The sequence below is a fragment of the Onychomys torridus genome, chromosome 21 (genome assembly GCF_903995425.1).
Source record: "Onychomys torridus chromosome 21, mOncTor1.1, whole genome shotgun sequence".
NCBI classification, from domain to species: Eukaryota; Metazoa; Chordata; class Mammalia; order Rodentia; family Cricetidae; genus Onychomys; species Onychomys torridus.
Window position 1 is genome coordinate 1519715 of NC_050463.1, and position 68242 is coordinate 1587956.

Sequence of the window (68242 nt, forward strand, 5' to 3'; positions counted from 1 at the left end):
TGGCTGCCCTGGCTTCTTCTACCGGGGCACAGGACAACCGCCTGGCTGTGGGAGCCGGCGGCAGCTGGGGACAGGCGTGTGCACCCAGAGGGGAGGCAGGAAGTGAGGAAAGGACCCCACACCACTCCAGCCAGCAGCCGCCCCTTGGCTGTGCCCACACGCCTGGGCCCAGATGGCAGCCGTGGGTATGGCCCCAAGGACCGAGAGGACACAAGGAGCAGGGCACACTGGCACACACCAGTCACCTCACTGCCCCAGATGGAGGCCAGCCTGGGCTACAGACAAAAAAAAACCACAGCTGGGGCTGCAGATCAGTGATGAACACCGGCCTGGGGGCGTGGTCAGGGCGGAGCCCCGCCCAGAACCCCCAGTGAGGGCTGGGGGCGTGGTCAGGGTGGAGCCCCGCCCAGAATCCCCAGGGAGGGCTGGGGGCGTGGTCAGGGCGGAGCCCCGCCTAGAATCCCCAGTGCGGGCTGGGGGCGTGGTCAGGGTGGAGCCCCGCCCAGAATCCCCAGGGAGGGCCGGGGGCGTGGTCAGGGCGGAGCCCCGCCCAGAATCCCCAGTGAGGGCTGGGGGCGTGGTCAGGGTGGAGCCCCGCCCAGAATCCCCAGTGAGGGCTGGGGGCGTGGTCGGGGTGGAGCCCCGCCCAGAATCCCATGATGGACTGGGGGCGTGGTCGGGGTGGAGCCCCGCCCAGAATCCCATGATGGACTGGGGGCGTGGCCCCAAACACCCGCCAACCCATTCTACACCTGCAAAGACTGAGGCTCATGGGCAGCATGACGCCGGGTGACAAGCTGGCCTGGCTTCCCTGCGCTCTGGTCAGGTGTGCCCAGGCGGGAGGGTGTACACGCCCCGGGACGGTCAAGGGGCGCACCATCTGCCAACTTGACTGGAAGCTGGGCGCACCGGAAGAGGGGCTGTCCCCCGCCGTCCGTCAGACTGGCGGGCCGCGGCTCCTCGGCCTCTGCTCCAGCGCCTGCCCGCCCTGCCCACTCCTGAGTGATGGGCTCTAGCTGCAAGGTTAAACTAAACCTCCTCCTCTCCGCTGCTTTCGGCCAGCGCTTCATCACAGCCACGGAAAGCCAGCCGGCTGGGGGCCAGGCTGACATCACGTCTCCGCACCCGGGGCCTGCCCTGTGCGTCCAGCCCCTTCCACAGAACATACGCGTGCATCCCACTGAACAGGTCTGCTTAGTGTGCGTGCACGTGGGGGGTGGTACCCCAGCAGGAAGTGAACTCAGGCCAGCCTTGCTGTTGGCCACCAATGACATCCCAAAATCTGGGTGCCCCCGCAGGTGGGGACTGAGCCCGGCACCCCTGGATTTGAATCTCCACCAAAGTGCCCAAGCTGTACACTTACACCAGCCGTGGTGGGACCCACCTCCAGGAAGGGGCGGCAGCCGGGTCTGGGACAAAAGACCACAGGCCTCGACTTCTACACCTGTCCACAGACTGAGCGGATCTGGTGAACTGGGCCCTGTACAGTCAGCGGGGCGGGCATCGGGAGGGAGGCTGGAAAGCCAGCCAGGGTGGCAGAGGCTACCCACACCAAGAGACCGCTGGCTCTCCTGGCCATGAGCCCCAGGCCCAGCACGGTCCATTCACTCCCAGCAGGCGTGGAACAGGTAACGGACAAAGAGTCTGGAGACTCTGCCCCCACCCACCCACCTGGGCCTGGGGACGGCGGCCCTGGGGTGCCCCCGCCCGCTGGAGGATGAGGAGGACGGCGACCTTGCAGTTCCAACCACCACCACCCTCCACGGCTTACACGGAGGGAGGGTCTGGGGGGCCTGACTGAGCCCGCCCTGAAGTTCTCACAAGGCGGACCCCTCCTGGCAGGGAGGGGTGCTAGGGGCAGGCACCTGTGGGTGGGGAAGGCCGGGGAAAGTTGGGGACCACCGCTACCCAGCCTCGTGGGTGTGTGAAGGGCCAGGCACTGCCCACCACCCTCTTGCCCGCCCAGCAGCTCAAGGGCCAATGAGCAGCGGCTGGCCTGATGTCACCGTGCGAATCTCAGCCTGGCTTTCGAACAAAGAGAACAATGAGGAGGGCACCAGGGACACTCCCCAGCTCCACGGGGCTGCGGCAGGGACCCCCATGCCCTGCGGAGCTCGGATCCCCACACCCTAGGCCTGCCCGGGGTCGGCATGTCAAGATGGGCTGGGGGGGGGTGCACCCCACTGGAGAGCAGCAGCCAGGAGGGTCCGCCTGTGAACCCCAGAGTCTCCAGCTCGGGCCGGCCCAGGGCCAGAGTCCTTTTCCCAGACGACAGCACCCTGGTCTGGACCCCCGGGGAGCCGAGGGAGGCACCCTCCAGGCTACACTTCCCTCCCCACCCTCGGCCGTCCTCCCCGGGCTACCAAACCCGAGCTGGCCCCGCCCCGTGCCTGCGGCGGGGAAGGGAGCGCCCACCGCCGGCCCTGGCTGCCGCTTCCGAGGGGCCGTGTCCCAGGGTGTCCCCGGCCACCGGGTGCACATGGGCTGGGGTTGTCCCCAGGAGCGCAGACAAAGGCGGCGGCGGCGGCCACAGCCCGGGCTGTGCCCAACTTCTACAGCGGGCGGCAGGCAGCTTTGAACAAAGGCGCCAAGGAAGGACTCCACCGCGGCCCAGAACCCACGCGGGGCGTGTCCCGGGGTCTCCTGGTCGCTGCCACACAGGGTCAGCAGGAGCCAGCTCCGGCTCCTTCCCCCCAAACACACCCCCCTGACACCTACCACGAGTATAAGCGGCGCCCCTGCAAGCCCCCGACGGCAGCCACTCACCCTGGCGACCCACGATCTCCGCGACGTGCTCCGAGCTGGGCACCGGCACACACTCGGTCATGTTCACGCTCTTCTTGCGACTGCCGATCACGTTCAGCTGCTCAGCCAGCAGCGTCGAGGGGCCCAGGGCGGCCGGGTGTGGCGCGAAGCTGGCGAACACGTCTGGGGGAGACGGCCGGGGGCTCACGTCGGGGTCCAGGAGCGGCAGCCCGCCGGGGGCGACCGAGGAAGCCACGGCCATCGTGGGCGCCAGGGCCACCGAGTGCCCCACAGTCACTGAGGGCGCCACGGTCACCGAGGGTGTCAGGGCCATCGGAGGCGCCACGGTCACCGAGGGTGCCACCACGGCCATGCAGGGTGCACAGGTCACCGAGGGTCCAACGGCCATCGAGGGTGCACCGGTCACCGGCGGTGCCAGGGCGATCGGGGGTGCACCGGTCACCGGCGGTGCCAGGGCCATCGCGGGCGCACCGGTCACCGAGGGTCCCACGCCCATCGAGGGCGCACCAGTCGCCGGGGGCGCCGCGGCCGTGTCGAGCTCGTCGGGGGGCGCGGGCCCGTCCTCCCCGCGCCCCGCCGCCCCGTCCGCGCCGCGCGTCGCCGTCCCCTCCTCATCTCCGGGGCGCGCGCCCCCCAGCCCGAGCGCGGACAGCTGGTCCAGCGCCAGGCGCAGCGCAGCGGCCGCGTCGTCGGGCTCGGGTGGCGGCCGGGGCGCGGCATCCTCGGCTCCCGCGAGGACAGGGCGCGGGGGCCCGGGGTCGCCGGCGGTGGTCCCGGTCCCCGCGCCGCCCGCGTCGGGCTGCCCGCTGGAGCCCGGCATGGCTTTAGCGCTCGGGCCCGCGCCGCCGCCGCCGCCCGCGCCGCCCTCCGCGTCTGCGAGCTCGGCCGCCGGCCGCCGGCATCCAGCGGCGGGGCGGGGACGGCGGCGCGGGGATGCTGCGGGGACGCGGGGCTGCGGGGCGGTGGCGCTGTGGCGGGGCTGGCGGCGGCTCCTGGGCGGCCGAGGCGGCGGCGGCGGCGGCTGCGGCGGCGGCGGCGAGGGCGGCGGTGGCACGGGACGCTCGTGCCCTCCCTCCCTCCCTCCGCCCTCCCGCCGCCCCGCCCCGGCCCCGCCCCGCGACGTCACCGCGGCCAACAATGGGCACCGCCGCTGCGCACGCGCGGGCCGGGCCGGCGGTCACGTGGCCGCCCTCCCCCCCCCCCCAGCGCGCTCACACGTGCGGGAGGCGCCGCAGGTGGGTCGGCGGAGCGGGGCGCCCTGGGAGCCGGGTCTTTGCGTCCGGGGGGACCTGGGAGCGGGGTGGGCGTGTGCGCCGGAGGCCCTTCCCGTCACCCCTGGCTGCCCCGGCCGGCCCCGGCCTCCCGGTGCGCTCCGGGGACCCTGGGGACCCCTGTCGGGGATCACCTCGCCGTCGCACTGCTTCCCCTCGCCACCCTGGTCCGCGGGCTCTGATCCGCACGCAAAAGTGTGGCGTCCCCGCCCTTCGAAAGCGGAGAATGCCTCCCCGTGCGCCCGGGGCCCGCGCGGCCCTCTGGCCGTGCTCACCTCGCGGACACCGGGGGTTTCCTCACTCCATCTCATTCCAAAGGCGCAGCCGCGGTCCTTCCTCCGGGGCTGGCTTGCCCCAGCTTGTCTCTGCCCTCCAGAACCCGGGCACTCGTACCTTTGTGCATCTGGGGACCCTCTCGTTTCGGGGACCAGTGCTTCCCGGCCCCCTCTCACCCCCACAGTCAAGGAACCTTTCCCGAGTTCAGGGTGGCGCCGCCTCCCGCGCCTGTCTCCCAGCTCCTGCCTAGGGCATCTAATGACCCGGGGAACCCTTGTGATGACCCTGCATTTTGGCATCCCGCTAGCCAATCCCCTGGTGCGATACCTCTTGGCATGGCCCCCAGGTTGCCTCTGAGGTTCCTTTCCCCAAGTCCTATCCCCCTTAGGGGTGGAGGTGGAGGGGATTGTGTACCCCCAAACCTAGACATCATCCCCTGGATGGGCCTTTTGGGGTGCGTAGCTTCCCACCAGCCACTGCCCACAGTCATTGAGACTCACCCTCACCCGAGGTGCCTGGGCTCTGGAGGAAGGGAACCCTGTCCACAGGCTCTGTCCCTCTCCATGGCCACCCTGTCCCCAGCGCCGCTGTTGCGATGTCTCATGATGAACGGAAGGGGAACAAGATGGACCTGGGTCCCTGCCTGTGGCTGTTTGCAACTTCAGGCCAGTTGTGTGGGGTCTGTGGGCATAGGCCACCCCTGTTCCTCCGCTGCGTGCGTGTGTGCGTGCGTGCGTGCGTGTGTGTGTGTGTGTGTGTGTGTGTGTGTGTTCCATGGCTTTTGATCCCTTTTATAATCATCATGGACACAAGTACAGGTTGTGACCCCGAGGCCTGTCTTCATTCCTCCCGTGTGTTGGGTCCCCTGCCCAGAAGCCACCCTCACTAATTAAAAGGTCAAGAGCTGGCAGGGTCTTGTCATGCACACCTTTAAGTGCCAGGCCAGCCAGGGCTATGAGTGACAGCCTATCTAAAAACAATATTAAGAAGTTGAAGCCGGGCAGTGGTGGCGCACAACTTTAATTCCAGTATGTGGGAGGCAGAGGCAGGTGGGTCGCTGTGAGTTCGAGGCCAGCCTGGTCTACAGAGCAGGTTCCAAAATAGCCAGGGCTGCACAGAGAAACCTTGCCTTTGGGGTGTGTGTGTACTAATTTTTCCCTCACACCTGATGTCCAGCCCCTCCCTGGGCTCAGCTACAGGCCTTGCCCTTCACTGGGCAGAAACTTCGGCAGCTTTGGCAGGTGTTCAAAGCCAGAGGCTGTGCTGGGATGCACAGTGGAGCCATGCCTCTGCCCTGCCTGCCCTCAGGTCTTTGAATCTGGGGCCTGTGGGCTGATGGAGCATAGAAGAAAGTTCTGGGGAGGGGAGATAAAGCAGGGAACAGAAGGGGAGAGGCAGGGAGAGCCTCTGAAGAGTCAGGATTCCCAATTGTTCTGGGGATGCCTCAGTCCAGGAGACGGGGAAGGGGAGCTGAGGAGACCCAAATTCACATGACAGCAGTGTGCTGGTAATCCCAGAACCCCGGAGGATCCAGTCAGCAGCCCTAGCTTGAACCCTGAGCTCCGGCTGAGCCAGAGCCCAGGCCGTGAGGGGCTGGAGAGGCAGCTCACTGCGGACTGCTCTTGCAGAAGACTCAGTTTCCAGCACCCACGGAGCCCCTCACAACCGCCTGCAATTCCATTCCAGGGGATCCAGTGCTCTCGCCAGACCTCCGTCGGACCTCTGTGGGCTCCTATATTCACGTGGTGCAAAGACACATAAACTCGGGCATGTACGCATACAGTTGTTGTTTTTTCAATAATTGAACTTAATTTTACATGCATTGGTTGTGAGCTGCCATGTCGGTGCTGGGAATTGAACCTGGGTCCTCTGAAAGAGCAGCCAGTGCTCTTAACCCTTGAGCCACCTCTCCAGCCCCCACATACACTTTTTAAGTTTAAAAACCGAAAAGTGAACCAAGCCGGGTGGCGCACGCCTTTAATCCCAGCACTCGGGAGGCAGAGGCAGGAGGATCTCTGTGAGTTCGAGGCCAGCCTGGGCTATAGACCCAGACTGTGTCTACAAACATCACAACGAACCCAAGGCCTTAGCTCACCAGCCTTGCTCTTGCCTGGGACTCAGGGAGCCCTGGGTTCCAGTCACAGCACCACATAAATGGGCTGCACTGGTTCAAGCCTGTCTCATTCCAGCACTGGTGGAAAAGTCAGCTCTAGGGGCAGTGTGGGGGAGGGGGCATCCGTCCAGAGGAACCCTGAGAGTGGAACCCAGGGGTGCCGGCAGTGCGCTCGCTGGGTGGAGTACTTGGGGGGGTGACCTCCCCATGTCACAGGTGTGTCAAAGCCTGGTGTGGTGGGGGCCCAACCCTGAGAGTGATCTGCCGGAAGGTACCTGAGGAACACCAGAATGCCCTCTGACAGCCACCTGCATGCTTGTGTGCACTTGCAAGTGAACACACACACACACACACACACACACACACACACATGCACGCAAGCACACACGCGTGCACAAGGAAGAGAAAGCATGAACAACATACAAACTCGTAAAGTAATACAAAATAAACTGGACACTTCAGCAGGGGTGGTGTGTCTCAGCAATAGAGCACATCCCAGCATGCACCTGGCCCTAGGTTCATCCCCCATCATCAAATTAAGAACTAAATATGGGGGCTGGAGAGAGGGCTCAGCAGTTAGAGCACTGGCTGCTCTTCCGGAGGACCTGAGTTCAGTTCCCAGCACCCACGTGGTGGCTCACGACCATCTTAACTCCAGTGCCGGGGTTGTGCCGCTGTCTCTGGCTTCTGTGTGCACAGCACCCATGGTGCAGACTGGGAGGCACAACACCCACACACATGAAGATAAAAGCTTGGAAAGGCGCTCGCTTTCCAAGTACGACAACTTGCGATCGATTGTGGACGTGTCTTCTGACCTTCACCCCAGTGCCACAGATTAAAGGTGTGTGCAGAGGCAGTTTGCAGGACACTCTGGGAGACAAGGCGTCCTGGTCACCATGCTGACGCCAGCCTTGGCACACACGTCTCTGAGCATGGGAGGATTCTTGGCATGTCAGGCTTCACGTACCAATAATAAAGCTAAATGTGCAGGATCCTTTGGTTCTTTTGAAAATGACTGCAGAAATCAGTGTCGAGGGCCTCTCCCCGATGGGCAGCGGTGAACCCTTGACCAGCATGGTGCCCTGGATTCCACCCCAGCACCAAAATACTGAGCCACCTTCATGAAGTGGCAGACTACTCCATCACAAGAGGCAATCCTCCCCAGCTCTGAGCACCCCTCCCTGTCCCTGCTTTTCCAACCCCACCGTGAGCCTCTTGTTTCTTTCTTGAAGTGGTTTTTCTGTGTAACAGCCCTGGCTGACCTGTCACAGGCTCTGTACACCAGGCTGGCTTTGAACTCACAGCGATCTGCCTCCCTAGTGCTGAGAAAAGGTGTGCGCCACCGCGCCCAGCCCCACGGTGACCTTTCGACTGCCTCTGCCTGCCTGTGGCCTGTGCTGGAGCCTCGTCTCCCTGCTCATGGCCAGCTAATGCTCTGGCAGTGGATGGCCCTATCCTTTCTCATGGTGACCAATGGCAGAAACAGGACCTGGAGGAGCTGAGCAGTCTGTGGCAGCCACAGGACAGCAGGACACATGGTCATATGGGAGGGCCATGGGGTTGCTGGGGGACCTGGGGTCTGTGGGCTGGATGTTAGGTGTGGCAGGAGGCTTTCAGGGAAATTTGGGGCTTGTGGAGTAGGGAAGGGCTGTAGGGAGTCCTGCACATGGGTGCAGATGGAGGACCCATCCCCACCTCCTGGACCAGGCCCAGAACCCACTGCAGGGTGCTCTACCACAGGCTGTACTGCCCTTGGCCTGCTGTGACCACCAGTGACTTAGAGCCTGGACACGGGAGGCCTATGTGGGGCAGGCTGTGTGAAAGTCCTGCAGAAATCTCCAGGGAAGGCAGGACCAGGTCCCAGCTGATAGATGCAGGCCTGTCCAAGAAAAGTGTCTTACAGTAGAGGGGCTAGTGACAGAGAACAGGGAAAGGAGTCCCCTCATTGGTAGGGGACACCAGGGGTGATGGTGGCATCCCAGAGCTGTCCGACTATTCACAGCTAGTGTGCTATACAGGACAGAGCCTCATTCACTGGACACCTCCCCTGCCAAACCTTCATCATCCTGCCCATGGATGCTGGGGTCGCCAGTCCCTGTCCTGGAGGGAACTTACAAACCCTGGGTCCTCTGGGGTGGCCCAGGTCACTATGGCCAGCCCTAGAGAACCCACAGAAGAGTGGCATCTCTGTTGGGGGGGCTGCCCTGGTACGATCCAGTGAGAAGGTGGTCCTTTTGTGTGATGGCAGGCCAGAGGCGCCATGCAGCCTGGAGGAGACCCTGATGGGACTGAGGATGACCGGGCACACTCACTGGGCTCTGTAGAACCACTGACCCCCGCAAGCCTCCCTGAGGCCCAGAAGCAGGTGGGTCCCACAGGCTGGGTAGCAGGCACTGTGGGTTCGCCAGGCACCCTCAGAGCTGTGGCTCACACAGACTGAGAAGTCAGAGGCTGAGAAGTTCCTACCATCGGTTTATTGAAGGAAAGCAAGTTTCTGGCTGGCTGCTGGCCCTAGCTCGGAGAGGCTGGTGACCTTGAGACCCTGGTAGCAGTCCAGACCCTGGCCTGTGACGCTGAAAGACAGGAACGGCCAGGCGTGTTTCCAGAACCTTCCTCCAGTGGCCCAACAAAGCTTGTAGCAGGGCGTCTTCCTAGGTCAGGAGGCAGGAAGGTGACCATGGTAAAGGCTGCCTCCCAGCTGCGCCCCCAACCTTCAGTTTTCAATGTGGGGCTTCTTGCCAGGAGTGCAGGGCAAGTGAGTCTGAGGCCCACGAGGGGCTCCCTGCACTGAGGCCCGGGAGCTGGAGGAGGCCTGCCTCCTGCTGGCCTGGCCCCCACCTGGTCCAGGCAAGGCTGAGGGAAGTCTGCAAGGCCATCCGAGGCAGTCCGCGACCCAGACGTGGCAGAGCATCTGGGAAAGGCAGAGGGAAGCCATTAGCAGCCTGACTCGGGGATGGGAGCGACCCCGGCACCCTGGCCTGCAGCACCTATGCTAGACACGCTCAGGCTCAGGCTCGTCATCCTCCTCATCCTCGTCCTCATCGTCCTCAGCACAGGCCTTGTCCAGTGGCGCCTCCCCATCCCGGGCCAGCTCCTCCACGTGGGCTAGCATGTCGGCCATCAGCGCCTCCTCCAGGCGCTTGCGCACCTGCTGCACCAGCTCCTCCTGCTTCCTGGAAGGACACACTCTGACAGGGCACACGGGCTGGGGACCGGTCACCTCAGGGCCTCAAGGAACCCGGTGCTCAGTCCACAGGTACGCCACCACTCATGCCTTCTAGAAACTCCAACAGCTTCCCCATCAGCTTGAGCGACTGCTGGTCTAACATTTTCAACTTTTCAGGTCCAAGATACGTGAAAACCACAGATGACCCAGATGACAGCCAGCTGAGGGCCCACATCCACACAGAGCAAGCAGATCCTGGGCCCTGGGGCCACAACAGGCCCTGAATCTAGTTAGTCCCGGCAGGTCCTTGCTCTTGTCCTATCTGGCTAACACACTGGTGTGAGAACGGAAACCCAGGCCAGCCCCTCGGGGTCCAGGGCCTCCCGGTGAGGAGCCCTGCCTCAGGCGCTCAGCAGCCCTGTACACACAGGAGTGCAGGGCCACTCCGGGCCACTCTGGTGGCCCCACCCAGCCCCTCAGTTTCCCAATGCTCCCAGGCCTGTGGTAGGTAGTCATGGTTACTGAGCCAAGACTGACCCTCACGTCTGTGTTACCCCCACCCCACCCCTGACCGCAGCCATTCTAGAAGCCATACTAAGAAGCCAGGTAGTTGCCAGCCTGCCCGGCATCCCTGCCGTGACTAACTGTGGAGATGGGGTGCGGGGCGCCAGTTACCTGATGTCGTCGTCAGTCACCATGAAGGCTTTGCACAGTGGCTGCGCGGTGTTTAGCCACACACCAGGGTTCTTCTCCACGGCTGCAGAGAGCTGGCCCGTGATGGGCAGCGTGCTGGTGTGCAGTGCACTGGCGATGGCGGACAGCAGCGTCTCATCTGTGCAGCCGGGGCCCACCCCTGTGGGGAGGACAGTGTGGGCAGGCCCGGGACAGCACAGGTTCCTCCCCATGGGCCGAGGCTGCCACCTGGGAAGCCATGACCTCACCCAGGCTAGTCAGTCAAAAGACAAGGAGTCAACCTCAGCAAAGCCTGGCGCGGTGGCACAAGCGATCTGTGAGCCTGAGGCCTGCCAGGGTTCCACAGTAAGTCTCCAGAGATGGCTAGCAGAGTGCTCACTAATCTTGGAGAGGACCTGGGGAATGCTTGCCAGCACCCACTGGAGGACCCACTACTGCCTGTCACTCCAGTTGCAGGCTATGACGCCTCTGGCCTCCACGGGAACCAGTAGGCAGGAGGTACAGCACACACAAACAAGTAAGCACACCTTTACAAAAGAGGCCTCACTGAAGCCCAGAGAGCCGCATCCACCCGCCCCAGCTCACCCTGCAGGCCCTTGGGCAGGTCCATGGTCCTGACAAGCTCCTCAGCGATGTCGAAGGCACTCAAGCCGCTCAGCTTCTTCTCCCAGAACAGCTTTAGGGAGAGAGAGGCAAGGTTACAGGCAGCAGAGGTGGGGGTGTGACCACATCCATCCAGCCCAGCCCCCAGGAGCCACGGGGGTGTTTACAAATAGGCCTGAAAAACACAAATAAGCCTTGGCTTTGTTATGTTGGTTTTTTTATTTAAGTGGAGGTTTCTTGCTGAGACTGAAATCTACAGCCTCAACTCTGCAGTGTTGGGCTAAGGGCCACTAAGCTCGGCGGCTCATTCTTTCTGAAGAGTAAGTACTTTTACAAGCAAAGATTCAGAGGTGGGGGATGTAGCTCTGGGGCAGCGCCCCCCACCCCCCCCCCCGTCTCGTTAAGGCACTGGCTCCTTCCACCCCTGAAGGACGAGCTTTAGGACAAAGCCTCAGGACGCCTGCTGGCTGCGCGGGGGCTCACCTGCCTCGGCTGGTCCACTGCCTTCTGCGGGTCGCTCTTGACCTTGTTGCTGGGGTGGTTGGTGATCTTGGTCACCGGCTGCTTGAAGATGGACGCGGTCTGCCGTACAGGCAGTGCGGTGTTCAGGTCGGGCTTGCCCTGGGGGGAGAAGACTCTGCAGCGGGCCGCTCCGACCGGGATCCATGGAGGGTTGGAGGGGCCAGGGAGGCGTTTAGCCAGAGCCTGAATGGTGTTGGGTGGGCGATCAGGCGGGCAGACCTCCCACCCACCGAACCAAATGCGCGCCATGCTCCCGCCAGCCGAGGAACTGACTCGATGGCGATGGAGGCTAACCCCGAGGGCCCGCCCCCTGCCCTGACGTCACCGCCCTCACCTTGACCTGGTTGGAGGAGTCATAGCGCACGCGCTGGCGGCTCTTATTCATCTTGTTCATCAGCATTTTCCCCGTGCGGAAATCGAAGGTGCTGAGGTCCATGGAGCCGCCCAGGTAACGGGCCAGCTGTGGCTTGCTGCGGAACTTCTTCCCGCTGGGGCTGCGGGCGGGAGGCTGGTCAGCCCGAGCAGGATCACCCCGGCCCACCACCCTTGGAAGGGAGTGCTCTCCGCGCCCCGGGGTTATGACATCAAAGGGAAAGCAAGCGGGAAGCACAGCCCTAGGGAGCCGGGCCTCGGGGCATGCACCCCTCGGCTGCCTGGGCCAGAAACCAGCCCTCGCTCCCCAGAAGTCACCTATCTGTAGGGTACAGGGCTGTATTTATTTTGGGGGAACAGGTCTCATGTAGCCCAGGCTAGTCTCAAAACTCACTATGTAAGCAAGAATTCCTGATCCTGCTGGGCGGCGGTGGTGCTACACACCTTAGTCCCAGCACTCGGGAGGCAGAGGCAGGAGGATCTCTGGGAGTTCAAGTGCAGCCTGGTCTACAGATCGAGATTCAGGACAGGCTCCAAAACTACACAGAGAAACCCTGTCTCCAAAAACCAAACCAAACCAAACCACCCTGATCCTGCGGCTTGCAGCTCCTGAGTGGCCACTGCCTGGATTCAAGTGTTGCTGGAGACAGGACCCACGGCTTCAGGACTGCTACACACTCATCAGCTTCCTTTGATTGGTTTTGAGACAGGGTCTCGTGTACCCTAGGCTAGCCTTGAACTTACTCCCAAGTGTGGGCTGGCACATGTACCAACATGTTCTCTTGAGCCCGCGCACACAGGACAGGCATAGGTCTGACAACCCCAGCTGCTCCAGCTAAATTCTAGGTCTTCTGCAAACTGGATCACACCTATGATGGACACTCAGAGACAAAAAGTAGGGGCAGCCTGTGTGATCCACTACATGCTGGAATATTACTCAGCCATGAAAAGGGGCAAAGCTCTGACATGGTACAATATGGAGGAGCCCTGAGGACAGTCAGTGAAGCATGGGGGACCCCACGGATGGGATAGGGAGTGTTCCGGAAGCAGGTTTGTCAGGGCTGGGTGCAATACTCTGGGATTGGTTTTATAGTTGCACAATCTGCTCTCAGTAATCAGAGTGGTGACAGGCTGGGTGCGGCTCTGGGTTCCATCCCGCCTCAGACCACAGGTGAGCTTCTGGCAGTCGGGCTGACGGTACAGCTTGCTGGCAATCACTGTCCCTCTTTACAGCTGAGACTGGTGGTGTCTGCTGGGAACCTTTTGTATGTGACTGTCCTGCTCAGACAGATAATGCCCCACGCACACCAGGATCCCAGAGTGCCCCCAGAACCCACTCTGCCAGGAGAGGTTCCCCAGTGTGAGAACCACACAGAAATGAAGCACCCCAGCCCACACTGCCTGCCAGGGCCTGGGATCCCAAAAGCACAGGGCTGGCACTGAGCCCACATGTGCCTCAAGCTTCAGATCCAGCTATGGACCCCAGCCAGGCACAGGCCTTTGATTGGCAGCTGCTTAGAGGGTGGGAGGGAGCATGGGGTAGTGTAAGGCAAAGGCTTTGCCACACTGAAACCTTGGTCCCCTTGTCTCCTCCTTCTGAATGTGATGATGGGCAGTGAAGCCTGGTTTTTGGGGTTGGTATGGGGATGAACCAAAGTCAACCATGTGCCAGGCAGAAGTCTACTCCCTGAGCTCAGCCTTAGCCTCTGGGGCCTCATTTTAAAATGGCAAAGGCTCCAAAGTCTTGTTGACGGTGATCCCACCTGTGTGAACACGCCAAAAGCCCACTGCCCTCTAATGAGTGAATTTGGCATACAGGTTGAATCATCTCAACAAAGCTGTATTAATTTAGGAAACAAAACCAGGCACGGTGGCACATAACTCTCAGCTGAGAGCGAGGGAGGAGGGCCCCCAAGTTCCAGGCCAACCTGGGCTACATAGCAAGACCATGTCCCAAACAACAGAAGTCGAGACAGAAAGGCTGTGGCGGCTGGGGTGGGGGTGCCTTGAGGTGCGGGTGTGTGGCAAACAGCGCAGGCTGCTTTCTGAGCACCGCTCTGCAGATCCATACACAAGACCATGCAATGCACCCAGAGCTGGGCAGCTCAAGCGTGCCCTCAGCAGGCAGAGTGCAGACCTGCAGAAACACCGGGGACAAGGTTCCCAGGCCGCCTGTGGGAGGGTTCTTAGTGCGGAAGCTCACCTAAGAATCTTTTGACTGACAGGATGTCATACTCGAGTGAGTTGGGTGGCATCCCAGCTGTTCTGGGGCATGGATGTTCGAGGACAGGATAAGTGGGGTAACTACGCCTGGGGACAAAGGTGGCTTTGGACCAACTCCCATTGTCCAGGCCGCAGCCCCCACCAGGCACCAGGTGTGCTTCTCACATTGCTTTGGACAGAGGTGAGGAGAGCAGCGGGCTGGAGACTGCCAAGCTTGAGGTGCCCCAGGAAAAAGGTGGCAGAGCTGGGACCATGGCCTACGGACTCCAGAGGACAGAACACCTGGGCTAACAAGCTTTAAAAAGCTCCAGCAAGGCTGGGCAAGTCAGGAAGAAGGGGGTGGGACCACATGCACATGTGACCCAAAGACACCATTAGCAGCACCACTGGGAAAACCCCCTGGTCCTTCAGGAACCCACAGCTCCGCCCCTCTTTTCAGACCTAAAGGAACCTGAGACCCTCCCCACAAAGCAGCCATGCAATTCTGACTGCAATGAGGAAGTGGCGGCGATAATGGGCTCAGGAAGTAGATGCTGGGGATGTAGTATAGCGGCAGGGTGCTGGTCTAGCATGCACAAGGCCCAGGGTTCTGTGCCCACACCACACAAAAGCCGAGGGAAGACAACAGCAGGTGCGGGCTGCAATCCAGACAGCTGTCATACCCCGCCCGAGGGGTTGCAAGCCAGCCGGTTTATGTAGACTATACCCAGACACTGCACCGAAATTAAAAAGGCAGGTGTCTTTCTGGGGGCACGACTGAAGAGCAGGGGCTTTGGAAGAACCGCGGGGAAGGAGGCATTTGCGGGGGGGGGGGCAGAATATGCAGCGGAGGGTCAAGGCACCTGGGCAGTCCGCCCTGCTCCCCGGAACTTCCCCACGAGGGTCAGCCCAGCCTCCCACCCCCGCTTCCCAGCGGCGTCTGGCCAAGGCTGGGCGCCCCTCGCCTGGCGCGCACGGTCCCTGACTCCGCAGAGGACAAAAGCTCGCGGCACACGCGGGCGCCGAGCCACGAGGCTGCGGCTGCAGGCGGCGCGCACGCGTCCCGGGCCAGAGGAAGCCCCGCGTGGCGCACGCGCGCTGAGTGACAGCGGCGCGGAGCGGTGCGCACGAGCCGCAGGGCCGGACGCACGCGCACTGGGCGCTGAGCCGAGGCCGGCGCGTGCGCAGTGGCCGCAGCGGGCGCGTAGGACGCACGCTCGCACGCACGTCGCCCGGCCCAGACCGCGGCCCGCAGTCGGGGCGCCCAGGCCGCCGCAGAGGCCGCTGGGAGGCGCCCGTTGGGGCCCTGCGCGGCCGGCGCGCTCATTCACCTATAGTAAAAGACATCCCTGTGGCCGGCCGACAGCCCCGACCTCCTGGGCACTTCTTCCCTTTCCCAGCCCTGCGGGAGCGCCGGGCACTCCCACCTCTTCCGCTCCATCGCGCCCCGGCTCTCCGCCCGCCTCCGGGCCCGCCGCCGCCGGTGCCGCCGCCGGTGCCGCCGCCAGTCGCGACCCCCGGGCTCGTCGCCGCCTCGGTTCCCGCCGCCGCCGCCGCCGCTCGCCGCGGCTGTTCCGACCCGCGGGCCTCCGCCCTCCGCCCCCAGCCGGGCGCGCGCCGGCTGTGCCACCCGCTCGGCCCCCTCCCCGCGCTCCACAGCCCCCGCTAGGGGGGCCGCTCCGCCCACCCGCCCGCGCGTGGGGCCCGTCTGCGCAGCCGCGGAGCCCGGCCCCGCCCCGCCCAGCTCGTGGGACCTGTCGGACGGCAGTCCCGGCTCTCTGCGCAGCCGCAGCCTCGGTCCCGCCCCTATCCGCTCGCAAGACCCGCCCCGCGGCGGGGGAGGCCAATCGGGTCGGTCTGAGCCCCTCCGCTCCGAGGGGCCTCGCGGGCCCCGCCCAGGCTCATTAGCAGGACCCGCGCGCGGCAGGCCGACCAATCAGAGCGCCCGGGATGCCTGCGTTCGCTTGTGTGGCCCGCCTCGAGACAGCGGCAGCCAATCAGCGCGGCGGGGGCGGGCCCCCAGCCGCGCTTGCGCTCTGGACTCGGCCAGCAGCGAGCGTTCTGCACCGGGCCCCTACCACGCTGGAGCCGTTCCCCGGGCGGGCGGCGGTCCTGGGGCCGGGAGCGGCTGCACCTGCGCAGTGTGCGTCTGGCAGGGCCTCGCCTATTGTGACAGCGTCTAGAATAGCCCCACTCCCATCCCGCACACCTCTGCGCCCACACTGGTGGGGTGACGGGCGTGCACCGCACCACTCTAGGCTTCGCCCAAAACTGTTGTTTAAGTTTATTCTTGCCGGGCAGTGGTGAGCACAGCTTTGATCCCAGCCCTCGGGAGGCAGCGGCAGGCGGGTCTCTGTGAGTTCGAGGCCAGCCTGGGCTACAGAGTGAGTTCCAGGACAGCCAGGGCTACACAGGGAAACCCTGTCTTGGAAAAGTAATTTAAAAACAAAAATTGTACATTTCCCCATCCAGAACCATCTAATTCTCCCAGGCACGGTCTCTCAACCTGTAGCTCACTGTTTTGCCTGGACAGTCCGTCCAGGAGGTCCCCAGCACCCTGGTTTCAGGCATGTGCTCTGCTGGGCTTTTCTGTGGGTGTTGGGAAAGGGTTCATGTTCTCGTTCGTTTGGCAAGCAGATTGCTGAACTATCACCCCCCTCCATTTTTTTAAGACTAATAGGAGGTCTTAAGTAGCTCAGGGTGTTCCCGGTCTTCTGTATAGCTGGGGATGCCCGTACTGATCCTCTCACCTCTACCTCCACAGTCGGGGATGACAGGTGGGCATGGGCACGTGCAGTTATGTGGTGCAGGGATGGAGCCTGGCACATGCTAGGGAGCTACATCCCAGCCCGGTTTCTGACCTGTAGTTTTCCTGAATCCCACACCTGAATAACCCAGAGGCCTAACTCAGGTGCTAGGTCTGATGGAGCCGCCCCGGCCTCCCTTTTAGCTTGGTTTGGGACAGCCCGGCTGTCACCTCCCCATCCTGCCTCAGCCTTCCGAGTGTGGGAGACATAGCTTGACCATGCAGGTCAGAAGCTTCACTAAATCTCTCAAGCTGGCCTTAACTTCCCAATACCCCTGCTTCAGCATCCTGAGTAGCTGGGATGACAGGCCTGCTTTCCCAGGCCCAGGCCTTATTAAAGAGTTATGTGAATGAATATTTTGCCTCCATGTCTGTCTGTGCATCATGTGTGTTTCTGGAGCTCACTGAGGCCAGAACGGGGTATAGATCCCAAGACTGGAGCCACTGTGTAGGTGCTGGGACTAGAACCTGGGTCCTCTGCAAGAACAAGGGCTCTTTACCACAGAGCCATCCCTAAACTCTTTTATTGTCCCTAAAACCCCCTTTTTTGAGGCCAGGTCTCATGTAGCCCAGGCTGGCCTCTCCAAGAATCAGAGGATGACCCTGAACTCTTGATTCTCTTCACTCAATGTCCAGAGAGCTGACAGGATAGGTGGGTGCCACTGTACCGAGGATTTTCTGAGACAAAAGTCACTACATAGCCCACACTGTCTGGAACTCAGGAATCTGGCAGCCCCAGATAATGAAGAACTTAGATGAAAATGTGTATCATTGTACCAGGATGGATGGCAGCACTTTTTTTTATATATAACCGAAGAACCACTGTCTGCGGCTGGGGCCGTACCTCACTTAGTATGGCTCTCCTTCACCACACAGGAAGCCCTGGGGAGCCTCTCGGCCCCACAAACACAAAGCACACCTGTTGTCCTAGCACTTGGGAGGTAGTGGCATGGGTAAGAAGTTTAAGGCAGCCTTGGTTACGTATTGAGTTTGAGGCCAACCTAGGCTACCTAAGACCCTTCTCAACACAAACTAAACCAGGAAGAAGGCTGCTGTGCTGCTGGGCATGGTAGCTGCAGGGACTCTGAATACTATTTACAAGCCATTAAAGTTGAGAGTGACTTATGGGCCAGCCCGAGGGAACACACTGTGCCGTTTCTATCCAGGAAATACTTCAGTGTGGCAAGGATTTCTGCTTGCCATTGGAGACTTTTCCAGATGTCCAAACGTTGGGTGCTGAAAGGACCCCTGAGTTGAGGGAGCCTTGAGGAGGACGAGGAGGAGGGAGCCAGGTGGAGCATGAGGAGACCCAGGCGTCAGAGGTGTAAGAACAAGGTTTAATGCTAAACCCATCAAGGCAGCCCAAGTGTCCATCAATGCAGAGGCTCCCCCAGGACGATGCGGGCTTCCTCAGTGTCCGGCTTCCTCAGCATCCTCCACTAGGCTAGGCTGTTTCTGAGGCAGCGGGATGTGGCACCTGGGAGGGGACAGCACAGGGTGAGCTCAGCACACAAGGAGCCAGCCCAGGGGCCCCGAGCTCTGTGAGTGATACCAAAGTGTCACAGGAGCTGCAGGCCCTTGTCTGGAGGGTGGGAAAGAGGGCAGGGAGGGTAATCAACAGGCGAAGTGCCTGCCACAGAAGCATGTGGACCCAAGTTCCATCCCCCAACAGACAGGCAAAAAAAGGGGGCTGGTGTCCAGTCCAATGCATGAGCTCCAGGTTCAGAGGCCTGTGTGGTTGGCACCAGAGACTGTTCAGCAAGTGATGAATACCAGCTGCTCTGGCAGAGGACCTGTTCCCAGAACCACACAGCAGCTCATAACCACCAGGGACTCCAGGTCCAGGGCGCTCTGGTGCCCTCTTCTGGCCTCTGTGGGCACTGCAGGGTGTGTGTGTGTGTGTGTGTGTGTGTGTGTGTGTGTGTGTGTGTGTGTGTGTGTGTGTGTGTGCCAGTGCGCATGCACACACGCATACAAATCCACACACATGCACAAGTTGGGGCATATACAGGACTGTATTGTGGGCAACAAGCTACCAACATAACCAACACAGCCAGTTTGGTGTGGCTTGAAGACACACAGTGTTGCATGCCCTCAGCATATCCCAAGAGGCCCAGGGCAAGGGGCAGCCTCAGCTCTTCCATCTGTACAATGGAGTGTCTGCATCCCACCAGACTTGGGCACCACCTCTGTGAGCTAGGCTGCTAGCCAGTCTAGCAGCGGAGGTAAGTGACCAGGATCCAAAATCCTGGGGGACGTCTCAGGGATCCCCTCCAGAACCACTCCAGAACCCCCAACCCACAGCAGTCAGGCCCAACACTCAGACTCACCAGGGAGATCCTGTGTGTGGCGAGGGGTTGCCTAATCATTCTTCTTAAACTTGCCATTGATGTAAGGCACCCAGTCCAGAATCAGCCGCCAGTCTGTGGCCCACACGAGCCCCACGGCACCCACGGCACCCCACATGCTGGCTGTGGGGACCCTGGGAGGACAGAGGCAGTTAGACTGCTGGTGACTTAGCCTTTGAGAATCTTCTCCCATGACATCCCACACTGGTGACAGTCCAGGGCCCTCCCAGGGCCTGACCACAGGGCACGTGGGAGGCTGAGGCAGGCTGGCTGCTTTGGGTTCACAGCCATCCTAAAAGGCTGGGCCTGGGGGCGCACAGCTTTAACCCCAGGACTCAGGAGGCAGAAGTAGATGGATCTCTGAATTCAAGGCCAGCCTGGTCTACAGAGTCCTAGGACAGCCAGGGCTACACAGAGAACCCTTTTTGAAAAAACAAATAAACAAGGCCGGGCATTGGTGGCGCACGCCTTTAATCCCAGCACTTGGGAGGCAGAGGCAGGTGGATCTTTGTGAGTTTGAGGCCAGCCTGGTCTCCAAAGCGAGTTCCAGAAAAGGCGCAAAGCTACACAGAGAAACCCTGGGTCGAAAAACAAAAAAAAACAAAGAAAAAAAACTTGGATTCCAAGCACTGGACATCCATGAAACCTTCATCTGGGTCAGCTCAGGACTTGGGGTTGGTTCACTGTAAGACCCTTCCCTTTCGGGCGACAGACCCAGGCTGCTGGGTTCAGTTGGTCATGGCCAATGGGACCATGTGGAGTTTGGAAGAGAGAGCTTGTGAACCTCAACTATGCAGACCACCAAGCTACCAGCCAGCCAGCTACCCTGCTAGAACCTAACACCCCCCCCCCCCGTCCCCTACCAAGACACACAGGCTGTCACCTCCGAGCTTCAGATACAAACAGTACCTCCTACAAATGAGCCCACGTCCAGCAGGTGACCTCTGCCTGTAGCAATCACAAAATCCATGCTGTTGTCCACTGAGGTCACCAATACTATACAGCTTATCCTGTGGGGCCAGGTGTGGTACAGCTGTTGGCATTGATGCACTTTTATCTACCTATCATCTACTTACCTACCATCAATCACCTATAATCTATCATCTATCTATGTATCTACCATCTATCCACCATCTGTTTATTGAGACAGGGTGTTCCATGTGACCCACTCTGGCCTGGAATTCATGATGCATCAGAGGACAGGCATGAATTCCTGATTCTCCTGCCTGCAGATCCTCAGTGCTGGGATGACAGGCCCATGACAGGCCCCTGGTACTGGGGATGGCCCCTAAGACCTCAGAATTGTGTGAGAGATTGGAAGGGTGACTTTGGGGCTGCAGTATTAATTTGATAACTTTTATAACACACACACATTGTTGTTGTAGAGCAGGATCTTTGTTTCCAAGGCTGGCCTTGAATTCCTCATCCTCCTGCCCTGCCTCCTAAGTGCTGGCCCTGTCCCACCCTGCCAAGCCCGGGCTCAGTACTGAGGACTGGGACACAGCTGGATGAGTGATCTACCCACTGAGCCACAACTGCAGACTTGACACACCTGGATGACAACCGTTTTAGAGGGCTGAGGCTGTCACTTAGAGGTGTGAGCTTGACAACTGGTCTAGGGTCCCGAATCTCACTGCCATCGTTGTGAGCAAAAAGCAAAAATTAAAATTAAATTAAAAAACTTAAAAGCCGGGAGGTGGGGCTGGAGAGATGGCTCAGCGGTTGGGAGAGCTCACTGCTCTTGCAGAAGATCCACGTCTCCAGCTGCAGGGGATCCAACGCCTTCTGGACGCTTCGGGCACCTGCACTCTCGTGAGCACAAACTCACACACATACATGTAAGGGGAAGTAAACTAAAATTTAAAAAAGCACAAAAGGGGCCTCTTGCTCCAGGGGATCCAGGTTCAATTCCCAGCACCCACACGGTGCTCACAACCATCTCCAGCTCTGGGTTCAGGGGATCCGATGCCGTCTGTGCCTACGCGGCTTCCAGGCCACACGGTACACAGACATGCGTGCAACAGAACACTCGGCATGGTGCGTGCCTGTGCCTTCAGTAGTCAAGGAGAGTGACGCAGGGGGTGTGAGGCCAACTCGGGTTACAGAAACACTTTCCAAACAAAAACAAAAACAAATTAAAGACGGCACAATCAGAGCCAAAGGCTGCAGGCGCTAGGCGGACAGCCGGCGTCCCGAGCCCAGGGCACCCCCGTACCGCACGGTCGGGCTGGGGAAACTGAGGCTCGGGGCAGCTCAGGCTGACCTTGACCCTCCACCTGCACTGTCCTGGAGTACCTCAGCTGCCCCTGCCTCAGTTTCCCCACGTTCCCAGGGCACACGGGTGGGATGGCGGGCGGGCTCCTCACCAGTTCTTGGCCAATTCCCGGTAGCGCGGGCCCAGAAACCTGCCCAGCATCGCGGCGCGGTCTGGACACTCTGGGTCACTCTGTTCCCGTGCCCCGGAGCACTGCGCATGTGCGGACCTCCGGCGCACGCGCGAAGGGAAACGCACCTCCCGCTTCCGGCGGCCGTGCTCGCGGGCGGCGAAGACATTGACATCTGACTTCCGGGGAGGACGGACAGGCATTGCTAGGCCCCGCCCCTGTGGGCGGGGCGTCCGGCCTGCAGGCGGCTCCCAGGCTCCCGGGCTGTGGTCGCAGGGCATCCTGACGCTGTCGCGCGGCCTGGCACACTGGAAGGGGACTCGGGCCCGGGGTACTAATGTGACGACGTTAATAACACACCCTGGTGGGGCGCACGTCTCCAATCCAGCACTCGGGAGGCAGAGGCGGGAGGATCTCTGAGTTCGAGGCCAGCCTGGGCTACAGGGTGAGATCCAGGACAGCCAGGGCTGCACAGGGAAACCCTGTCTGGAAAACAAAACGTCAACAAGCAAAACAAAACCCACACGCTTTGCTGTGCCTCCACCTCCGAAGCGCTGGGCCTGCACCTCCAGGCCTGGTATAGGCAGGCAGTGCCAGGCTTGGTGCATGCCTGAAGAGCAGGCTACCCCACTGAGCCACAGGCCTGCCCTTGATCCGCTTAAACGGGAGGTAACAGGCCACACTGGCAAGGCACTGTGCAGGGCCCCAGGGGAGGCTGGGATTGCAGGTACCCTCACTTGCTCGGTTCTTCCTTACGGGACACCATGGCTTCCCTTGGTTGGCACACGGGCAGGCCCCCCTTGGTCAACCTTTCCGCTGACGCCCCTGTCTTTTCTGACCTCCAGAACGAGCAGACCAGCAGAAGGTAGGTAGGAACACCCTCAGATACACACCCCCAGCAAGCATTTGGGGCTGCCGCACCTGGATGCCGGAGCACCTGGATGCAGGGGCACAGACGCCCACAGGAAGCTCCGTCCTTTGTCCCTTGGGCCCCACTTTGGAATTGTGTCTAGCGTTTAGACTGGTATGAGGTATCTGCTCGGCGCTGGACTCCCTCCCGGACCCCACAGTCCCGGGGTCCTCCCTGGGGACTGCAGGTTCCATTGTGCCACCGTCCTTAGCCGAGAACCAACAGAGACCACAGAGCTGGTTTCTCAGGGGTGGGCCTTGCTACCTCTACACTTTTAACCCTAGAACTAGGACGGCAGACGCAGGAGGCTCAGTGCTGAGCTACTCTGGCCTAAGAGGTTAGTTAAGCTCCGGGTTCAGTCAAAGACCTCACCCCACAAACCAAGGTGGGGCAGGAGAGGAGGCTCCATGCTTAAGAACACCAGCTGCTCTTGCAGAGGATCCAGGTTCCCGGCACCCACATGGCTGCTCACAACCACTTGTAACTCCAGCTCTGGGGCATATGATGGCCTCTTTTGGCTGCCACAGTCTGCACACACATGGTGCACACATACATACATACACACACAAAATACCCATATACTTAAAATTTAAAAAATGCAAATAAAGTTGGGTAGCCATGCCTCTAATCCTAGCACTTGGGAAACTGATGAATCTGGAGCTGAGTTCAAGGCTATCCTCCACTACATAGCAAGGTCCAGGCCAAACAGACATACACAGTGCAATTTTTTTTTTCTTAAAAACCAGCCAGGTTGTGGTGATGATGCAGGTCTTTAATCCCAGCACTCGGGAGGCAGGGCTAGGCGGATCTCTGTGAGTTCCAGGACAGCCTGGTCTACAGAGTGAGTTCCAGGACAGCCTGGGCTGTTACACAGAGAAACCAGGTTCAAAATCAACCCCCCCCTTGACTTCCAATACTGAGCACCTATGTAGAGATACAGTGACAACCCTCTAGCTCCAGCTCAGCGAGGTAGAGAGCACACAGCTGGTCTCGGAACCCAGGGCTTCATGCACACTTGCGAGTTGAACTCTACCAACTGAGCCACAGCCCCAGTCCACCCTCTGTGGTCTAGCAGCTGGGCCGCAGTGTGGCGAGTGTCTATGGACCCTCCTGGACACAGGGACTCATGCTCAGGCCGAGGGCAGATCGATTGCTTCTGGACAACCCAGCAGACAGGGAACCAGGAGGAGCCCCGTGGCCTGCCGGTCCACCTTGAGAACTAGCCACTGGGGCAGGGATGTGGTACGGCAATCTTGTGTGCCCTCCAATCCAGCTGTTCCTCCCACAGGCTTCCAGAGGCGCCGAGTCCCTGAGCCAAAGCGATGAATACTATCTGCTGTAACAAGGTGTTACCATGGTTCCCAACAAAATCTCCTCACTGGAGATTTTTGGGGTTTCCAAAGGCAGAGTAACTTGTGGGGACAGAGGTCAGCATGGAGCAGGTCTCAACAGAGTGCTGTAGCAGTCCTTGGTAGTCCCAACATCCTCCCCAGGGTCTAGGATGGGAAGAAATGATGCCACAGGGATCTGAAAAATGGGTGAAGATACTTGGAAACTCATGGACCCCCCAGCAGGGCGAGGGGAGCCAAAGCCAGAACCATCTACTGAAGAGCCAGCTGCATGTGGCTGTGTGTATGGTGCCTAAGTACAGTTAGCGTTACATCTGGAACTAACCCAAACAGCTGGATACACCTGTGGGGGACTCTCCTGACTGCACCCTACCCTGGGCCACTCCTTCCGGTGGCAGCCCACACGAGGAGGAAGCCTTTGCCCTCCGCCTGCTTGCCCGCACTCTCGCTGGCAGGCTCGTCTACCCTGTGGCTGAGCTTCCTTCACTGGTGTTAGAGCCCACTTCCCCAGGATCCCAGTGCAGACTGAGGCCAGCAGTTCCCCGGGAATCCTCCAGGACTCCAGCACTGGACTGGGACTGCTGAGACCACTTGTGGTCTGAGCAACTGCTGAACTAGGACTACCCAGATTACAGCCCTTAAGCCACGCTAATACCCCAACCCACATACGTAATTATGTATCTACCTACATTCACTCCATCAGTTCTGTCCCTTTGGAGACCCCTACCACTTGTTACCCAAGCACTCAGGGCAGTGAGAAAGAAGGAACATTGAGTCCATGCCCCACGGAGACAACCACCTCTCAAGAGACGCAGACTGCGGTTTGGCTGTTAGCGTGTGCTGGGCACAAGCAGGCTCTGGGCTCGTGTACAGTGGGGAAGGGAGGGGACACCGGACATGCAGACCCTGTGCCAGGCATTAGGTAGGGTGACCCTCAGATCAACACTGGGTCTTTTCAATGCTACTTTAATAACCTCGTAGACCATGAAATATGACACTGAGCTCTAGAAACAGCAACAGACAGGAGACTTTTATACAAAAATTTGTTGCTTACAAAACATAGGCAAAAGAAAGCTAAAAAAAAAATAACAATAAGACACGGAAGGCCTCGTTCTTGCTAAGTTTTGTCTACATTAAAAAAAAAATCTGATAACTAATGTTCTTTTATTCTCCTTAAAAAAATACGCTTAGGCACTATGTGCTGGCGGCTCTGAACCAGAAGCCAGTCCCCGGCCGCCCTCGCCAGGGTGCGGCCCGGCTCTTCCACAGTTAAGGCATCTTGTTGTCTTTCTGAAAAGCGAGCATGCTGCTTGTTTCCAGTTTCGGTTGATCGAGGGGGAAGCGCCCCTCGGGTTGGTTACTGGGGCCAGGACACAGGGCTGCCACAGAACCCCGAGGCCCTGAAGCGTTCCTGGAGCCTCGCTGCCACCATGATGAGCTTGAGCCTTCTTCCATGCCTCGCTGGAGACCCGCCTCACCCAGGACCGTCCTGCTGCACCCTGGGCAGAGTGCAGTGGTCCCTGGTCCCACGGAGACGCATGGGACGGCTTACAGGTGCCCGGGCGGGTTGTGGGCCTCACCCAGGCCAGGGTGGGCGGCCGACAGCGCCAGCTGGGGATCTCCGACCACGCCAGACACCTTCTCCTCCTCCCGCCGCTTCAAGCAGGCCGCTTTGGGGTTCAGGTTACGTTCTGGGGGGAGTGGGGGAGGAGAGCGCGGTGGGAGACGGTCCCCAGGAGGGGACAGGGAGGGTTGGGACTGTGCTGTGGCTACCCCTGGCCAGCAACAGGCCAGGGCAGAGCAGGATGGGGCGGGCGCGGCCTACCTCGCACCTGCTGCTCCAGGCCCAGGATAACCTGCACGGCCTGCTGCAGAATCAGCAGCTTGGTCTGCGCCTTATCCGACTTGAGGTGCAGCTGGCACATGCGGCCCAGCTCCCGGAAAGCCTCGTTAATGTCCCGCACGCGCACCCGCTCTCGTGCGTTATTGGCCATGCGTCTCTCCCGGTCCCTCAGGTCCTTCTCCTCCAGGGACAGCACCTCGTCCGTACTGCTGGGTCACAGCACCGGGCCTCCGTCAGGGGGGGCCGGGCCGTTGCGTGCTATGTGCTAATGTGTGAGTGACAACATGGCGGCAGCCGATGTTGGGGGAGATGTGCATGATAGATGCTCTTCAATGTGAACAGTGCCCTGTGCAGGCCACACCCCTAAGGGCATCTGTCTGTCTGTGTGTGTGTCCTCAGACCCGCGTCTCCGGGAGGCCGGGTGGTCACTCTGGGAAGGACAGAAGCCTCACTGTCCCCTAACACATGTGCGGGGAGGTGGAGCCTTACAGGGCAGTGGGTTCTTAGCTGTCCCTGTCCCTGCTCATGGCTCTGGGTCACAGGATTCAGGGCTGGGCTGCCCTGCAAGGCACAGGCTGAGGCCTGGACTGAGCCCTGCGCCCCAGAGCCACAGTCACCCTAGCTGGGCCCGGAGTGTTGACTCGCAGGCCGGGCGACTGTCTCCTCCACTGACGGACGCCCATGCAGATGACTGAACACGAGGCTGTGACCCTGTCCCTGCCTCTGGCCTGAGGCTTCCTGACAGGAGCAACACTGGTACAAGCCCCCCACCCTGTGCTGAACCTGTGCCTCAGTCTCCTCCCCGGGAGAGCAGGTGGCGTCTAAACCCTGTCACCTAGGCTGTGAAGGCCCAGCCGTGGCCTTCACTACTCAGGTCCCTGCTGCCCTCGGACAGACCCTCTGGGTGGCGGCAATGGCCCCAGACCTCAGGACAAGCACACAGACCAAACTGCATGTGGGCACCAGAGGCTGTGTGCCCGATGGACCCTTTTCTTCCCTTGAGGCCACGGAGGGCCTGATGGGACAAAAGGCCCCTGGGTGGCGGCGCGGCCAGCCCTGTCCACGGGGCGGCAGGTGCGAGGTGAGGGGCGGCGTGTGGCAAGCAGGGGACAGCCAGGGAAGAGCACAGCATGAAAGACAGAGAGCGGATGAGGCGGACTCATGAGCACAGGGTGGGCCGCGCATTCTGTCACCAGACATAGAGACCCTGGAGCCAAGGAGATAGTGGGCGGCTAGGCGGAGCCACCATGCTGCAGGAGAGAAAGGGTTAAGGCAGGCAGGCAGCCAGGGTTAAGGAAGCAGCGGGGTCCGAGCTGTAATCCTCCCTCACCGGCCCTGGGGCAGGTGGATTAACACCACCTGGGATGGGGAAACTGAGTCAGGGAAGATGCTCTCAGAGGGTAGGTTGGGGCCTGACAGGGGAAGGGTGATGGTGTCCTCACACCAGCTGGCACCTCTGGGTTCCTGGGGTGGGGGGCACTGGCCCCTAACAGCCAGGCTCCGGGACAAGGACAGGCTAAGCAAGAGCCCGGGCATGGGACAGTCTGACGTCCTCAGACAGTGGAGCCAGGGCAGAGTCCAGGCCTGTTAGAGAGGCGGTCCTCAAGCCAGTCAAAGGGGACCGTCACTGGAGGGGAGGCAGTCAGCGTGGGGACCCGGGGGACCGGCAGCGGGGAACCCCGTGGTGGGACGTCAGTGCAGGACAGAGTCCGTGCAGGGGGAGCTGCTGTGGGGCAGTCGGTAAGGATGAATGGCGTTGGGGAAATCAGCGTGGGAAACAGCCCATGCGAGAGAAGAGTTGGCAGTTGAGGCCAGTGTGAGGAACCATGGGTGTGTGGGATCGGTCACTGTGGTGCGCCATTCAGGGACGGAGCAGCTGGTGTGGGAGAGCTGTGATGTCAGTGGGGGGTGGGGGTCACCAGCGTGGGGTCAGTGGTGTGGATGGAGTTAGTGTGGATGGAGTCAGTCGGGGTGGACGGGGTCATTTGGTGTGGATGGGGTCATTTGGTGTGGACGGGGTCATTTGGTGTGGACGGGGTCATTTGGTGTGGATGGGGTCATTTGGTGTGGACGGGGTCATTGGGTGTGGACAGGGTCATTTGGTGTGGACGGGGTCAGTTGGTGTGGACGGGGTCAGTTGGTGTGGACGGGGTCAGCTGGTGTGGACGGGGTCAGCTGGTGTGGACGGGGTCAGTTGGTGTGGATGGGGTCACTGTGTGGACGGGGTCAGTTGGTGTGGATGGGGTCACTGTGTGGATGGGGTCAGTTGGTGTGGACGGGGTCTCTGTGTGGACGGGGTCAGTTGGTGTGGACGGGGCTGGTCGGTATGAGGTGAGGTCGTCACAACAGCAGTGTGGAGTCAGTTCAAGACAGCGAGTGAGTGCAGGGGGCCCGTCTGGGGACCCGAGGGTGCCAGGGTTGGTCGGTGAGGACGGTCACTGCGCTCTGGCTGGGGCAGCGGGGAGGGGGCGCGGGGAGGCGCGGGGCGCGGGCCGCCCACTGACCTCGCACCTGCTGCTCCAGGCTGAGGATGACGGCCACGGCCTGGTGCAGGATGAGCAGTTTGGTCTGCGGCTTCTCGCTGCTGAGGTGCAGCTGGCACATGCGGCCCAGCTCCTTAAAGGCCTCATTGATGTCGCGGACCCGCAGGCGCTCGCGGGCGTTATTGGCTACCCGGCGCTCCTTCTCCCGCTCGGCCTTCTGCTCTGGGGGGAGAAGGTCGTCCTCGTCCTCGTCTGGGCTACGGGGGAGGGGAGCCGGGGGCCAGAGGGAGACAGTGAGGTGATGCGGTGGCCTGCGGGGCCTCCCGGGGTCTGTGTGCACGTGTGTGACAGATGTGCACGTGTGTGACAGATGTGCACGTGTGGCGTGTGATGTGTGCGTGCATGCGTGGCCCAAGGGGAGGGGTGTGGCACCTGGCGCGCGTGCGTGGGGCCTTCAGGTCCTTCTTGTCCTCCTCGGTGTCGGCCACCGACGCGTTCTCCTCCTCGTCTTTCTCCTCTCGCTTGATCTCACTGGCGCCTGCCGCGGCACCCGCCCTCCCGAGTCCTGAAAGAAGCCTGGGATGAGGGGTGGTGGTGGCCACCAAGCTCACCTGGGGGCCCCTTGCCAGGGTGCAGCCTCATTTGCGGGGGAGATAATAAAGATGAAAAATGATCCGAGGCACAGGACCGCTGCCGCAGGCCAAGACTGGAGGCGCGCCCTCCCCACTCGGTTAGTTCCTGGCCTGATACCGAGCCGCACTCGAATCCGGCCTCACCGCACAGGGCGGCTGGAGACAGAAACACGCACTGTCTGAAGAAGATTGCACAGTCAAGCTGGGACTGGAGGGAGACAAACCCTGCTGTCAATTCTGGGGCAGGGAATACTGAGTTTGTGGAATGCCACAGGAGGAGCCAGAGAGCGTAGACCCATCGCCCCAGCACGTGGAGGTAGGAGGATCACAAGTTCAAAACCAGCCTGTGTTACAGTGAGGTGTCCAAAGGAAAACACTAAAACTGTAATGCTGATGTGGTGGCACACGCCATCATCACAGCACTTGGGAGGCCTCAGAAAGAGACGGAAGTTCAAGGTCATCTCAGCTACACACAATGCCGGGTGCGGAAGCAACCTGGGGATCAATGGGCCAGCTTAGGAGGCGCCAAGGGGGAACTTGGAGAAGGCCATTCACAGTTGACACTAGGGACTTGGCTTCTTCTGTGGGACGTCACCCCTGGCCTCACCCACTCCATATCCACGCAGCCCTTAACACTGCCAACGGCATCCCTAAGGCTACCAGAAGGCACCTGTGGATTCCAAGCTGGGACACTTCTGTCCTGCACTGGCTGCATGCTCCCTACAGCCCACAGGGTCCCCTGCATGCTGGCCCGCCACAGCCCCTCCTCCATGCCCCTCGCTCTCTCATAGGCTGTGCCCGGCTGGCCGGGGCCTTGGCACAGGCTGCACTTTCCTGTCTCCCCCCGGCACCTCCCAGACTCAGCAGCACTACCACCCTCTCGAAGACACCGTCCCATTTCCCTCCCACACCCGCCCTAGACTACATCCCACTGGCCCTAGAGTCCCCCAAAACTGCTGCAGGGAACTGTCCCCACCACCCTGCTGACACCCACTGTAGGAACCGCACCTGCTCCCCGCCAGGAATCAGCCTGGCCCTGCTGGGACCTCAGTGTCCCCAGACTGAACACAACGGCCTCAAGCTTTCGAGCTCTAGTGAGGGTCTGATGGTAGCGTTAGACTGCTTGATTGTTCTCGGCCCCTTGTTTCTCGGCAAGTGACCACGAGTGAGTGTGTGCACACGCACACAGCAATAAGTAGAGAGCAGAGAAAGGCATCCACAAGTACCCTGTTCTTGTCACTTAACCCCCTGTACAACTGTCACCGAACCCAGAGCTTGCTGTTTTTCCGCTAAGCTGGGTGTCCCCCACCCCCACCCTCTCAGTGACGGGTTATGGCGTGCACTCAGGCTCTCTTGTGAAAAGCACCGACCAAACAATGTGCCCAGCTCTCCCGAACCCAGGGCTTGCCAACTGCAGCTCCACAAGCAGGAGGCCCAGGTGCACACCACTCAGCTCAGGTGTGCACGCTCAGCAGCTCCACTGCGGCTGCGCACTCCTCCAGCCTCGAAGGGACAGCAATTCTGTCCTTCCCTCCATCAAACTGGGAAAGTTCTTCGGCCTCCGGCTGGGACTTACCACTGTAAGAGTCAGCCGGCCTCTGCGAGAGGTCAGGGAGGGAGCTTGGCTGGCTGGGGAGGCTGGCATGGTTATGCAAGAGGCTGGCCCCGCTGGCGAGTCCATCCTCAGGGTGGCTGCCACTGACCTATGGAGGAAAGGGCGCGTCAGGGTGGTGGGACCCCCTACGTGCCACCCGCCCCTGCCACAGGCTGACACTCACCAGGCCCGCATGCCGCCCGCCCAGTGGCACAGGGCCTGCGAAGCTTGTGGCCAGTGCCCCGTGGCCAGGCAGAAGTCCGTGGAGATCGCTGGCAGTGCCCACGGCATGGCTGCGAAGGACATGGATAGCCTCATCCAAGCGATCCTCCATCTTGCTCTGCTGTGAGGGTGGGCAGGGGAGGCGCTGAGGGGAGTGTGTGTGTGTGTGCGCTAGCATGTGTGCACGCACCCCCCCCACACACACACACTGCACACAGGGCTGAAGTGAAACCTGTAATCCCCTGCCTCACTCCTGAAGACGCTTTAACTCCTCCTAACCCTCTCTCCTCCACCTCCTGAGTACAGAGAAGACAGCTGGATATACCACAGCCAAGATCTGAGGTGCCAGCGAGGGCTGCACACATGCCCGGTGAGCACCCTGCCCACTGAGCCCTGGCCCTGCAGCAGGTCCCTTCTGCCCCTGCCCCTCCATAAGATGCGGGCTTCCAAAGGCTCGGCCACCACCTCTCTCGAAGCCGCCCCTCTGACACTAACTGAGTCGACCTCTCCCTGAAGGGCTCCGTACTCCGATTCTGTGGTACCGGCAAGCCGGGCCAGCAGGAAGAGACACTCACCAGGCCATGGAGACCCCCATCGTAGCTGGGAGATAAGGCACTGGGCGCTCCTGCCCGGGGCCACTGTGATGTCCCTGGAGGGAAGGAAAGGCATGAAGGAAGACGGGCGGTGGGGACAGGGGCGCTGGATGCCTCAGAGATGCCGCCACCGCCACGCCGCCACCAGATGCTGCTCAATTTTCAAACCCCACCTCCTTCCCGACTGGGGAACACAACCTGACCCGGAGGAGCCAGCCTGACAAAACAGCTTCTGGGTGCACAGCAGGGACCCCAGGGGCAGTTCCTCTCTGTCCTTCCACACTTAGGTGAAGGCTGGCCTCGAACTCTCAGAGATCCCCCTGCCTTGCCTCCCGAGCGCAGGATCAAGGTGTGTGCCACACCAGGCAGAGCAGGTTGTTTCTAACCCCCATCTTCCCAGACTTCTAGAGGCTTCCAGCTCCCACTTTCCCCTGGACCTAGCTGATGCCCTGCCACCACCCACCCTGGAGTGGTGTGCCTCACCATCGCCGAGCCCCTGGTCAACAATCGGGATCTAACGTTTGTCTGACAGATGGAATCCCATCTCACCCTCCGGGCACTACCTGGCAGGGCTACAGACTGGGGACAGCCCTGAGGTCACTCACGGTTCCCGGGCCCATCCCATACACACCTGGCAGGCCCTGGGGTGAGCCCACAGGCGTCGAGGGGCTGGGCGAGAAATTATTGCTGGAGTGATCTGGGGAGTAGATCTGCAGTGGTGGGACAGAGGGACAGTCAGGACCACCACGAGACTACCAGAAGCCCCGCTCTGCCACCACCAGCCCAGGCCCCTGCTCACCGAGGCCAGTGCCTTCCCAAGAGCGTCCCCTGAGCTGCTGGCTGTAGTCCCTCGGGCACCTGCTGGGGGAGACAGGTGAGCCCCGCGCTGGGGGCCTCCATCCTGCGAACCGGAAGGGACCTTCCCCTTATGACACCCACCTCCCCAGTGTCGGCGGCACAGGCAGCAGTGACCAGTGTCCAAGTCTTGCCTAACACTGACACCTGCTCACCAGATGAACGAGGCTCCCTCTACCTCAGTGTCCCCCAGAGTAAAGTGGAAGATCCACTTTTCATGGGGCCTGCTCCTAATATTCCAGCGCCAACCTGGGGTGGCAAAGAGAGGAGCCCACGCCCTCTAGCTCTGGGGCCCAGCAAGTGCCCCATCTCCACGGAGCCCTGATCCTTCCCTTGGCTCCCACCCAGGCCTGGGGAATCCTGAGTGTGACCTCACCCATGAGGCTGTCGGCCCCGCTCACAGGGGGCGTGTGGCTAGAAGTTCCACCATAAGTGCCAGAGGCGGCTGAGAAGCTGGACACAGCTGGGAGCGTGCCGTTCACCTCAGATCCATGCAGCTGGTAGCTCTGAGGGGACAATTAGATCAGGACCAGGGTGATGGTTGAGGGGTGGGCAGGACCAGGCAGGCGTTGGCACCACCCAGGCCCTCCCCCATCGCCACCACGGCACCTACCATGCGGCACCTACCATGCGTTCCTGCTGGAGGCCCCCGAAGGCACCGCTGCCCACTGAGCTGCTGCCCGGGGCAAGGGGCAGAGGGGACGAGCCATCACCTAACATGGGACCGAAGCCCGCCTGGCCGGGGGGACTCCAAAGCTCCGCCGAGGGGTGCAGGCTGCCATCTGTGTGGAGGAGGATGGTGAGGCTAGGGACCTGGCTCTGCAGAGGCCCCCCCAGGAACCCCCCTCCAGGGAGCCCCCCCCGTACCTGCCAAGTAGAAGGGGGAGGGGTAAGCGCTGCTGGGGGTCTTGGCGGAGGGGTAGGCTACGGCGTCCCTGCTGTAACTGTCACCTGAGTTGGGCGGATACACCTGCAGGAGAGCATAGTTAGGAGGGCGGGGCACGTCCCCCCACAGCACAGCGGGGGCAGAGGGAGCCCCCGACAGCATCGACCCTGACCAGCTGGCACTGGCTGGAACTCGACAGCTTAGAGAAACAGAGTGGGGGGGTCTACCACCAATGCCTGCCCTGCCTGGCACACGACTTGGGGGAGGTGAGCCGCTGCTCAGGCCTGCCCTGGTACGGAGCAGGCGGCAAGTCTAAGCTGGCTGCTGGGTTAACTTCCACCTAGCTTAACTGGGATCTGTTGGTCCTAGTCTCGGATCTCAGCTCTGCTCCCCCAGTATGTGTGTTTCTATGGAGCCTTGGTCTATGCCCTCCACCACTGCCCACACTAGTACTGACATCAATGAGGACTGCAGGGTTCCGGGGACACAGAGGAAGCAAAGGCCTGAGGCTTCAGTACACAAGGTGCACTGTGTAGCTCAGGCCACCCTAGAACTCATAACTTTACCTCCCAAGTGTTGGGGGAGGCAGCCAGTCCGGAGAATCCAGCACACTGCCTTTCTTAATGTGATTAAATCACAGGCGCATGGCGCCGTGAACCTCCGAGGGCCAGCCACCATCTGCCAGGGTGGGCAACCAGCCAAGCACCAAGCCAGTGGGCGGGGCGGGGACACTTCCAGCCTTGGCAGGTGGGTGTGGCTGGGGAATAGGCGGGACCTGGCCGCCCCAGCTCACAGGGTGCCCATCACCCCACCACCACTACCACCACCACTGTTAAGAGGTTACAGCTACAAAAACCCACTCCTAAAGCAAGAGGGAGTGAGGCGGACCTGAGGAAGGACTTCCCTGACGAAGAGGGGCATGCTCAGTTCACACACGTTCCCTCAAAGCCCGGTCACCCACGGGATGTGGCCACAGCTCCTGGCTTGGAAAACCCACCAAGCCAGAGACTGTAGGCTCCAGGCCTGACCCATACTCACAGAGGAGGGAAGACCGGGCGGGACCTTCCGGACTTTCTTGGGCTGTGTATCTGCTGGGAACAATAGCAGGAGGATGGTCGTCTGCCCACCGCCCTCTCCACCTACCCTCATGGGGACCCTATCGAGTCGGGGTCCCCATGCAGCCACGAAAACCTGGCTCCTAGCCTGGTTGAGGTGGCACACACTTTTAATCCTGGCACTCAGGAGGCAGAGGCAGGTAGATTTCTGACCTCCAGGACAGCCAGGGCTACACAGAAACACCCTGTCTCAGAAATCAAATCTAAAAACCCAGGGTCCCACCCACTGGGACTCCAAGACCGTGATGTAAGAAAACACAGGGGAACCCCCTGCACAGAGGAACCTGGGGCTCAGGACAGCCCAGCAGACCTCTCCCAGGCCATCACACCCCAGGGGCTGGCACTCCTGCGGCCACTGAGGCTCAGCGGCACCCAGCCCAGGTGTCAGTCTCTGCCCCAACTCACCTAGGCCACCGTCTGCAGCTCTCCGCCGAGGGTTGCCGGAGTATGAGGGGTAATACTGGGAGCTGCTCTTGGCACCGGATGGGGACAGTGGCCCGGGGCTGCTGAGGCCCAGTTCTCCTGGCAGGAAGCCAGCCTGGGGGATGAGGACACCAGGAAGCTGGGGCTGATGTCTAGATCAGGCTGATCCCTGTATGGAGACCTTACCAGCTGTGAAGATCAATGCCACAAGGGCAGGCCAGGGCTGGGCCAGGCCCACAAGCCTCACTGTTGCACAGTGCCCAGGATGTACCCTCTCACCCCGGGGCAGAGGCCCATGCTGGGGTCTGCCCCATGGAAGCAGCAGAGACGAGGCTTTGAGCACCATATCCTGTATGCTGCCCAGATCTGCTCCTCACATGGGGTGGGGCTACTGAGCAGCTCGGGACTTGAGAGGTGACATGCACGTGACAATCTTTGGTGCCTGGTCCCAGCTAGGGCTTAAAAACTGCAGCTCCCCTGGTACAGTCTCAGCCCCCAGGGTCATCTTGGAAGTCAGGCCCCCTCTGCCCTTCTGCCTCAGTTTACCTGACTCAGTGCACCAACACTGGTGTCTCTCCCGAAGGTGGCATAGGCGCTCCGCTCACTGCCCTTGCCTGCAAGGGACAGAAGGGAGTCACTAGAGACCCCAGGAGGGCCTCAGACGGAGGGTCACAGAGGCCTCTGGCCAGGGTCCTGCCTGGACAGGCCCAGCTGCTCGGTCCCCTGGATACAGGACAGGGGACAAGGGGAACCTGCCAACACTGGGACCAACTGATCTGCATGCTTTTCTGTTACTTTTTCTTTGTTTGAGTTACTATTTTATGTGCACGAGTGTGTTCCCTGCATGTATGTCTGCGTACGTGTGTGCCTGGAAGACGGCATCAGATTCTTTGGGACCGGAGTTATGGATGCTGTGAGCCACCACGGGGCTGCTGGGACTGAACCCGGGTTCTCTGCAAGAGCAACGAGCGCTCTTAACTGCTGAGCTGTCTCTCTAGCCCTGATTTGTTTTGAGACGGGTTCATGTAGCCCAGGCTAGCCCTAACTTCCTAATCGTCCTGCTTCAGCCTTCGCAATGGCTGGATTCTGAAGGCTGCTCACCCTGCCAGCCCTCAGAGCTCACAGGGTCCACCCTGGGGAATGGGAGCAGGGTGTTGGGTTGGGCGGGAGAGGACAGGCAGGACCGGACACAGCTGGCCTCTGTGGGAACTGCCCTGTGGCCCTGTCAGGCAGGACGCCTGAGGAAGAGGCCGGAGAAGGAAGGCCCAAAAGGGAACATGCACCTCACAATGGCAGAGGCCACTCTGGGCCACCCTGGAAGGAGCTGGGGTCAGCGCTGACCAGTTCCGGACTCTAGAACATATCAACCTTCGTGGTTCTTCAGGCCTTCTGACCCCATCAGTCCCCCAGCCCCCACGGAATCCATGTGGGAAGTGGCATCTGGCACACGGCCTGCCTCCACTCCCAGGCTGGCCACACTCACCTCCCAGCCCCGGTCCTAGGAAGGTGGAAGAAGGCAGACTGCTGTGGGACTCACTGAAGTGGGCGCCTTCGCTGTACGTCTAGGGAGACACAAGAGGCTGAGCGTGACTGTCCCAGAGGCCGTTTCCTCACCCCCTGCCCAGGAAAGGAGACCCAGGGGCCTGGGCGCCTCACCCGGCTGGGATCGAAGGAAGAGCTGTTCTGATCACTGCTGCCCCAGGAGCCTGAGCTGGGTCGGTCCTCAAGTCCTGTAGGAGGCAAAGGGAAGCCTAGCCCAATTTTCAGGGGACCCAGAAGGCTTCAGGATGCCCCCTTCACCCAGATATGTCCCACAGCAATAAGGTCAGGCGTTTCCATCCACAGCCCAGGGGTCTGTTCCTACAAAGGCTGCTGCAGCTCAGTAATGTGGCTACTTCTAGGGCAGACTTCTACTCATCTGTCAAAACCTCTGCTGCTGGGCCCACTCTTTGGCCCATGGCCAGGCCTCCTGTTTAGGCCTATGTCTGACCATGCAGGGCATCTGAGTCAGACATGGTGACTTCAGAAGGGTCTTCACAAGTAGGGTCTCCCTGGAGGGGCCTCCACTGGGGAGGCTGACCAGCTAGCTCAGAGGGTAGGCAGATTCTGCTGGATGGGCACAGAGGCACACCTGGCTCGGGCCCCTGCAGCCTCGGAGGAAGATCAACGGTTTATATGGTAAGACAGGGGTTAACCAGCCTGGAGACCAGAGGACCTTGTCCTGAGGGGCGGGGTAAAGCAGGGCTGGGCCCTTATCTCCCCCAACACTCCTCACAGGCAGCTAACGGCCTATGCCCCAGAACAGTCTCCACCTGCAGCAAATTCACTCCTTCCTGGCACCCCGGGCCATCCCTATGCACCAGAACCAAAGGGTCCAACCTTGATTCCACCCCCAAATTGGCTTCATGACCATGCTGTGTGCCTCAGTTTCCCTACTGTAAAACTGCACCAACAGGCAGGTGCAGGACTGAAGAAATGTCCACATCCACTTTCTAGATGGGGGGGGGGAGCTCCTGTGCTCACCATCCCCTCTGCACCCCATGTGCCCCCTGTGCCACCCAGCTCCGCACCAGAAACTTTCAAACCCTAGAGACTTTATTACGAGCCTTTGTGTTCATCAAGTGCTCCCTGGAGGATCGTGTTTAATTGTGGCCTAATTTACATAATTATGCATATTAATCTCCCAGCCTCATGAATATTCACCCCTCAATTACTCCTTCCTGTTTCCTGATAAAGTTCCAGTGTGCTGGCAGTGGGGGGCTGGGACGAAGCCCTGGGGGCTCCAGGAACCCCTCCAGCATCAGGTGCAGTCTGTGGATGTCTACACCCCAAAATTTTCAGCTGTGTGTGGGGTAGGTGGGCAGGCAACACCCATGTTGTTGTGGTCCCATTAACCCTCATTCAGCACAAACCCCAGCAGCATACAGAATGCCTTGGAAGCCCAGAGCAGCCTGGGTGACCCCTGAACTCAGCAAAGAGTGTCCCATCCCCCAGAGGCTGGCAATGTTGAGGACTCCCCAAGACCTTCCAGCACAAACCCTATCTCGTTCCATTCTACAAATGATAAAACTCAGGAGACCCCTCCCCCACCCCATTAATACAGTTATTAAAATCACCCCACTGATAAATTATGCATCTTAATAACCCCAACATGAATATTCATAGCAGTTTCACTTGCATACTAATTAAAACGGTCTAAGAGAAGATGCTGGTGTCAGGCGCGCTCTCTCTTTACAATTTCTCCTCATGCCCCTCAAGGTGAAGCACCAGGAAACAGGCACCTCCACCCAGAGCTTGGCTCAGTCAAGCCCAGACAACTTAGAAGGCCCATATTTAGAGTTCTATTCTGTGAGGATTGGCACTTTGGCCCCTGACTTGCTTTTATAAATAAAGTTTTACTGGTACAGGGCGCTCCTGTTCACGTGCTGTCTACAGCTGTATTCACCACAGGTTCACTCTTAGGCCCATCATGGAGACGATCCCCTGCCCTGGTGCGGAGGACGACATGGGAGCACAGCTCACCAGGAGCAGCCCAGAGTGCGTGGAACTCAGCGTGGCCCGCACCATCTCCACAGGGGACGTCAGCTCACAGCACCAGCTCCACGTGAGCCTTCTAACAGGTACATGGACCAACTCACCAACCCAACCGTCTCTCCTCACGTCCACAGACGATGTCAGCCAACGCAGCCAGGGTCGGGTCACATCCACCCGAGGTCAGCTGACACTGTCCCAAGCAAGCCCAGAAAAGCCCTCAAACAGAACCTGCTCTCCTCCCACTGCCAACTCCACCCAGGACGACGAAAGACAAAGGCATGAGAGCAAGAGAACCCAACGAGGGCTGGAGAGAGGGCTCAGTGGTTAGAGCACTGGCCGCTCTTCCAGACGTCCTGAGTTCAGTTCCCAGCGTCCACATGGTGACTCAACATTGTCTGCAATTCCAGTTCCAAGAATTCCTAGGCCATTGCACTCACATATCCATAAGCACACTCCCACACAGATAACACACATCACACATAATTGAAAAAGTAAACAAAACAACAACAAAAAAAGAAAACAAATATGGCTGCATGACTAAGATGGCCGTGATACAAAGACAGAAAAAAACATAGAACAGCAGAGCTGAGAATCCTGGGCGGGGCTCACCCTGACCACGCCCCCAGCCCTCACTGGGGATTCTGGGCGGGGCTCCACCCTGACCACGCCCCAGCCCCTCACTGGGGGTTCTAGGCGGGGCTCCACCCTGACCACGCCCCCACTCTCTCTTCAAAGTCTAGCCTTGGGCTGAAGGCAGACTAGGTGGTTTGTATCTGCTTAGCATGCTTGAGGCCCTAGACTCCATCTTAACACATCCACTAATAATCAAAACTATTAGTGAACACATGGATTCTAAACTCCTAAACTCAGGAAAAGAAAGATAAGAACTTTAAAAAAAGTAATTAATATAAAGGTGGAAAGGAGTTGATGGCAAATATCGATTCTTCTCCAAGAAGATCCCAGGATAAGATCAATACAACAGACCCAGGAGAGTCAAGGACAAAGGGTCAGGCGGGAAGGCAGCCTCACAGACAGACCACCTTACAGGCAGCTGTGGAACATCAGAAACCTGACTGGGACAGACGGCTGTTCTGAGGAGTGGGGTTCACATAGCCAGGCTGGCCTGGAACCCACAACCCTCCCTGCCCCCTCCGGAGTGCCAGGACGACACAGTGGGCCAGGACACTGAGTGGGAATGGCTGATCCTCGAAGGACTGGCCGGCTACACTGACCAGGCTGTGTCTGGGTGAGAGGACACTCAGGGCAGGCTTGGCTGGCCAATCAGATTGGGGATGCCAGAAACTGAGGGGCAGCAAGGGGTAAGCAGAACCACCAGTAGATGCTGGGGAGATGGCCTTACTGGGACGTGTTCACCACATAAGCATGAGGACCTGAGTTAGAGCCCCAGAACTATAAAGCCAGGCACAGTGCTACACACACTTGGGACCCCAGCACTGGCGAAGCAGAGACGGGAAGATCCCCGAGACCCAGAGGCCGGCCAGCTTAGCTGGATGGGGAGCATTGGTGTCAAAGTACTGTTTCAAAAAACACAGTGGGGCCAGGCAGTGGCAGCGCATGCCTTTAATCCCAGCACTTCAAGGCGGAGGCAGGAGGATCTCTGAGTGAGTTCTAGGACAGCCAGGGCTACACAGAAAAACTCAGTCTCAAAGAAAAAACAAAAAACAAAAACCAACCAACAACAAAAAAGCAGGTGGCCGGGCGGTGGTGGCGCACGCCTTTAATCCCAGCACTCGGGAGGCAGAGCCAGGTGGATCTCTGTGACTACGAGGCCAGCCTGGGCTACAGAGCGAGATCCAGGAAAGGCACAAAGCTACAGAGAGAAACCCTGTCTCGATAAAACCAAAAAAAAATAAAAATAAAAAATAAAAAAATAAAATGGTTTTGGTCACTGTTTGTCCCAGTGACAGAAAGCACACTAGGATTCTCTAAGACTCACTATGACACTGTCAGCCACTGTGGTTCGAGACAGGGTCTCTCTATGTACCGCTGGCTGTCCTGGATCTCACTCTGTAGACCAGGCTGGCCTCGAACGCAGAGATCCACCTCTGCCTCTTGGGTGCTAGGATTCAGGCGTGGTCACTCACTCTGGCCTGAAAGAGCTCTGAAGCTTGATCCAGACAGATCCAAAGGCTTGTTGTGTAGGCTGACACAGCACAGGACAGAACCCACGGCTGTCCACAGGCCGTGGCACCTGCCCTGGGTGCCGTCTGGAAACACCAGCCAACACCACAGGTTGAGAGGAGCAGGAAAGGCAAGCTGTTGTGGGATACTTGTACACTGTGAAGATGTACTGCTGTGATTGGTGTAATAAAAGCTGACCAGTCCATAGCTAGGCAGGAGGTAGAGGTGGGACTTCCCAGGAGAGAGGGAGGAATCTAGGTCAGAGGAGACAGGAGGTACGAGATGGAAGAGAGGGATGCCACGTGATAGAACACAGATCAGTAGAAACTGGTTAATTAAAGTTATAAGGGTAGCTAGGAACAAGCCTAAGCTATCGGCCAAGCTTTCATAGTAGAAGTCTCCATGTCATTATTTGGGAGCTGGCAGGTGGGGACAGAGAAAGACTCATTCCAGAAGGCTGTCTGCTTAGGGGCAGTAACAGACTGAACGTGGAGAAGAGGAGCAGAAACACAGGGGACAGAGAGGCAACTCAGCGAACCAGGAGGGGACCCCCAAAACGTAACAGAGAAGCCCATGCTGACCTCCAATTTGTTAGCTAGCTGAGAATGCCCTGAATTGAGTATCCCCTCCCCCATCACCCAGTACCACCATGTTCATGTGATCCTGGGATGAAACCCAGGGCCTTGGGTGTACAAGGTGGCTGCTCCACCCTCCAGCCACAACCCTGGTCTCAGCTATCTAACGCTTCTACATTCAGAGCTTATTTTAAAAAACTGGTAGAGGCCGTGTACGTGACTCAGCAGAGAATTCTTTTGCTTGTTTTGAGACAGGGTCTCACTCTGTAGCCCTGGCTAGCCTGGAACTCGGGAGATTCCCCCTGCCTCTGTCTCCCCAGTGCCGGGATTAAGGGGGTATACTGCTGTGCCTGGCAGCAACTGAGTTCTCACTTTCCATTCCGGAGGCTCCTGATCCAATCCCCCGTCGGCAAATAAAACAAACATAAAATCAACCCCTCTGCCAGACAGTTGACTCAGCAGTTCCCAGCACCCACCCGCAGCCTTCTGTAACTCCAGGTCCAGGGATCCGACACCCTCTTCTGGCCACCACAGGCACCGGGCATGCACGTGAGGTAGATACACATGCAGACGAAACACCCACACACATAAAATAAACAAATAAACCCCAGAAAGGCACTCAGAGAAGGGAGCTCTCGGAGACGTTTCCAACAGCCCGAGAAACTCCCCTGCACTGTTTCCATTGTCTGACTTAACCTCCTCTGATCTGGTGACAAGAAGGCCGGAGAAGCCTTCCTGTGTAAAGTGTGTGGCTGTGTGGGGTGGGAGATGGGGCAGCCCTACTCAGTTAGAAGGAGATCCCAAATTTCAGCCTCCTGATTGTAGTGGATAGCCATCCCAGCATTGGCCTGGAAGTTCCAACCCCCATTGAGGCTTCAGTAATGATCACGCCCACAAGGCGGGGCAGAGGAGGGAGCGGAAGACTGAGGATCAAGAGGAGGTGGCTCTCTTGGTTCGGGGACACTGGACGCAGGAGGTAGACCGAGCAGAGTTCTCCAGAGAACACCACCGGACTGTGCTATACCTTTGCCAGACCCTGCAACCTACCCCTTCATTTGTAAGTTACCCCACAAAATAAACCTCCCTTTTAACTACGTGGAGTGGCCTTAATAATTTCACCAATACCTGATGATTTCCACAGGAGTAGCCACTGCATCCACATTCTGCACCTGTGAGGACCAGGAACTCCAAGAACGTTACCCAAAGTTATCATGTAACACACAGTGCTCTAGAAATGGAGGTCGTAATTGTTCTTAAGATGTGGTGGGTTTTTATTTTTAAGATAGGGCCTCACACCGGGTGGTGGTGGCGCACACCTTTAATCCCAGCACTCGGGAGGCAGAGGCAGGCAGATCTCTGTGAGTTCGAGGCCAGCCTGGGCTACAGAGTGAGTTCCAGGAAAGATAGGGCCTCACTACGTTGTCCTGGAAACCTGGAGTTCCCTGTGTAGACCAGGCTGGCTTCTGCTTCCTGGGTGCTGGGATTAAAGGTGTGCACATCTGGCCAAAGACGTAACTTTTTTGTTCTAGCTGTGACAAAGGGGAGGAGATATCGGCATAACAGACAGCTTGGACACGTCCCTGAGGAACCATGCTGAGCTCCTCGAGGCACATGTCTTACCAGACGGCAGACCACAAGGATTCCATCTATGCAGCAGCAGCAGGGTCGGGGATGTGAGAGAGAAAGAGGTGAGAACCAGAACCCCTCCTATGTACAGAGCGCCTACGTATAGCGCAAGTCACGCATCACACAGGTTCCTTTGTAAAGAGAGAGTGCAGGTCGACACAAGTTGTGGGGTGGGGGCTGGTTTCACCACACTGGGGGCTGGCACTCAGGATCTACAGACGGCTATGGGGGCATCACGCTCAGGAACTACTGTTCTGAGTTCTCACCCCTTTCCTGAGACTTAAAGAGTAACTTCAAAATGAAACATTATCAAGAAAAAAACTTCATCAAATGCAGGAGGGCTCAAGCCACGGAAGGCTCTTCACCGTGAGACTGATAGGCCTCTGAGCCCTAGCTCCCACCCACAGCTGGAGCACTGTGCCAGCCTTCCTCGGTCCTGTGTTCTTGTGGCATTGCCCCAGAGTGTCAGGGCCAGCCCTCCTTGGACGGGCAGTGGTAAGGGGACCTGCCGTATGCACCCCTCTCCTGTATGCACCCCCTCTCCTGTATGCACCTTCATCTCCAAGGATAGGATGAACATCCTCTCTGCAACCCAGACTGACGGAAGTGCTGTCCCTCAAAGGTGACGTGACCCATGTGGTCTCTATTCCCTGCGGTCTTTGGGCTCCAGATACACCACCACCGTGAGGGCCAGCCAACAGTGTCTCCAGGACAGAGTCCCAGAGCTCCAAGGCCACATTCTAGGCTTCTTAGGGACTGAACACGAGCCTGGTACCCGAGGGTCCAAGGCATGGATGAGGGCAGGTCTGGAGTGAGATTAACTGCACAGAAACCATAAAAACCAGTGGGTGATGTTCTCAGGCCCCATCCAGGCCAGGCTTGCAGGAAGCAGCCCACCAGGATGTATCATCCCCAAGGAGCCTCCTCCAGGTCCCAAAGCCGGCCTTGTCGATGAGGGGCAAAGGGTCTGGAGAGCCGAGCTGCCAACAGGACAGCCCTCTCGATACCCTCACAGTGGCTGCCAACCTGGCCTTACCCCTCTGTTGTGGCCGGAAGCCTGGGCACTGCGGATTGGGGGCTGCTTCCGGGGTGATGGGAGCCTGTGGGGATTTCCAGGCCCTCAGGAGTGCCCAGATGGCCCTCCATCCACTTCCTCAGGCCGAGGGGAAGACCAGCAGGGCAGGGACTGATGGCCTCGCTTTTGGGTGGGGTGGGTAAGAGCCACCCACACCAGCTTCCCAAATGTCTCCTCCACACAGCCCAGAAAGACCTTGTTTAACAAAAGCCAGCTAACTTCAACCCCATCCATGTCATCTTAGATCTATGAGATATTTCTCCTTCGAGACCTCGGAAGTCCTGGGTCCTATGAAACCCCCTGCCCCTGCGGTCCCTGTACCAGGCCAGACCATGTATATACCAAGCAACTAATACCTATTCAAAATGTAATCAGTGGGGGAGGCAGGGCCACACCGTGGGCCTCATCGTTGGAACAGACAAGACACAGAGGCCTCACTTCCAGTCAGCCCAACTCAACGGCCTCTAGAACGACCACATTCTGGTGGGTCAGGGCGTGAGGAAATGCCACTGTCCACAGGGACGACCACCAGCCAGATCTCCAATCAGTCCTCACAAACACACCCCGTGCCCCGCAATCCTACCTGAGCCTGCGAACTGGGTTCCAGCCAGGGAGGCCGGCCGGCCCTTCCCGTTGGCCACAGGGAGTGGAAACATCTGTGGGGACAGAGGAGCGTGGTAAGTATCGCAGCAGAGTTGGGGTGGCAGGAGTGTCCAGCTAAGAAAAGCCCAGAGACTCGGGCTCGCTCCTCTGTGGTGCACCACAGAGCTCCATGGTCAGGTGACCCTGCGGCAGGACATACGTGGAAGGAGACCGCACACAACTCCGCAGCTGAAAAGAACTCTAGGTCAAGGGGGGTAGAGTGACCCACTCGCTAGAGGTATGACTTAATGTTTTTGTGTGTCAGCAACCTTGGGGGTCATTTCTCAGGAGCTGCACTTTTTGTTTTGATTTTGAGACAGGGTCTCTCTGTGTAGCCCAGGCTGGCCTCGAACTCACAGGGATCCACCTGCCTCTGCCTGCTCAGTGCTGGGGCTACAGGTGTAGGGACATCTTGTCTCTTGAGACACTGTCTCTGTCTGCAGCTTGCAGAGTAGGCTAGATTGGCTGGCCGGAGCTCCCCAGTGCCAGGGTTACGGGTGCATGCCCCCTGCCCCACCTTTTACATGGGTGCTGGGGGTGAGCACTACACCAACTGAGCTGTCTCCCCTGCCCTGATTTCATTTCTGAGACAGGCTCTCTGTGGCCCAGGCTGGCCCTGAAATTATGGTCCTCCTGCCTCAGCTTCAGGAGCGCTGGATGACAGGGATGTGCCGCAGTGCCTGAAACCATCTGCTCTGGAGGTGATGCTTCCTCCACCCCAGCCTGACTACAACATGCTTCTGTTCAACGGTGGCCGGGCCATCCCCGTGTGTTCAGACACCCCCACACCATGGAGGGCCCCCACTTGTCTGAGTGGCTCACTTACGGGCACCACAGGAGGCCCAGAAGACACACTGCAAGTGTGGCCCAGCCCCAACTAAGGGGAAACTGAGGTCATCCCGGCACTTGGGAAGCAGAGGCAGGATAATGTCATCTAAGGTCTTCCTTGGCTACATAGGGAGTTAGAGACCATGTGAGACCTTGTCTCAAACCAAAAAGAGAAGGGACTGAGGTGCTTGGAGGCAGAGCTGGGCGTGTGTGAGGGTCCTAGAGGGAACCTCTTACACATAGGGTGACCCCTGCCACGCCCACACCCCCTCCCAGCTCCTTCGTGTCCACAGTGCTAAGTCTGCATATTAAAGGGCTCAGAGACACAGCCAACTCCCAACCAGAGTGCCAGCTTTCATCTGTGTGTCCCAAGTGACAGGAGTGGTGTCCCCCACGCCACCCACACTATGCTCTAAACCCACCCATAGACACACAGGACACGTGCAGGGCCACCGTCCCTGCCCCCTTGTACAGAAGAAAGAGCAGTGGCAGGCACGTGGCTCTATCTGGGTCCAGCACAGGCTGCAGAGTGAGACGCCATCTCCAAAAATTGAAACGAGGCACAGGGCTGGAGAGACGGCTCAGTGGTTAGTACACTGGCCGTTCTTCCAGAGAACCCGGGTTCGATTCCCAACACCCACATGGTGGCTCATAATTATCCGGAACTCTAGCTCCAAGGTATCTGATGCCCTCTTCTGACCTCTGGGGCACCAGGCATAAACATGGTGCGTGCACGTGCACATACACACCCCACCAAAAAAAAAAAAAAAAAAAAAAAAAGGGAAGAATGAACGCTGGACAAGGTGGCACAGGCCCTGTCTTCCAACACTCGGATGCAGGAGGATTGAGAATTCAAGAACAGCCTGGGCTACATGAGACCCTAGTTCAAAAACAAGACCCTTGGGCTGGAGAGATGGCTCAGAGGTTAAGAGCACTGGCTGCTCTTCCAGAGGTCCTGAGTTCAATTCCCACCAACCACATGGTGGCTCACAACCATCTGTAATGAGATCTGGTGCTCTCTTCTGTATACATAATAAATAAATAAATCCTTAAAAACAACAACAACAACAACAAAAAAAAAACCAAGACCCTCTAACCAAGGACTCACCTCCCAACTTGGCCACACAAGGTCCCGCTGGGGAGGTGAGTCCCTACCTGCTTCTACCTCAGTTTCTCCTCTGTACCCCGGGATACTCTCTGACCTAAATTGGGAAACCCTGGGCCTTTGGACTGAAGAGGAGGTGGCCCAGAGGCTTGGGGTGTTCCCATGGGTCCAACAGGGCTGAGCTGCGCCCCAAGCTGTGTGTTCCGGGCCACTAGGCCGTGACCTGTCAGTTTAACAATAACAAAAAAAAAAAAAAAAAAAAAAAAAAAAAAAGAAATTAAAAAACAAGCGGGCTGGGCTGGGGCCTCTGCCTACTCAGCCAGGGAGGTAAAAATAAGATGGATCTTAAAAATACCGACAGGGCCTTCCGGGGCCTTGGGGGCTCCGTCCCCAGGGCTGCATTTCCGCAGGCTGGCGAGTGGTGCTGTTTCGGTGTGGGCACCCTTGTTTTTGGCAGAATTCTGTGGCCTGGGTGCCTTGTGGGTCGGAGCAGGGGAATTCAGACCGGAAGTCGCCGTAGGAGCTTTCAGGGAGCAGTCGTACCTCTGGGGGTGGGGCTGAGAGCTCGAGAACCCACAGAGCTTAGAAAACCATGCTGGTTCTTGAAGCACAGGCCCAGTGTCCCCACCACCAGCCACAAGGGTGCCCACTGCACAGCCGGGTGAGCCGAGGGTCCTAGGCTGTGGAGATGCCCACCAGGGGCCCCTCACCTGCCCTGCAGCAGCCTCTGTGGGTATTTACAGAGCTGAAGAACAGGCAGGAAACTGACCACCTCTCCCCACCCAGAGCTGACGGAGCTAGTGGAGCAGGGTTGCTGAAAGCCTTTGGGGGGGCAGGGGAGGGTAAGTCACGGGCGCCCCAGAAGTGGTGGCTTTTCTCTCCGAGGTCCGCAGCATGGGTCAGCACAGCCTGGGACCTCATTCTCACCACTTTGATGATCACTTTCCTGACTAGACAGCCAAGGCCACCAGCCCCCCACAGCCACATGGGGCTTGTGCAGAGGGCCTGCCGGGGGAGGGGCTGGAGCCCCGAATAGCCCTTCCCTCTCTCTGGGAAGCAGTAGGGGGGTCCATTTCCTTGGAGGCTGTCACCATACCCATGGGGGATTCCATTCCTCCATTCCCTCCTGAGACCTGTCCCACTTCTGCTGGGGCGCTGGGGGCTCCACTTGGGCAGTAGCTGCCAGCCTGGGAGCAGGGGGCAGGCACGGGGACGGCGGCTCACCATGCTGAAGTCCAGGAGATCACTCAGCTCTTTGTCAGAGCCCACAGGTGCTATTCTCTGAGGCTGGTTCATCGTCCGGCCAGGGCAGTAAGCGTGGGAACCGGGGTGGGTTCCCCAGACCTAGAGACAGCCCTGTGTGGTGACACAGGGGCAGGAGAGAGACAGAGAGGTCTGAGAGCGTGGACGAGCAGGGATTACAGGCAAGGGGCTGGGGTCTATGGGGCCCTGGAGGGAGGAGGCAGGAACAGGCAGGGAACCTGGGGTTTGGGGGGATCCCCTGTAGACCCTTCCCTAGGAGCAAACAGGTAGCTTCAACAATAGAGAGGGTACACAGATGAACTCTCTCCATTCCCAAAGGACCACCAGAGCACATTTTAAACCAGTGTTGGGGGGCTAGGGATACTCGCTGTCAGCCCCCTGGGGTGGCCTGTCCATGGGTCCTTTCCAGGAGAGCGATGGACAGGCTCTGCCTCCTCCAAATAAATTTGGTAACACTCAAAACCCTGGTCACCCCCAAATTCAAAGCAATGCAAACTTCTAACTTCAAGACTTCATGGGTGGAACAGATACTTTGTCTGGACCCACAAATTCTCCCTCTCACCCCTGAAACCTAACCTCATGCAGAAAAGTTAAAAAACAAAACCAAACCAAGCCGGTTGCCTTATTGTCAGGATATATCCGGGAATTATTCGGAACAAAGTTTGAAAACATCCTTTTACCAACATCACCCTGGGGGGGGGGTCCCCAAGACCTGGGATTCCCCTTCAGGTCCCAGGGGCTCCGCTACACCAGCGGGGGAGGGGATCCACCTGCCAGGCCGCATTCCCCACCCCACCCCACCCCGGGGAAGAGAGGAAAGCCTAGACGGCCACCAGACACTAAAAAATTAACTTTTTCCAGGGTTCCCCAGAGAGAAGAGAAGGTAGGGTGGCCTGAGAAACCACAGGGTGGGGAAGGAGGTTCTGGGTTGAGGGAGGACCCATGTCCAGAAGCTCAAGGACCCCAACTCTTTTGTTCCCCAACTCAGACACGGGGTGGGAAACAATCGCCTAGAGCACCCCTCCCCCGCGGTTTCTTCTCTTTTCTTTTTATCCTTTTCGGAGGACGTGTGAAACTGACTTTTTTTTTCTTCTAAGTCGTACAAAACCACACTTTTTTTTGTGGGGTACTTGAAACCGACTTTTCTAGGTAACCCCCCCCCGGGGGGGGGCAGGCAAAACACTGCACAGTCAGGGGTGCCACAAACACTTTGGGGGGAGAGGAGTGGGACGACCTGAGACTTCTTGGATTGTTGGGAGGGAGGCAGAGTTGGGGACAGCCCTCCCTTCTGTCCCTCCCCCCACTCTGGCTGCGAGTGCGGGAGGGAGAGAGGCTGGAAGCTCTGAGGCTCGAAGGCAGGCCACCACCGTGTCCCAAACCCAGGGCTGTGCCGCGCCCCACGTTAACACAGAGCAGATGTTCCCATCTTGGGGTCCCCACGTCTCCGCACCTTCCCTGTACCCAGGGGTCCCTTTCCTGTAACAGACAAAAGAACCTGTTCTTTTTTCCCTCCGAACTCTAGCTTGAATTAGGGGGCCCGTTCCTGAGAGTGTGGGGGATGTGCCTCCCACGATCCCCAGGAGTTGGGGATCCCAAGCTAATGAAGTGAAGAGATTGTCGTTACTCTTCCTTCCAAACTCCAACTCGGATGGAGGGCTGGGGGCCTCCCTGGCTGAGAGTGGGTGGGAAGGGGACACCTCCCTCAGAACCCCCAGAGTTAGGGAACCCCAGGTCGGGAGTGCGGGAGTGACCCTCACCCCTCCAAACTCCAGCCAGGATCAAGGAGATACCTCCTCGAGTGAAGGGGCGGAGGTGGGCGGTAGGGGACACCTCCCCTACGACACCCACGAGTTGGGGCCCCCTAAGCGGATGAAATGAGTAAAGGGTCCTCGCTCTTCCCTCCAGACTCCAGTGCGATCATGGGGCCCCTCCGAGGCTGGGGATTGAGGGTAGGCGGTAGGGGAGCACCTCCCCGAAGGGCTCCAGGAGTTAGAGTACCCCTATCGGATGAGGTTGGGTGGCCGTCCAAAGAGAACCATCACAAAAGAGGCCTGGGCAAAGTTTGCTCCCAAGTGCGCGCGTCCCCTCCACGTCGCCCCCCTCTCCAGGCGCGCAAAGTTGCAGGCGGAGAACAATGCGCCGCCGGGCCCGGGGCCCTGCGCAAGGAGGACGCGCGCAGCCCTCCCCCGGGGGCTCACCCTCCCCGGCCACGCCGCGGACCCGAGACAGACCCGGAGCCAACTTTTCCTTTCCGTGCACTGAGCAGGGGGGGTCCCCACCGTGCGCGCGTCCCCGTGCGCTCCACGCGCGCGCCCGGGGGCCCCTCCGCGTGCGCTCACCTGCTGGGCGGGGGCATGCACCGCGCACACCGGGGCTCCCTGCTGCCCACCGCCCTCGGGGACCCCGGGGACAAAAGGGTGGCGGGCGCGTCCCCGAGGGTCGCGCGTGGGCGGCGGGAGCGCGCAGGGCTCGGGGGCGCGCGTCCTTCCTCCTCCTCCCCACTCGCGTTCGCGTCGCCCGGCCCCTCTCGAGCTTCTCGCAGAGCAGGCCCCGCGGGAAGGGACCGGAGCAGAGGCGGCGGCGCGCGGCGGTGGCCCGCGGTGGCCCGCTACGCCCGCAGCCGCCGGCGCTGCCTCATCTTCCTGCGGCGGGAGACATGTTCCGCCCCCCCAGCCCGCCCCGCGCCGCCCGCGGAAGCCACGCCCCCGGGAAGCCACGCCCCCGCCCTCCGAAAGCCACCTCCCCTAAGTCGCCGCAGCCGCGCCCCGACCGGATGCACTCCACGGATCCCTCCACCACCTCTTGAGGCGACCCCAACACACACCACCTCACAACGGTCCACTGCCAAAACACCCACAGATATTACCATGACACCCAGAATCATCCAGTATCTAATACTAAAGTGCTTCCGGCGGAGATGTTATCTGTCAATCAAACCGCGGTAAAGCCTCAGGGACTATCTTCCTACGCGGCGGAATACGTGCACTGAGCAAAGCGTCCGTGACGCAAGCGGGAAGGACCCGGAGATTGAAAGATAAGGCCCGCCACAGATAGCCAATGGGGAGACGGGAAGCTTTAATTGACAGCAACTTCAACCATTCATCATGAAGCAGCGTCTGCACTCCCGCCCCCACAGCAGAGGCGGGATTCTCAGAGCCAGAGGCCGCGAGAAGCTCTCTCCACGGGAAAGCGGTGGAAGGGCGGAGGCTGGGCTTGTATTTTCTGGTTGTTATGCCCGCCGGCGCCGCCACGTCGAGTGGGTTCTATTTGCGTTTCTAGGGTCGGCCCTGGGTGTTGTGCGTTGCGAGCGGGTATATCGAAGTCGGCAGGGCACATCAGATCCTTGATGAGAGCTAGAGAGCTTGGGTTCGTGCGAGGGACCCCCACGTGGATCCACTTTTCCTTCTCTTGAAAATAGATGTTCCGGGACCAAAAAATGCCGGGCGTGGTGGCGCACGCCTGTAATCCCAGCACTCGGGAGGCAGAGCCAGGCGGGTCTCTGAGTTCGAGGCCAGCCTGGGCTACAGAGCGAGTTCAAGGACAGCCAGGGCTGCACAGAGAAACCCTGTCTTGAAAAACAAAAAAAAAGTTAAAAATGAAAATAAAATGTAAAAGAAGGAGGCCAGGTGTAGTGTTGCAGGCCGCTGAGTGAGGACTTTTCCAGCTCCCACCCCCCGGGGCTCCCAGCCCGATGGACGTCCCCAGGCATCGCACAGGTCTGGGGCCCTTTCAGAGAGGTAGAGAGTTGGGAAGGGGCTCATGTAGCCCAGGCTGGCCTCCAACTCCCTGTATAGCCAAGGATGACCCTGAACTCCTGTTGGCATCCCCGACCCCCACACCCCCACCTAGTGCTACAGTCTTAGCCGCACCTGGTTATGCGGAGCTGGGATGGAACCCAGGGTTTTGCATAACCTAATGGAGCTCTCTACCAACTCAGCCCTAGCCCCAGGCCCCAGTTGGAATCCTTTATCCTTCCCCGCCAGGTCTCAGAATCCTGGAGCAGTTCTTGGTACTGGCCAGGACTCGGTTTACCCAAAAGGAAAATGGGTGAGTACAATCATAGGCTCCTCAAGTTCCTGCCTGGTCCTTCTATGTCCCTGCTGAGGGACTGAATCTCTGTCCTTGCAGCCCCGAAGCCTTTGCTGTGTGTGGCCCAGCCCTGGTTCCGTGAACCTGAGAGTTTGGCCACTGACTTCAGGACGCAGCATGCTTTGCACTGGGCATGACGGCTGCCCTGGGGGCCGGAACACCCGCTAATTCTGTCATCCGAAGCAAGAAGTCCTCAGAGACCCTCCTTCAACTGCCCACAGTGCTCTTCCCAAAGACAAGCTGTCACGTCCTTCCCGGAGTGAGTCCATCGTACATAGAAAGAGAGTCCCCGGTCCACCCCGGGGCCACACACCTGCAGGGAAGCTCTCCAGGGACCCACAAGCCACCATTGTCTTCCCCCAGGAGGCCCATCCTGGGCTGAGTCACCGGTGGAACAGCCGTGGTGGGGAGCCCTCTCTGGCTGTCACCTCTGCCCAGCCCTGAGGCTTGGGTGTGCCCTGGCACCAGGACCAGCTGCCAGGGGCTGGAGCCAGGGCCCCTCCAGGGCGGCCCACGGCCTGCCCGCCTCCGCACCCCTGACTATGCCCTTTGTTCTGCTCTGGATGCTGGGGAGCCTGTCCACCTGCCACGGAACCCTTCCCATTCAGCCCTGCGAACTGTGTGCCCAGCCTGGGACCTAAAGTCATGTTTGCAGGATTACGGAGCGCCCCACTGGCACCAAGGACAAATTCCCATCAGCGAAGGGGACAGACAGACTAGGAGGATGGAAAGCTGGGCCTCCGCTACTAGGGAAACTGAGGAAGGAGGAATCCAAGTTCAAGGGCAGCCTGGAAAACTTGTGGGTGATGCTTGTCTGAAAAGTTAAAAAGAAGGCTGAGGGTGTCACTCAAGGGAAGAGCCCTGACCTAGAATCCCCAGTGGGGGGCTGGGGGCGTGGTCAGGGTGGAGCCCTGACCTAGAATCCCCAGTGAGGGGCTGGGGGCGTGGTCAGGGTGGAGCCCCGCCCAGAATCCCCAGTGAGGGCGGGGGGCGTGGTCAGGGTGGAGTCCCCGCCCAGAACCCCCAGTGAGGGGCTGGGAGCTTATGTGAGCTGGGGTCCGGGTTTCATCCCCAGAAGTGGCTGTGAGCAGCAGACACAGTGATGTAGGAAGGTCCCGTCCCATCTGATGTTAGACTCCAGCAGTTGGCTCAAAGGATTCGTGTAGGAGGTCGGACCCTGGACTCTCCCACTTTGGAATTGTCCAGGGTCTCCTGTGACCAAGGTCAGGGGTCTGAGAAAGGCCCTAATCAAGGCAGGAAGAGTGGGTGGGCAGCCAGGTGGATTTGAAGGATGGCTGAAAACTCACCGTGGGGCGTGGTCAGGAGCAGCTGCCTTCCTGCTGGGTGGAAGTGGGAGGGCCTGTGTGAGGTCACCTCGGGGTCCTGGAGAAGGAAGAAGGGGAGCAGGAGTTCGTGGCCCTGAGGTGGAGCCAGGGGTCAGCCAGGAGGGCTGGGTGAGAAGTGCATGAATGTGTGGAGGAGACACTGACGGTGGGTCCCCAGCACCGGGTAAGCCCTGTACCAAGCCGAACCCCAGGTTTTCCTTTTCTTTTCCTTCTGTTTTAGACAGTCTCATGGAGCCCAGGTTGGCCTTGAATTCACTAAGTAACCAAGGATGACTTTGAACTTTTGATCCTACAGTCTCCACCTCCTGAGTGCAACAACAGGCTTGTGCCGCCACATGTGACTTACGTGGTTTTGGGAAGGGAACCAGAGCTTCGTGTGTACTACGTGCACCCTAGCTCTACCCACTGAACGACAGCCTGAGTCCTGGCTTTTATTTATTTTTTAATATTACTGATTTATTTTTACGGGTACATGTGTGCTCTAGTGTATGTGTGTATACCACGTGTGTGTAGGAGTCCGGTCAGAAGAGGGTGTCAGGTCCCCAGAACTGGAGTTACAGTTGTGAGCCTCCATATGGGTCCTGGGAATTGAACCAGAAGCTATTGAGTGCTCTTAACTGCTGAGCCATCTCTGCAGCCCTGACCTTGGACCTCTCCATGACCTCTGACCCAGCACTGGCCTCAGCATGAACCCCAACCCCAACACAGAGTCCTTCAGTTTGAACTGGAGCCCAGCTCATCTTGATGGTGGGCTAAGGAGACCCCACCATGGTCCCCAAGCCCTCCGGATGCACCTCAGGAAGGTGATACCTGCCGAGGAAGGCAACAACCTAGCTCCTGGCCAGGCACCTCAGGCCCTGACTCAGGTGCCCCGGGGCCTGCTCTGCCACATTCCAGGACAACATGTACACACACTGGGCGCCTCCCTGTCAGCCCCCACGGGCACCATCCGGCCTAGTGACCCCAGGGAGGCCCAGTAGGGGACAAGAAACCCGCCTGGGCTTCTACCCACGCGCCAGCCTGCAGGGCATCCCAGCTGACCTCTGCCTGTAGTGGCAAGGGTGAAGTTGTGGGCGGCTGCTTGGGGACAATATCAGGGTATCCACTTTCTTCCCAGGATTCACCCTGAGGGACTGAGCAAACCATCCGCTATTCACATGGGTAAACTGAGGCTCATGGTCAGAGTCCTTTACTGGAGGATGCACTGGGCTCCTGTGCCCAATTCTCCAGACAACAGGGAAGATGTCTGGGCTATGCCTACCCTGTGGGACAAAGGGCAAAAGGTCAGAGTCATTGATGGCCACCTCCACATGCTGAGGACTTGGGGGGGCGGGTTACTCGAAGATGCTGGGGACACAAAGACACAAGGGACCTGACGTAGCGGAACCTGGCTGTGGGAGATGTTGGGGTGAAGAGAACAAGTAAAGACTCCATTTATAGACTCCACAGGCAATGACTGGGTAATTGGGGCACAGACACCCCAAATCTGTAGTGTGAGAGCTGACCTCAAGGTGAAGACTCAGGGCCTGGGAACCTCTGGCAGGCAGGTCATCACTGATCAGCACCAACCGACTGGCCCACGACTGATGTCCCCCTTCAGAGCCGGTCACCCTGCCCCAGTTCAGTTCAACTCCAAACACCCAGAGGCGGCCGCGTGCCCTGAATTTCACATCCTTCCCGTCTGGGCCTTTGGGCCTCTCACAGCTGCTAGGTTGGGGCCTTTCCCAGGTGGGTTACCTTCCCTCTCTGTGCCATTTTCCAGAAGACTCCCAGGCCCCTCGCCTCACAATATTAATCCCCTGTGGTCGCTGGCAGATCAGCCCCGCCCCAAAGACAGGGACTTCCGGTTTACTATTATATGATACCACCACAGAGTATAGTCCAAGCTCTAAGGCTCCAGGGAGGAGGCTGGCAAGATGCATCGGCTGACCGGGGAACTGCTACCAAGCCTGATGCCCTGAGTTCAATCCTGGGATCCACATGGTCGAAGTAACAGATTCCTGCACATTGTCCTCTGACCTCAGTGCTGTGTCTAATGTACACAAACAAAACCTTTGTTTTTCTTTTTTCTTTTTCTTTTTTTTTTTTTTTTTTTTAGTTTTTCAAGACAGGGTTTCTCTGTGTAGCTTTGCGCCTTTCCTGGAACTCACTCTGTAGCCCAGGCTGGCCTCGAACTCACAGAGATCCGCCTGCCTCTGCCTCCCGGAGTGCTGGGATTAAAGGCGTGCACCACCACCGCCCGGATACAAACAAAACCTTTTAAATGGCTAAATAATAATAATAATAATGATGATGGCTCCTGAGAAATGACACCCAAGGAACATGTAAACATGCACGCACACACACAGCTGGGGGGCAGGAAATGTCTGCACTCAGATGAGCTCCCTGTATTCTTGGGGTCTTTGCCCTCTTCCCAGGGCAAGAAAAAGGCTCAAACCCAGAACTACCAAAGAAGATGGAGCTGGGGGCGGGGGAAGCGGGGGGGGGGGGGTAAAGAGGGAGGAGCAGGCCTGGGGCTCTTAGGCCAGCCTGGGCTACAGAGCGGGACTGTATCTCAAAGAAACAACAAAAACAAACAAAAGGCCCTGAATGTGACTAAACACTCCGAACTGTAGCTGACTGGGAGCTGGGAGAGGTGGCAGCTGGGTAGAAAAGATCTTGGCCCGCTGAAACCCATGGAGGATCTGTGTCCTTCACAAAAAGAGTTCCTTCAGGAAAAAAAAACAACAAAAACCCAGAACAGGAGGAAAAACAATGACCGTTAGAAATGGCCCAGGGCTGGGCTGTAGCCCAGTGGCTAGAGTACTTGCCCAGCACGCAGCCCCCGACTGGGGTCTATCCCAGCACCACAGAAACCCACACGGTGGATGAAAGATGGAAGCAAGAGGATCAGGAGTTCAAGGTCATCTTCGGATCCACAGTGAGTCTGAGGCCAGCCTGGGATACTAGAGACCTTATCTCAAAAATCAGTAAATACTAATAGGCCTGGGATAAGCACTCCAGCACTTGGGAAGCTGAGGCAGGAGCATCATGAAGCCAGCCTGGGCTACATACGCAGGAGACTGATCACCACCCAAAGCACCACTCTTTAATTTTTATTTATTTATTTATTTATTTTTGTGCCTGGGTGTTTTGCCTGTGTGTCTGCCTGGGCACCACGTGTGTGTCTGGTGTCCACAGAGGACAGATCGGGACGTCAGCTCTCCAGGAGTTACAGAGGGCTGTGAGCCTCCTTCTGGTGCTGTGGCTCAACAGTGGGTCCCCTGGAGGTGGCAGGCCTGTGCCCCCCGCACCCTGCTCCATTCTTATTAGCCAACTTTTTAGGGGAGACAGTGCAGAGGCCCACTCGCTAGCCCAGGCTGGCCTGGGGCTCCCCATGCTCCTGCCTGGGCTTCGCCGGGCATCTCAGGCTTGCTCACCTGGCCTGTCTGAAAGGTAAGTTTTTGTGAAGAAGGAGGAGGAGAAGGAGGAGGAGGAGGAGGAGGAGGAGGAGGGGGAGGAGGAGGAGGGGAAGGAGGAGGAGGGGAGGAGGAGGGGAGGAGGAGGGGGAGGAGGGGGAGGAGGAGGAGGGGAAGGAGGGGAGGAGGAGCAGGAGGAGGGGGAGGAGGAGCAGGAGGAGGGGAAGGAGGAGGAGGGGGAGGAGGAGGGGGAGGAGGAGGGGGAGGAGGGGGAGGAGGAAGGGGAGGAGGAGGGGAGGAGGAGGAGGGGGAGGAGGAGCAGGAGGAGGGGGAGGGGAGGAGGGAGGGGGGAGCAGGAGGAGGGGAGGAGGAGGGGGAGGAGGAGGGGAGGAGGAGGAGGGGGAGCAGGAGGAGGGGGAGGAGGAGGAGGGGGAGGAGGAAGAGGAGCAGGAGGAGGGGGAGGGGGGAGGAGGAGGAGGGGGGAGGAGGGAGGGGGAGGAGGAGGAGCAGGAGGAGGAGGGGGAGGAGGAGGAGGAGGAGCAGGAGGAGGGGGAGGGGGAGGAGGAGGAGGAGGAGGAGGGGGGAGCAGGAGGAGGAGGGGGAGGAGGAGGAGGAGGAGGAGGAGGGGGAGGGGAGGAAGAGGAGGAGGAGCAGGAGGAGGAGGGGAGGAGGGGAGGAGGAGCAGGAGGAGGGGGAGGAGGAGGAACAGGAGGAGGAGCAGGAGGAGGAGGAGCAGGAGGAGGGGGAGGAGCAGGAGGAGGAGCAGGAGGAGGAGGAGGAGCAGGAGGAGGGGGAGGAGGAGGGAGGAGGAGCAGGAGGAGGAGGGGGAGGAGGGGGAGGAGGAGCAGGAGGAGGGGGAGAGGGAGGAGGAGGAGGAGGGAGAATCTATCCGGGAAATAAGCGAAGGAAGAAGTGTGCGGTGCTAAGCGGAGGTGGGGGCTCTGGAGGGAAGGACTTTCAGTTCTTTATATTTTGCTTTGAGAAGTTGGTTTTACCACAGTTTACATCAGCTTTGCTCTGCAGTGGGTCCCGTGCGTCTTCTGTTTGGTAGGTTTTGTTTTAGTTTATCTCTCCAGGCACGAGTGTGGTGTTTGCCTTTGGCTACCCTCCTTTACTACTCACTGACTTATTTATACCCTGAAAAAAATTATATTTAGCCGGGCGGTGATGGCGCACACCTTTAATCCCAGACTAGGGAGGCAGAGGCAGGTGGATCTCTGTGAGTTCGAGGCCAGCCTGGGCTACAGAGTGAGTTCCAGGACAGGCAGGGCTGCACAAATGAACCCTGTCTCAGAAGGCAAAACAAACAAACAAAACAAAACAAAAACAACATATATACATGCAATATGTATTTATATGCAATATGCATGGGAGGCAGAGGCAGGCGGACCTCCAGGGTTAGAGCGTGAGTTCCAGGCTGGTCTACAAGTCTAGACAGTGAGACCCTGTCTCTAAGTAAATGAATGATGAATAGATAAAATGTCTTTATTATCCATGTGTGAGTATGCTCATGCCCCACCATGCCAGTGTATCGGGAGAGGATAACTTTCGGGCATTAGCTCTCGCCAGCCACCATGTGGGTCCCAGCACTGAATTCAGGTTTTTGAGACTTAACATAGAGTTCCCCAATTCTGCTAGACTGAGTGGCCAGCAAGTGCCTGGAGGACTTCTGGCCCTGTCCCCAAAGTGTGCACAGCCATACCCAGCTTTTTTTTTTTTTAATTTATTTATCCATGGGTTGGGGAATTAGCTCAGTGGTAGAGCACTTGCCTAGCAAGTGCAAGGCCCTGGGTTCAATCCTCAGTTCAAAAAAAAAATGCAAAAAAAATTTATTTATCCTTATTTTATGTGCATTGGTGTTTTGCCTGTATGTAAGTCTGTGAGGGTGTCATATCTTGGAGTTACGGACAGCTGTGACCTGCCATGTGGTTGCTCTTAACCACCACTGAGCCATCTCTTCAGCCCATACCCAGCTTTTGAAGCAGATTTGGGGCTTGAACTTGGATTCTCTCTCTCTCTCTCTCTCTCTCTCTCTCTCTCTCTCTCTCTTTCCGGAGCTGAGGACCGAATCCAGGGCCTTGCGCTTGCTAGACAAGCTCTCTACCCCTGAGACTTGGGTTCTCGTGCCTGCACGGTAAACCGTTTACTGACTGCACCCCCACCTCCCTCCCCCCATTTTTTTTTTTTTTTTTTTTTTTGAGACAGGGTCTCACCATGTAGCCCAAGCTGGCCTCCCACGTGCTAGTGGACTCCCATGGCCGGTCTTTCTGCAGAGGGAGAAACGTGGTTTCTCCAGCACAGCCAGGTCACAGGACTGTGGGAAGTTGCAGGGGTCCTGGTCTCAGCTGTGGAGGCTGGGCCCCGCAGGTGTCTGGGGATTGAGGAGGGGCAGTCCCTTCTAGGAGCCTGGGAGCCTAGGGAGGGCCCCTATGGCCACACAGGAGGAAGTGGGCTGCAGGACCCAGGGCTCAGGCCTCACCGTAGATCTCTTAGGAGGGAAGGGGAGGCCGGAGAGATGCTCAGAGGCTAACAGCACTCACTGCTCTCCTGTTGCGCCTGAGTTCTAATCCTGGCCCCTGCTTCAGGCAGCCATTGTAAATCCAGCTTCGGGGGATCCGGCGCCCTCTTCCGGCCTTCTAGGACACTGCACTCAAGAGGCAGACAGGCAGACAAATTCAAGTCCACATGAATGAATGAATAAACGAATAAATAAATAAACAAATAAATAAATAAATAACCAACCTTATAAAAAGATGGTGGAAGCAGAGGCCAGCCTCAGACCTCTATGCATCCACGTGACCTCCTTGTCCCCTGGCTGTCGGGGTGGGGGCAGGGGTTTTCAGGTCCCTTCTAGCCACAGATGATCCCCTGGGCAGAATGCTGGGTCCCAGTCTAGCAATTAAGCTCTGTGTCATGGACCAGCCTGGGCTTTAAACAGATTGAGACCCTGTCTCAAAATAACAAAACTGAAGACCAGGCCTGGTGCAGACAGCCAGGTTAGGAGTTCAAGGTCATTTCCCCAGGACATGTGGTCACCTGTCCCTCCTCTTCCTGTTTCTTGGGTGTCGTGGCCTCTGCTGACCACAGGACCTTTGTATTTGCCGACCGCTAAGCAGCTCCGCCACTTGTACCCCCTTGCCAGCGCCACCGCTGGGTTATTAGATGGTAAGATATATTTGTTACATTGTATTTATTTGTTTGTTTGTTTTTCCAGACAGGGTTTCTCGGTGTAGTTTTGGTGCCTGTCCTGGATCTCACTCTATAGCCCAGGCTGGCCTCGAACTCACAGGGATCCACCTGCCTCTGCCTCCTGAGTGCTGGGATTAGAGGCGTGCACCACCACCTCCGCCTGGCTCATTTTACTTTGTTGTAGATATGTGTGTGGTCCTCCTGCAAGACTCCCCCCCCCCACCCCACTACCTGTTATTTCTGGAATTGAACCCAGGTTATCAGCATTGGCAGCAAGCACCTTTCCCTGCTGAGCCCTCTCGCTGGCCCTTATTGGCTATTTTTACTCCATACTCAGGGATCTGCAGACCCCTTGCGGCACCCACATGGAGTGGAAGGAGAAGAGGGTTCCAATCAAAGCTCCCGGGAGTGAGTCTGAAGGCCACACAGCCCCAGCTTCCGGGCCGTGGACTTTGGGGTCCCAGGCAGGGCGGGCAGCAGCTGCAGGGGCTGAGAGTGGTGTGCGGTGTGTGGGCTGCAGCAGCTGGGCCACCCACCCCCCGCTGGAGGGGGAGGGGAGCCGAGGCGGCAGCTGGTGGCTGGCACCCCGCCAGATGGAAAGGGGACGCCGCCCGCCTCCGCCTCTGCAGGGCTTCCCCCACCCTCTCACTTGAGACAAGGTTCAGGCTGGCCTTGAACTCTCTGTGTAGCTAGGGATGACCTTGATTCCACGACCCTCCTGCCTCCATTTGCAGAAAGCTGGGATGACAGGTGTGGGCCCCACAGCCAGTTCTGTGTGTCTCCGTCTGTCTCTCTCTCCATGTCTCTCTCTCTCTGTCTCTCTTTCTCCATGTCTCTCTCTCCATGTCTCTCTCTCTTTCCATGTCTCTCTCTCTCCATGTCTCTCTCTCTTTCCCTCTCTCTCTCTCTCTCTTTCCCTCTGTGTCCATCTTTATCCCACATCCCTCTGTGATCCTGTCTTGCTCTGTCTCTGTCTCTCTCTGTCTTTGTCTCTCTGTCTCTGTCTCTCTCCTTGGCTGTGCTCTGGCCTCTGGCTTTGTCCCTTCCATGTGCCGCCCTATATAGGTGACTGAACTGGGTCAGCCGCAGGTGACCATGAAGGCTCCTCTCCTGGCTCAGGCGGGTGTGGGGGGGGGGGCAGGGATGACGACGATGACCTTGTGCAGCCTGAGTCTGGTGTCTGTGAGATGTTCTCTGTGTTGAGAGACAGGGTTGTTCCTACTTCATGGTAACACACAGGTCGCCTCGCAGACATCGGAAGCTGTGGCCAGGCGAGGCTGGGCCAGGGTGGGGCCGATGCCATGCAGTGGCCGGGAGACACCCTTGGCCAAGCTCCCTTTCCCACTCTGCTCCCCCGTGGGGTGGGGTGCTGTCCTCATTAAAGCCCTCTAAGTGAACTGCACCCCAGGACAGCAACACCCCGACCTCACAGTCCACAGAGCCGTCACTGTGGAGGGGGCTGTAGCATGATTACGCCTCATTTGCATGTTTGCATATGACCCGGGCAGCTGCAACTTCGGCTGCCCATGACTAGAATCTGAAAGTGGTTGGGGTCTGGCCTTCCTCGTTGGCCTGGGGTTCTGGGGTCTCTGGCCCCGCTGGGAACCCTGGCCTCTGGCACCCTTTCCTCTGGGGCGCTCAGGGACCGCCCTCCGCACATTGACTTTGGGACTCCACCTCAGCTCCCACTGGGAGAGCCAGAGTTCTGAAGTTTTCTTCAAGTTGTCTCTTCTGAAAACTCCAGTTTGGGGAAAGCTAAGAGCTAGCTATCAGAATCCATCTGAAACACCTTGGGGTCCTAGGTCCCAGAGACCCCAAACCTCACAAATGCCCCCCCTCCATTCAGGACAGAAGCCTGGGGCCCCTCGGCAGCCCAGCCTTGAGACCTTGATGAGCACCAGCCGCAAGGCCCCTGCATATGCCTCCACTCCTTAGCTCTTTCTGGAAAGGCCCCGTTGGTAATTTTAGACCAGGCTGGTCCATATCCACGGGAGAACCGCGGAACTGTGAGGGCACGTGCTGTGGGCTCTAATCCAGACCCTGGTCTCCCAGAAGATTGAAGACAGGGGTGGGGGATCCAGGGCCTTCTGCGTGCACCTGGGCCCAAGACGCCACCTACTGGTGTCTCTACACGTGGCCAAGGGTCACCCTGAGAGTAGGATCCTGTCGTAGGGTTCCTGTCGCTGCGGTCAACGACCAAAGGCGACTTGGGAGACAAGGGTTTGTTTCCGTCGGGGCTGGGCTCACGAGGGAGGTCGGCAGGAGCTCAAGGTGGGGGCGGATGGGGAGGCCGCGGAGGAACCCCGCTCGAGGCCGTGCTCCAGGGCTGCGGGACCCGCTGTCCTTCACGGCCCAGGAGCGGCCACGCCCAGGGGCGGCCACGCCCACAGGGGCGGCCACGCCCAGGGGCGGCCACGCCCACAGGGGCGGCCACGCCCACAGGGGCGGCCACGCCCACGGGGCGGGGCCCACCGCATCAGTCATTCATCAGGAAAATGCCGTAGAGAACACCCCGGGGCCAATAGGTCGGGCGCGTTTTCTCGCAGATGGCTTGGCTCGTGTCAGGGTAGCAGAACTCAGCAGGACAGAGCGCACTACCACTCCAGGGGCGAGGGAGGGGCGTCGTTGCTGTCCGCCCTGCCTTCGACCCCTGCAGAGCCTCGTCCTGACTCCGCTCCTTCCCGCGCCACGCTCTGCCCCAGGAGGGCGGTGGAGGTCGCCCGGCCGGCCACCGCGCGCGAGTCCCTGGACGGACTGCCTGAAACTGTCCGCTAGATGGCGGCCGACGCCCAGAAACGCACGGCAGAGCGTCGGGTGCTCCGGGCCGCCGTGCAGGCCCTGGGCTCCCAGCCCGCGTGTTCAGGGAGTGAAAACGTGCTTCGTGCACGTCGCGAGCGACGCCCGCGCGGAGATCCACCACGCTCGGGGGTATCTTAACAGGCAGGCGCACCCCCCCCTCCGCCGCGAGCTCGCGTTTACACAGCGCGTTGGTGCATGCACACTCAGGTTGTGCGCGGCTAAGTCCTGGAGTGTCATCCTCGTTACCCTCGCATTCCATGCATAAGCCCGCGTGTCCTCTGTGCCGGGCGATCTTTGTGCTGGGGACGTCGCCACGTGCATGGTGGGCCCTCGTGGACTCACCAGCCGCAGCTGGCACATCCCTTAGCTCAGCTCATGCGCCCCAGGATCCCCCCGCGCGCACACACACACACACACACACACACAGACACACACACAGACACACACACACAGATTCCCATGTCCCTTGCCTCGGATCTTCATAACCTCCATCGTGAGCACAATCCATGCCTCAGTTTACCTCTGTTATCCCAGGTTCCTCCGTGTGAGGGCTGACAAGGCTGAGAAGCCGGATTCACGGCTCAAGGGCTCCCTCGTACCTGAATCGGCCACGCAGTAAAGCTGAGGCTCGGTTGGCTAAAGGATGTGCTCAGCAGCTGAGGTGATAGTGGAAATGCCCCTGACTCGGTTCCACAACATGAGAACGCTTGCCAAATAGAGACCAGGCTTGGGGCCAGAGGAGGGAGCTGTCTGCTGTGTGTAGCAGGCTGAACTCCTATTCATCCTGCAGGGTCCTGGGACATTGGCCTTCCATCTGGAAAGTCTTGTGTGGTCTTCTGGGGTGAGTGTACAGGGTATCAGAGGAGATCAGGCAGCATATCATCTCGCAGGTGCCCCGGGGTGGCTGCTAGTGGACTGAGCCTGCAGACAGGAGCCTGTCTATGACCGACCAGCGGGCCGCTAGAGGTGCATGGGTGCCCATTCCCCGAGTCCTCAGTGGTGGTCTTCACACAGAGAGGGAGCTGTCCAGGGTCTCTGACCCCGGGCCCTGTCTGTTCTGGCCACACTCTCTTCCTCCCTCCCATGTCCGCTGTCACCCCTAGTGGACACAGGCCGTCTCCTTGACAACGGCAGCCACCGGGTCAGCTGTGCCATCGACCGCATGTCGGCCTTACAACCCCAACACTGGACCCGGGTGACGATGAGGTTGGGAGTCAGCTAGGGCGTCAGGGGGGACCTGTGAGTCAGCAGGGTCAGAGGGCTACCCTTGTGCCTCAGTTTCCCCATACACTCAGTCTCTCCGACCTCTAGACTCTGCGTCCAGGCCTGGTCACTTGCTGTGTGGATGGTGGTCTGGCTGGAGGGAGGCTCAGTCTTAATCCTAGTTGCTGTCAAGTAAGCAGGGTCAGGGGTCACTGGAAATCAGCTGACAGCAAGGCACGGCTCCCGAGCAAGGACCAGAGCTGCTTCTGGAAGATTCCGTCAGCCCAGCTCAGCTTCGAGAGCATTGCACACCTGCTGATTCTGGAGGCTCCACTCTGGCATCTCTGCACAGCTGGTCCCTCCAGAAACCAAGACAGAGGTGTGGGTGGGTGTGGGATCTGTGTGGTCCCCCTTGGAGCCAACGGGGTCCCGGCCTCTTCGGAGGCAAAGGGCTCCTCTGGTGCTGGCGGGAGAGCTGAGAAGCACCAGGCAAGGTCTTTTTCAGAAATGCGTCTGAATAGACCTGGGATGAGGTTGGGGGTGGTGGGTGCGCAGGAGGAAGGCTGCAGAGAGGGTAGAAGCCAATGCCCATTCTCTTCCCTCAGTTTCCCGTTTGGGCAGACCCACAGGCAGAGTATTGGATCCTATGGGCCCTGAAGTTTCTGATAGGCCAAGCCACTTGCCTGGGGCCACAGGGCCAGCAGGTGGGGGCCATGGAGGACATTTTTGCTGACTGAGGTTGAGGGACCCGTCCCCAATGGCCAGGCTGGCTGCTGGCCCTTTAAGAGCCTCGTTTTGATGCAGCCTGGGGGTTATTGATTGGAGCCTTGGAAACGAGATTAGATTATTGGGCTGAGAACGGCAGCCTGGGGGCCTGGGAAAGAGGAGGGCTTCTTGTAAAAGGCTCCCCAGGGTACTAGGGGCTCATTTCTAGGAGCCTCCCAGATCCCATATTCCTTGGGACCCTCAGTTTGGAAACTGAGGCGCAGAGTGGCTGCATCTCTCTCCGAAGTAGCCTGGCCGTTAAGCGGCGTTGATGCACGCCTTTACGGGGTGTTTAGTGTGCAGTAAGCCTGACGTATTAGAGCATTCCTCCATTTGTCTGGTTCTTGGTCTTGTTGGGCTGCTTGTGCCTGGGATGGGAGAAACCAATCTCATTCCACAGAAGGGGAAACTGAGGTCCTTGAGGGAGATGGTTTTGTGTGTCTCCAAACACTGTCTGGGTGAGATGGTTGGAATACAGCAGGAACCCAGTAAATGCACAGCTGGACTGAAGTCCTGACCCCACTTTGGGCACCCCACCTCTAGGTATAAGGGGGACCCTATGTTCTCACACAGCTTTCTAAGGTTCCAAACCCACCCAAAGTGTGTGCCAGCCCCTCATAGACTCTCATTAGGGGTGCTGGTGCCGTCACCAGCCAGGAAGAGCCTCCTAGAGGCAGCCGCCCATACCCAGAGCCATAACAACCAGGAAGGGCCGGCCGTTTCTGCAGCCGAGGATCTGAGCTGTGAAGATATGTCTGCCCCTCATCGGTTCTTCTACCATCCCAACGTCCCCCTTCAGACCCAGGGATCTTGGATCTTGAACAGGGATGAAGGGTAGAGAAGGTTCAGGAGACATCAGGGTTCCTGCCAGCAGCCTCCATGCTGTCCTCCAACCCCCCAGGAGGACTCCAGGGACAAGCAGGGCCTGGTATCTGTCCAGGGTCACAGGTGGAGAAACGAGGCCCCGCAAATCGAGAGACCCAGGGGGTGGATGCAAGCCTTCAATATAGTTTGTTTGTTTGTTTGTTTTTGAGACAGGATCTCATGTAGCCCAGGCTACCTTCAACTCCAGACTCCGTTGCCTCCACCTCCCAATCATGGGATGGTAGAGACAAACCTCCACACCTGGCTTCTATGGTGCTGGGGTGGAATTCAGGCCTTCCTTCATGCCAAGCAAATAAATGCTCTAGCATTTAGCCCAAATCCCGCCCACAGCCCACTCCTCCCACCCCCCAGCCCCCCACCCACACTGTCCTGGAACCGCTCTGTAGCTCAGGCTGGCCTCGAACTCACAGAGACCCGCCTGTCTCTGCCTGCCGAGTGCCCCGCCGTATCTACTTTTAAAGCATTCAGAAGATCCAGGTCCCAGTGGACCCCAGGCAACTGACCAAAGAGGGAATCCTGTAAGCAGCAGGACCAGGCCGGGGAAGAAGGCCTGGACCCTCAGGGCAGCTGGGGTCTGGGAGCGCTTCCCGGAAGAGGAACTTTTAAAAATTAATTAATCACGTGTCGGAGTGTTTTGCCTGCATGTACGTGTGTGCGCCACATGCACGCATGCCCGGTGCCCATGGCGGCATTTAGAAGGAGTCGTCGGATCCCTTGGGACCGGAGTTCCAGACGGTCCCTATGCCATGTCTCCAGCCCTGAAAGAGGAATTTTAGGTTGCTGCCTGCATGAGAAGAGCTGAATTCTTGTCAGGACAGAGGATGTGAGGGAAGAGGGTCCCGCTGTCTGGCGTGTCCTGGAGAGTGAGAGAGCTTGCTGGGTGTTGAAGTACCCAGGGCTTGCACAAGCTAGGCGGGGCTCCGCCCTGACCACGCCCCCAGCCCTCACTGGGGATTCTGGGCGGGGCTCCACCCTGACCACGCCCCCAGCCCTCACTGGGGATTCTGGGCGGGGCTCCACCCTGACCACGCCCCCAGCCCTCACTGGGGATTCTGGGCGGGGCTCCGCCCTGACCACGCCCCCAGCCCCCTCACTGGGGATTCTGGGCGGGGCTCCACCCTGACCACGCCCCCAGCCCCTCACTGGGGATTCTGGGCGGGGCTCCACCCTGACCACGCCCCCAGCCCCCTCACTGGGGATTCTGGGCGGGGCTCCACCCTGACCACGCCCCCAGCCTCTCACTGGGGATTCTGGGCGGGGCTCCACCCTGACCACATCGTACCAGTCCCTTGAAAGATGGCTAAACTGAGGGGTCATAATGACATCAGATGGGTTCTGAACTTGGCTTAGATGCTCCAGGAAGGGATAGTAGTGTGGACTTCCTACCCATGCCCTCAGGGCCCCCTCGGGGGTACAGCTTAGTGGATTCTGGGGGACCCTGGCTCCTGGGCAGTAGCAAGGCTGCTAGCCCCACCGCAGCAGTAATTAAGGGCTCTGGGCATCCCCACGGTGTGATGTATGTGTGCCTTAACTAATCATTTATTAGGTCACTGATGGCTCGTCAATATTAATTCATTTATTTAAACAACTCGGTCCTGTAATGAAGATGTTGTCTCTGAGAGGGGAGGCGGGCTAGTGGTGGGGCCGAGACACAGGCAAGGGGTGTTTCCAGAGATAACCAAGCAGGCTGGGGTGGTGTGAGTACCCCACCCGAATGCCCCACTTGTGTGGGTGATGAGGCCAAGGCCACAGCAGGGTCAACTTCCTGGGCTCTGCAAGTGTCTGGAGAGGGCTGGGGACCCAGGCTGACCGTCTGGACACTCAGCGGTCTCTGAGACCTGTTCTTCCATCCTGCTCCAGGAAGGCAGACTGCCGCCTGGGCGCTGCAGAAGAAGACATCGGAGCCGCTGCCTAGTCGGCTTGTCACAGGAGACGTTTAAGATCAGCAGCTGGAGCTGGAGAACGGACTTGGTGGCTAAGAACACTGGCTTTGCTGGGCCGTGGTGGCGCACGCCTTTAATCCCAGCACTCGGGAGGCAGAGGCAGGAGGATGAGTTTGAGGCCAACCTGGGCTACAGAGCAAGTTCCAGGACAGCCAGGGCTGCACAGAGAAACGCTGTCTCAAAAAAAACCAACCAAACAAACAAACAAAAAAAACCACTGGCTTCACTTCTAGAAGACCCAGGTTCAGTTCCCAGCACCCACATGGCGGCTCACAACCATCTGTGACACCCTCTTCATGAACACTTCATGGATGCACATGACTGAAAGCAGACCACATACAAACATAAAATAAAAATAAATAAAATCCAAGAATAGCAGCTGAGAAGCTCAGTGGGCAAAGGTCTGGCAACCCAAGTTCAATTCCTGGAACTCACGTAAAGGTGGAAACAGATGCCTTAAGGTGTCCCTTGTCCTCCACATGTGGGCCATGGCCCCCACAGAAACACACATGCGCACACACACACACACACACACACACACACACACACACACACGATCTCATCCACCCCTGCTCCAGCCTAGTGCCCTGGAGAGAAGCCTGTCCTCCCTGGCCTGAACTGGCCTCCATTGTGCTCCTAACCTCACTTCAACCCCAGGGTCTTTGCTCCTGGGCCACATCACTCCCTGACAGCTGCCAGTGCTCCTGAACTTCCAGGAAGATGAGGGCCCATGTCACCCGCCGAGCCCCAGGTCATCCACTTGACGACTTTGGATTTTATGAGACTGGGTCTCAGTGGCCCGGGTTACCTGGGTTACCCGGGGCTCCGGAGGGCACAGGCTGGTGCGTGTCAGCCATTCTGCTGGGCTCTTTGCTTCAGATGACACAGTGTGAGGAACACAGAGGCCAGGCACACACCTGGGAGGCTGAAGGAGGAGGATTCCAAGTCCCCTGGTGGCTACATAGGGAGGAGAATGAGCAAAGGGGGAGGGCTGGAGCCTTGAGGTCTCCTTAGCTGCCTGAGGTCGTAAGCCCAGGACGGAGGTCTCCACTCAGAACACGTTCTCTGTCTCCATGGGTCTTTTTCTTTCTTCTTTTGTCCCCTTTGGTTTTTCGAGACAGGGTTTCTCTCTGTATCCCTGGCTGTCCTGGATCTCACTCTGTAGCCCAGGCTAGCCTCGAACTCACAGAGATCCGCCTGGCTCTGCCTCCTGAGTGCTGGGATTAAGGGCGTGCGCCACCGCTGTCCGGCAGTCCGTGGGTTTCTAACACACATCTCAGTGTGATTCTCTCCCACTCGAGAGCACACCAGGGCTTCCCAGTGTCCAGAGGATCATACACTGTGGTCCCCTAGGTATCTTCCCCCACCCCAGTCCCCTTCTGCTCTTACATACAGGGTGCCCCAATTC

The 68242-nt window shown here is 58.9% G+C and overlaps 4 protein-coding genes across 22 annotated transcripts in view; all 4 read right to left on the bottom strand.

The window, feature by feature from the left end:
* Positions 1-3721, bottom strand: part of Mex3d (mex-3 RNA binding family member D) — a 6659-nt gene extending 2938 nt beyond the window's left edge. The window contains exon 1 of the mRNA XM_036171256.1: positions 2767-3721. Within this exon, the coding sequence (XP_036027149.1) occupies positions 2767-3586 (820 nt within the window). The 5' untranslated portion in view covers positions 3587-3721. The remainder of the gene's footprint in view (positions 1-2766) is intronic.
* Positions 3722-8877: 5156 nt separating this feature from the next.
* Positions 8878-15731, bottom strand: Mbd3 (methyl-CpG binding domain protein 3). Of its 2 annotated transcripts, XM_036171288.1 has the most exons (7): positions 15316-15731; positions 11745-11904; positions 11372-11509; positions 10871-10961; positions 10268-10445; positions 9414-9599; positions 8878-9337 (listed from the first exon to the last, which is right to left on the bottom strand). In XM_036171288.1, the coding sequence occupies exons 1-6, from the start codon at positions 15423-15425 to the stop codon at positions 9419-9421; spliced, it is 858 nt and encodes a 285-aa protein (XP_036027181.1). In that variant the 5' UTR covers positions 15426-15731; the 3' UTR covers positions 8878-9337; positions 9414-9418. The 2 variants fall into 2 exon arrangements, with proteins under 2 accessions (XP_036027181.1, XP_036027182.1); XM_036171289.1 differs by lacking the exon at positions 8878-9337 and having other exon boundaries at positions 9410-9599; positions 15412-15731.
* Positions 15732-18106: 2375 nt separating this feature from the next.
* On the bottom strand, positions 18107-21630 carry LOC118571936 (cytochrome b-c1 complex subunit 10). Its single transcript, XM_036171305.1, has 3 exons — positions 21505-21630; positions 19121-19272; positions 18107-18267 (listed from the first exon to the last, which is right to left on the bottom strand). The coding sequence occupies exons 1-2, from the start codon at positions 21552-21554 to the stop codon at positions 19152-19154; spliced, it is 171 nt and encodes a 56-aa protein (XP_036027198.1). The 5' UTR covers positions 21555-21630; the 3' UTR covers positions 18107-18267; positions 19121-19151.
* A 3101-nt stretch (positions 21631-24731) lies between these two features.
* Tcf3 (transcription factor 3) lies at positions 24732-50176 on the bottom strand. Of its 18 annotated transcripts, XR_004943407.1 has the most exons (20): positions 49557-49896; positions 47179-47310; positions 43963-44035; positions 36084-36157; positions 35911-35989; positions 34974-35041; positions 34410-34542; positions 33928-33977; positions 32871-32973; positions 32631-32785; positions 32380-32509; positions 31948-32006; positions 31780-31858; positions 31131-31204; positions 30518-30673; positions 30316-30442; positions 28540-28672; positions 28129-28364; positions 25607-25833; positions 24732-25472 (listed from the first exon to the last, which is right to left on the bottom strand). XR_004943407.1 is itself a non-coding variant. In XM_036171259.1 (19 exons), the coding sequence occupies exons 2-19, from the start codon at positions 47248-47250 to the stop codon at positions 25330-25332; spliced, it is 1953 nt and encodes a 650-aa protein (XP_036027152.1). In that variant the 5' UTR covers positions 47251-47310; positions 50084-50176; the 3' UTR covers positions 24732-25329. The 18 variants fall into 18 exon arrangements, 17 of the variants coding, with proteins under 17 accessions (XP_036027152.1, XP_036027165.1, XP_036027158.1 ...); XM_036171259.1 differs by lacking the exons at positions 25607-25833; positions 49557-49896 and adding an exon at positions 50084-50176 and having other exon boundaries at positions 30518-30676; positions 31948-32009; positions 33928-33980; XM_036171272.1 differs by lacking the exon at positions 28129-28364.
* Between the last annotated feature and the right edge of the window lie 18066 nt (positions 50177-68242).

Excerpts from the sequence above, each read along its gene's own strand:
- Mbd3 (XM_036171288.1), bottom strand. The coding sequence starts at position 15,425 with ATGGAGCGGAAGAGGTGGGAGTGCCCGGCGCTCCCGCAGGGCTGGGAA. Across the intron at positions 11,905-15,315 it reads AGGGATGTCTTTTACTATAG|CCCCAGCGGGAAGAAGTTCC; the intron begins GTGAATGAGCGC and ends TCCCGCCCGCAG. Across the intron at positions 11,510-11,744 it reads ACTCCTCCAACCAGGTCAAG|GGCAAGCCCGACCTGAACAC; the intron begins GTGAGGGCGGTG and ends TTCTCCCCCCAG.
- Tcf3 (XM_036171259.1), bottom strand. The coding sequence starts at position 47,250 with ATGAACCAGCCTCAGAGAATAGCACCTGTGGGCTCTGACAAAGAGCTG. Across the intron at positions 36,158-43,962 it reads AACCCAGTTCGCAGGCTCAG|GACTTGAGGACCGACCCAGC; the intron begins GTAGGATTGCGG and ends TGCCTCCTACAG. Across the intron at positions 35,990-36,083 it reads CTTCCTTCGATCCCAGCCGG|ACGTACAGCGAAGGCGCCCA; the intron begins GTGAGGCGCCCA and ends GTGTCTCCCTAG.
- LOC118571936 (XM_036171305.1), bottom strand. The coding sequence starts at position 21,554 with ATGCTGGGCAGGTTTCTGGGCCCGCGCTACCGGGAATTGGCCAAGAAC. Across the intron at positions 19,273-21,504 it reads CGGGAATTGGCCAAGAACTG|GGTCCCCACAGCCAGCATGT; the intron begins GTGAGGAGCCCG and ends CTGTCCTCCCAG.